This window comes from Silurus aristotelis (assembly GCF_946808225.1).
Source record: "Silurus aristotelis genome assembly, chromosome: 7".
Classification (NCBI taxonomy): domain Eukaryota; kingdom Metazoa; phylum Chordata; class Actinopteri; order Siluriformes; family Siluridae; genus Silurus; species Silurus aristotelis.
In genome coordinates, this window is record NC_139580.1 from 28,374,992 (window position 1) to 28,440,396 (window position 65,405).

Below are 65,405 nucleotides of genomic sequence, written 5' to 3' on the forward strand. Positions count from 1 at the left end.
TCAGCTTTATTCAGGTACAGAACCGCACAATGAGCTCGTTCCTCCTCCTCCTTTTTTTTTTTATTCATTTTTGAGCAAGGCCCTTAATCCTCGGTGCTCTGGGGTGCTGCATCATGGCTGACCCTGCCCTCTGACCCCAACTTCCTAACATCAATGGGATATGGAAAGAGAATTTCAATGTGCTGTAATGTACATGTGACCTTTCTTTCTCTTTACTTTTCCTTTCCTTTTCTTTTCTTTTCATTCTCTTTTTAAAGGAGCTGAATGTAATTGAGACTGTGAGGGTTTTTTTGCTCACAGAACTGCAAGACGTTTGGTTGCACCGCTTGTATACATTTCTCATTGAAATACTACAAGTGAAGTGGCTTCTGTGATTTCAACCATGTACAGGACACTGAAGGGGAAGCATTGTTCCTCCACGACCAAAGTTCTACAGAAAACCTCAATTAACAAGATAACATGGAATTTACTAGAACACGGCCTGATGCGCAGGATTACATAAACTGTCAACGTTTAACACTAATGCAAATGACTTGCAGATTTTAATGCAAATACAGTCGTGCACATTCTGTATAATACAATTCAATATTATATACATGAAATTAATTAGCAGAATAAAAGAATATTTTCTGTAGGTCGAACATGGATATGATGAGATTAGTAAATCCTTCATGTGAACATTTACACTTCATGGGAATTCTGAAAAACAATCAGTTGTCGTTAATCTTCACCAGGACTCTCTGCTGGATGGAGAAGCCACGCCTGGGAACGGCCGTACCAGAGGTCTGCGCCTGTCTCCCGGCTCCTCTCCTCTGGGTAAAGAATAATGACTTGACTTGTATCTGACTGAACAGTGGCCTTGTATAACCGAAATCAAAATTTTGCAGCTCAGACGATCCCGACTGACCTCCTGCCTCCATCCCAGAACGTAAGGATTTTTTTTTGCTTTTGAAAGTAATTTTTAATTTATTATTAGTATTTTTTTTTTTTGTATTTTGATTCCTCTTTCATACGCCAGTCAACTTCTCTTCATGGCCACAAGTGTCCTGGAGACGCCCAAAGCTCTCTGGCTAATGGAGATCAGCCCACGGACACCTCAGATCTGAAGCTGCATGCTGAAGACAGCTTGCATGTAAGTGCCTCGGTCTGGTTTTATGCGTGGTGTAGGACAATGGCGCTTCCATGAGCTGCATGTAGTGGTGCACAAAGTACACGTGCTTGAGATGGAGCGAATTGGTAAATTACTGTTCTAGTAAAAGTAAAAAAAAAAAAAGTGCTCCCTTTTTAAACTTTCACTTGAGTAAATGTACAAAAGTATTTGCCTTCAAATGTACTTGAGTATTAAAGTACTATGGCTTTAATGTTCCTATTTGATTAATCAGCTGTTTAAACCGAACCAGTGCCAATTGGAGTTTGGACATTGGACCTTTTTGAGTGTTTAAAGGCTCTGGTATGGAGAAGCTGGTGTTGGATCTGTGATGATCACAAATGTTAAACTATTTTAGGTTGCTCAGAAGCTCCTGGTTCTATAACCAAAGATGACTGTATAAGACTGTAGAAAGATTACTCATCTTACATTCCAGTGCTCATGTTAGTTCTCACTCTCCAATGTTCTGTATTGTTTAAAGACTATAATCACACTCTTGATGTCACCCAAATGAGGATGGTTCCTCTCAAGGTTTGTTCCTCATAACATCTAAGGGAGTTTTTCTTCATCACAGTCGCCACGGCTGCTCATCAGGGATAAATACGCACCGGTCACCTTAACTCGTAAATTCTTTAAAACTGTTTAGAGACAGTGTCCGTTGTGAAAAGCGCTAAAGAAATAAACTTGACCTGACTTATGTGAAGACTTTTACACTCATCATTCTATTAATGGATTGTTGTGCTATTAATGAGTCAAACATGGATATCTATGAAATATCATGAGCCTAAAACCTTTACAACTTTATATATATATAAAAATTTCTGCTTGCTGCTGAACTGATGTATGTTTGTGATCAGTAGATACACCAAGAGGATTTGGTTTGGTGTAATCGAAGTGCCGTTTGGTTTTTTTTAGGTGACTCAAGATAAAGGCTTCACGTCTCCACCTCTGTACTGCAGAGAGCCCTGCATCTCCGTAACTCACGACACTAAAAACACGAGACAGGTCAGTGATTCACATCACAAGACCACTTGCTATCAAGCTGTATTCTCAATTCTGTTCAATCTCGAATTTCCTCTAAACATTTTATATACACTTTAATTGAAAGATTATCTCCAAGTTCTGCTCTCTGTATTAAGTGTTCTGGCTGGAGAAATGACTCTAAAAGGCAAAGATGATTCTATCTGCTCACCTGTTGAATGCATTTATGAGCTGGCTGACTGCGTGGTAGTTTTTCCCTCAACGGTTAACATGTTGGACCTCCTCAACAAAAAGGTTGTTGGGTCAAATCTCAGCACTGCCTCTGGTGGTACTCCCACCAGAGGCAGCACTGCCTCTGGTGGGAGTACAAGGCCCTTACCTGCTCAGTTGTTAACCTGCATCACCTAAATTGGGAGTGGAAGCTTAATGGTTGAGGTGCTGGGTTACTGATTGGATGGTTGTGGGTTCAAGCCCTGGTACTTTTGGGCCCTTGGGCACCATGTCCTGGCTGACTCTGCGCGCCAAGCAAAGCTGGGATATGCGAAGAACGAATTTTTCTGTGCTGTAATGTATATGACAGACAATTTATTAAATTTCCAGATGTTCCACTTTATTTCCATTGAAAAATGCTTCCTTAACATGCAGCTTTTTACACTCCCTGCAGACAGACAGTTTTTCCTCCAAACGTTTAGCTGAAATACTTTGCCATTTCGCTTGTAAAACTTGATGTTCTTGATGAACACAAAGATGTTCTCTAGTTGGAGATTTCTTGTTTATCCCAGAGCAGTTCAATAAGAATTAGGTGTGGTGACCGGGCAGGTCCTTCCATGAACGATACCGCTCCAGACGGCTGCGATCTCAATAACTCTTACAGAGCCTGGATCTTTGCTTGTATGGTGTAGTGGGTTGCATGTTATGGAATGGTAGCCATGTTGGTTCAGGATTCCATCCACTATTCAACCTACAGGTACATGATGTAATCAGGAATGTTTACTTGAGAGCAATATTTATTTCATCCAAAACCTACATTTGCTGCCTGAAGTACAGAGCTTTTTCGCATGGAAACATACACATTTCCCCTAATCTATTAGTAGGTGTTTCCAAGCTTTTAGCAGGCTCTGTAAGTAGATGAACTTGTCTCATGGCTAGTTTTTCAATATATTATACAGAAATGTTTATTAAACCAAATCAGGGAATGTTAAAACCCCATTTTGACGATCTTGATTTTAAACAATGACTGCGTGTTCTGATTGTAACGAGATGTTCATTGGCACAAATACTTACTTTTGAGAGATTAACTGAGGATTTTAAGAACAGGCTTTTACAGGAAATCCATTGTGTTGCTGTTTGTACACATTGTTTTGAGAAATGCAGTTTCTGGTTTGCAAATAATTGCAATGATCTACTTTTGGGACTTTCATCTGAATGACCTACCTAAATAATGTTAACAGTTCTTAATGACTGTTACATACACAACTTTGGGTATCTTTGGAAAGGAAACACTTTAGGTTTAACTATACTATATGATGGACAAACCGATGTGTTAAACTCAGAAGTGGCTTAAATATTATTTATTTATTAATTTTTTACTGCAGTGGATGTTTTTCATATACAAATACATGAAATCGGTCCTAGAGCAAGCCAGAAAAGCAATCGGTTAAAATCCACACGTCTCATTAGTTTATATTTCAAGTGTAATGAAGATATTCTTAAAAAATGAGATTCCCCCTGTTTTGAAGGACACGCGTGTTGGGCTCCTGTGGCCGATCATACAGACTTTAAAAAAAAAAAAAAAAAGAGAAATTGTACATTATGCATTTGGATTCAATCAAATCCCATCAACGATGCCAAATTATCCTGACGCGTCTCGTATTCCAGGCAGGAAAGCAGCCACTTTCGAATGGAGAGATTCCCACACCTGTCCTGGCCCAGACCTTCACCACTCCACCCAACAGAAGATCTCTACCTCCGACCAGCACCGCATCCTTCAGCAGCCTCCACTCTGTGAGTATCCCCCGATAAACGCGGTGTTTGACACGGCATGTTTTCGAGCGACTCGTTTACGCTCTGTGCAGGTGTTCAGTGGTGAGGTTCCTATGACCAGAAGTTCGGAGCTGAAAACTGAAGAAAGCGGCTTTTTAGGGTCCGTGTGTCTGAGCTACAGTACAGCAAGCACTATGAGCCACAGCACGGCGAGCACACAGACGCCACCGGAGCTCAGCCTGCCGCAGGATGACCTGCAGATGGGTAACGCAAAAAAATAAGGGTCCGATGTGAGGGACGTGATCGAGATAATGCAAGCTACTTTTAATGTATCAATTACGCAAGCATTTCTTGCTCTTCTTCCCCCCCCCCCAGAGAGTGCATACCTGTCAGAAAGTGACATCAGTGCTTCCAGTCACGTTTATTCGTCTCCTGGTCCAAATTCAGCCCCTCACTTTCAATCTAGTCTGGTTCAGCAGTATTACCCACGCAGTACACTCCGAGGTATGACACACGGTGCAAGAGGGCTCTTCCACTCCTCACTTCGCTCACCTGGGGCTTCCAGAGGTACAACCTCCTCTTTTTCTCCTCCTTAAGCATGTGCCTCAAGCCTGGACTTCTCTTCTGTCTTTGGTGTACACTAGAGTTGGGTATCGGCAAGAGTCTGGCAATACAATGGGTTGCGATATGAATTATTATACTGTAAGCAAGACGATGTATTGGGATATTTCTTATTTAAGGGATTAACGCTAACATTTGGGCCGTGTCCTTATGGTAGTACTTCCCGTCACTGTTTAAGTTATCTAGTGACCTCAAAAGGAAAGCAATGAATTTTTATTTATTTAATTTTTTGAGAATCTATCCAGTATCGCCGAACAAAATATCGCGATACTCGTGTGTATCGATATTTTGCTCCACCCCTAGCGGACACGATTTCTGTTCAATCTTCTGGTGCTTGTAGAAGTCAATAATGAGGCGGTATCAAAAAGTTTCAAGAATAGTTTCGTAACATGCCAACAGATGGCAGCACAAGGCTGCACACAAAGTCACAGGGAGCACCGACCTTCATAAGACATCATCCTGTGTACAACCGGTGCTGTTCTGACCACATGCCCATCTTTATACCGAGCTCTCCTCACCATATGATCCATGATCTCACTTCTGCACCCACCCTACTCACCAGATTTCAAAGAAGGTGCTTGACATGCTTTGAAAAGACATCCAGGACACATTCCGGAAGGGACACATTTTGAAGGCGATGCGTAAACGTAGATACTTCCTTGTAAATGGATTTGGTCTCTAACCTTTTTGATGCCACCTCATTTACGGTCAGTGGTGCGGTACAGACATTTTCCATCCATGAATTTGATGCAAGTCACATTTCTGGCCATTCCCCAGGTGGTTATGAGGTGCACAGGGTAAACATTCGTGCTCCAGGAGGAGGTTTTGCTGCCCAAACCCATCGTGAGACTGGATCTGCTCCTTATACCGCCCAAGTAAAAAAAAAAAAAAAAATCCTTTTTGTTTATTGGTGGCACAGCTTATAATTAATGACTTGATATCGATTATCGTTGCTTGTTAGGAAAACGGGTATCAGCCGAGTCATAAACGTCCTGGAGGAACCGCACCTCGGAGGAACAGCTCAGTTGGTACGTGTTGCGTAATTCCTCGTGTTTAGAGATTTTTTAATCAAAGGTGAATTGCAGGTTCAATATTTATTTATTTTTTGCTCTTCAGCAGGTTGGAGTGACATCTCCCAGGTGAGCAGCCCGGACCGGGAGGGCACGTTTATCATCGACTCGGCTCAGGGTGACTCTCACCCCATGTCGATCGCCGGCCCTCCTCCTCACACCCTGATGCACGTGTACCCGCAACTTCGCGTGGCCTTTTCAGCCGCCCGTGCCACCAACCTGGCACCAGGTACCCTGGACCAGCCTATCGCCTTCGACCTGCTCCATAGTAACCTCGGTGGTGCGTTTGACGCCCCCTCCGGTCACTTCTCCTGCCCGGCTGCTGGCACCTACGTTTTCTTTTTCCACATCCTCAAGCTGGCCATCAGCGTCCCGCTGTACGTCAATCTGATGCGCAACGACGAGGTGATGGCTTCAGCATACGCCAACGATGGTGCACCCGACCACGAGACGGCCAGCAACCACGCCGTTCTGCCTCTGCACGTTGGCGATCACATCTGGCTTCGTCTTCACCGTGGCGCCATCTACGGAAGCAGCTGGAAGTACAGCACCTTCTCAGGCTTCCTGCTCTACATGGATTGACTTCCATATCGTCACTCCTATACAGGCACATACTGTACACTGGGAAATTGAGGCTTCCCTGCTAATCACTCACCGCACTTTATCTCCTCTTCTCGATCCTCCTCGCACACACTAGCACTCAATGTGATTGGTTCATGCCTGCTAATTCCGAGCCGGTTTACGTTCGTTTGGATCCCGGCGTCCCCTTGAAGCCATGTCTGCTGATTTTTGCCTTTTTCTTTCTGGTTTCTGAGCACTTGAAATCGCTTGAAAATAATGTAGTTTATCTGAATACTTGACACGTTGAGCACTTTAAAAAATGGCGGCACTGTGACTGTGTGTGTGGTGGATGACTTGTGAATGCTGAACCAAATGCTCCTACTTTGTGCCTGAATAAAAGATGTGCAAAATAATGGTCCCTTGTGCTGCTTCTTTTTTTTTTTTTTTTTTTTTTTGTGGTGCCCTCTAGTGGAGAATAGACATGACTAGGGGCTGGACGGCAGTTATAGATTTATTTGTTATTCATTTATTTATTCATTGATTTTAAAATGTATACACTCAAAGAAACCACAATTGGGTCATTAACGCAAGTAAATTTAAAACAGCTGACTACCAAATACAATTTTATTTGATCTATTTTAACTTGATTTCTAAGAATTTAGCATATGCTTAAATAAGCATATTCAAAAAAGTAGCGAATGGGAGAGAAGTTTGAGAACCACTGGCTTTTTTTTTTTTTTTTCTTCAGAAAACGCTTAATGTTAGGAGTCATCGATGAAAATGTCCACCAGGGGGCAGCAACGTCAAACACTAAAGCACATGCGCGCTCCAGAAGTCCAGCTTGATTATGTTGATGTTAGGAAGCTGGGGTCAGCCATGATTCAGCATTCCTAGAGCACAGATGGTTAGGGGCCTTGCTCAAGGGCCCCAAGCGTTGCAACTTGGCAATACCATGGTGTGAACCCCTGACCTTCTAATGAGCAACACAGACTTGATTACTGAGCTACAACATCCCCAATTCATTTGGGTCAATGTGTCTAGAAAATATTTAGCCAAGTGTTTTGACTTGAATTGAGTTTAAACAGATGTTTTAACAATTACTTTACTGTTTTGGTACTTAACCAAATGGTCCATTTCTTCTTCCTGTACCAATAAAGCCAAATGGTCACTCAGTCCAGTGTCTAAAATGTCATTTCTATAATTGAGATGCTGTTATGGGTCCTGTAGGAACGCTTTAATAATATGGTGGACCTGAGAAACTAAAGATCTGGTTTGTTTATATTCTTCGGTGCACCGCTTCCACAAAAACCGTTTGCTTAATGTTGAACGTCTCATGTCATCGACTTGAATGGCTGTTTAAAGTTTTGCATATGACCAGGCACATTGGAAGATGTTTGGTATAATCAGACACCACAAACCTGATCCCAAGATTCTTCTTGTATTTATTTTCATTACTAGATCACTTCCTGTAGAGAAGAATGTGATAATGAGAAGAATGGGCGAGATGAGTCTTTTCGAAATCTAATCTTATTTGGTCCTGTTTGGAGCTAAAGATCATCAGCTAACAGATTATTGATGGTAGTAACATCTGGTTGGAGGTTTTGAGTTCAGATTAACCAATTTCAGGTCCCATAACAGCATAAGTTTGAACCCACACTGAGCCCCAGCTGATGTCTTGAATCTAGTTAACGATAAAATGCCGCATGGAACTTACCCATGTGCTCCTCTGTCCATCACACCTTTTATTTATTCCCCAAAATGTTCCTAGAAACTTGGAAGTCTAAAATTGAATAGATTATCACTGTAAACTGAAAGAAAAAGATTGGAACCTGGTCCAGCACGACCGAAGCGAGCTCCATTAAGACATGTCTGTTGGTGTGAAAGTTGGAGCGGAAGAACTAGAGTGTCTGGACCGACCCATGACCTCCTCAGAACTCAATATGGAACACTGACTGAACCCCACCTCATTCTACATCAGTACCTGATCTTAGTGATGGTCCTCTAATGTCTGGCACCTCATGGGTAAGTAAAGTGTGCAGCTGCCTTATTTACCCATAAGTCCCTTCAACACTTATGTGTATATGGATGGAGAACATATGGGTGGCGTATGTGTGGAGCGGAGATGAGGTCTGTAGGGAAATATTTCCCCACTGTGTCCAGACCTAAGAATGTTGGAGTAACAGTAGGACGTCAAAACATCTGATGTATTTTCTTGGGTCTATATCACTTTCCTCCGAAATGTGCCTGTTGTAAATTGTAGATGTGATTCTGCATGGATTGTCTCACTCTCACATATACACCTCCTATATATATATATATATATATATATATATATATATATATATATATATATATATATATATATATATATATATATATATATATATATATATATGGCGACTCTGTGCAGCTTGTGACGGTTTTTCTTCAACTCCTTGGGTGGTTCCATGAAATTCCGGAGTTAGAACGGGAGCTTTGAGACTGGATTTGGACTGTAGTTAATGGCAACAGTCTGCTACACTGACTACAGTTCGCTTCTGAACTCCATCACTGCACCCTGCAACATCGGACATAGACATTCAGTGCAACCCAGATGAGGATGGGTTCCCTCTTGAGTCTGGTTCCTCTCAAGGTTTCTTCCGTATGTCATCTCTGGGAGTTTTCCTTGCTGCAGTCACCTCTAGCTCCTTCATCAGGAACAAACTTACACTTATAAAGAACATCTTATTCATTTTTATCACCACATGATTAACAACATTTCTCCTTTTTATCAGCTTTGTCGGACACTGAAACAGATCGCGTCTGGCTCCGCCCTCCACTCGTGAACCTGTGTTGCCCACGCTCCTGCTGGCACATACACTGAAGTTTATACATTATGGTACTGTAAATTGCTTTGTTTTGTAAATTATGTGTTAAATTATAAAGTCGTGTAGCTAAGTGGTTAAAGCATTGGACTTTGGATCTGAGGGTCGTGAGTTCAAATCCCAGCCAAAACAAGCTGTCACTCTGGGACCCCTGTGCAAAGGCCCTTAACACCATACCTGATCAGTTGCATAAATTAGATAAATGTAAGTCACTTTGGATAAGGTTGCACCTCTGAAGTGCCTTGCTCAAGGGCCCACAAGTGGCACCTTGGCAGTACTGGGGTTTGAACCCCTGACCTTTCAATCAGTAGCCCATTGATTAACCACTGAGCTACCACTTCCTGTCCTCTCAGGACTCTAACTGGAATACTCTGTTTAATATCTCCTTCCATATTTGGGACATGGAAGGAGGAACTGAAATGGAGCTTTATGTTTGAAACAGGGTCCCTGAAGGTGGTTGAGGCCATGAATGCTTCACAATAAAATCTGTTTTTGGTCTTTCTTCAATCGTTCGTGCCTAGACACAAACATTCAGGATCATTTGGTTGGTTGTTAATCTCCAAGTCTGTTGCCTCCAAAACCAGAGACATGTTGAAGCTTCACACATATTGAGACCTGTTTTAGATTCCATGCCTGCGTCCGGTTGGTCTTATGTAACTCGAGTGGCCTGCTGGTGGCTAAAAATGTCACAGCCCTTAGAAGGTGTGTAAGTGATCGAGGGATCTGGGGTGTGTACTGTATGCATTTATCATGTATTAATGATCCAGAACTTTTTTTCTGCTCTCTCTCACACACACACACACACACACACACACACACACACACACACACACACACACACACACACACACACACACACTTTCAGCATCCTTGTAATCATTCATGAGCATTGCTTGAAGTGGAGTTTGTGATAAGTCTAAATGTGGATTGTGTGTTTTATTTCCTGTTGTTGTTCTCATCACACACACACACACATGCACACACACACACACACACACACACACACACACACTAACAATCTCATGATTGCTTTCCGTGTATAAGTAGTCTTTCTGTGCGCTGTGCTCATACAGAGCTGGCCAGATTTGCGTTGTTATGCTTTAAATTGGTGGCTTTGCAGCCTGTAATCAAACGCACTGATCACCCCAACCTACTTATCACGCTGAGAAACAGACGTGTATCGTGGACGTGTGTGTACAGCACACACCCACTATCATCGTCATTACTTCTCCATTCTCATTTGGAGAACAAACACAAAACCATTTGGTCCTGCTTTCCACATTCTGTTTTACAATATGATTAGCTCCAAGAAGTACCATGGATGGAATATGGATTCGCAGAACTTGTATCAGTTAATAATAAGATGTGTGTGTGTGTGTGTGTGTGTGTGTGTGTGTGTGTGTGTGTGTGTGTGTGTGTGTGTGTGTGTGTGGTTCAGGGTGTAACGGCAACCCAGCAGGCAGATCCAGTTCTGGTGATTTGGCTGTTAAAATAAAAATCAGCCAAATTTCCTGTGTTTATGTGTGTGTGTGTGTGTGTGTGTGTGTGTCTCTGTGTGTGTGTGTGTGTGTGTGTGTGTGTGTGTGTGTGTGTGTGTGTGTGTGTGTTAGGGAATGAGTGAATGTTTGCACCATCAACATTCAAAAATATTTTCAATTGGTTGGTCCTTGGCAACAAGTGTACGTGTGTGTGTGTGTGTGTGTGTGTGTGTGTGTGTGTGTGTGTGTGTGTGTGTGTGTGTGTGTGTACATGTACATGTGTCTGACTCACGTTGAAGCTTGTCATTGCGGAGGACGTCTGTGATGCAAAACACTTCACCGTGCACGTTAATTTCACACCGAGACGTTCTAAGTCAGCATAATATTAAAAAGTGAATGATGCACATGATTATGATGATGATGATGATGACGTGTGGACGATTTTTGTTTGCTGTCTATATGCAGGAGCAGCTAGCATTAAAACACACACACACACACACACACACACACACACACACACACACACACACACACACGCGCACACAAACACACACACACACACACACACACATGCGCACACAAAGCAGAATCAAACCAAACTAAACAAACACACTAAAAGCACCTGAAACGTAAAACAATCTCAGTACTCGTTCATGTGTATATCCCATAACATGTAGTGTGAGCACATCATCATATTCACACTCCGGGTTTTCAGAATCAGAATCACGTTTATTGGCCCAAGTGTGTTGACACACACAAGGAATTTGGTCTTAGCTGTGGGTGACTCTTAAAAGTACAGACATAAATTAAACTATACATTTAGCTTAGATTATTCTAGAGTATGTGAGACAATACAGACAATACAGATGAAAGAAGAACACAATATACAGAGTATAAGACAGACAGACTGCATGGTAGTGCAAATAGCAGTATTGTGTGTCACATAAGATAAAGAGGTTACTTTAGGACTTTTGTACAACATGCAGTAGTAATTGTGTGTAACATATGGGGATGAAGGGATGAGTGACTGTTTATAATGCAAGACTTATAGATATGAAGCAGGGCATATAATGAAGGTGAGTTGTTAATGAGGGTGAAAGAACTGTTACTGTGTTTAAAAGAGGTTGTGTCCAGGGTGTAAAGGGTCAGTAGTGATTTTTCCTACCCGTTTCCTGGTTCTTACTCTGGAGAGTGGGCAGGGAAGCACCAATGATTTATTTTCCTGTTTTTTTACTATTTGCTGCAGTCTGTTTCTGTCCTTGTTTGTTGCTGCTCCAAACCGAATGGTGATGGATGTGCACAGTGTAGAACTGTTTCAACAGCTCCTGTGGCAGACCAGACTTCCTTAACTGGTGTAAAGTGTACAATAATGTGCAATAATGATTCCTACAAATCATTATTATAAAATAAATAATAATAATAATAATAATTTTTAAAAAACCACAAACCAAGTACATGTGGTTTCGTCCAAAATGATTGGAACAGCAAGGTCAGGTCTGTTGAAAAGACCGATCGAAAACATTGGAACATGTCATTTCTTGTTATCCAGATGTGCTTACAGATGTGTTACAGTGAACTGCTTCCACGGTTAATAGCTTACATTTACGGCATTTGGCAGACGCCCCCTTATTCAGAGCGACTTACGATTTACACACCTAGGAATTTAAGGATTTAGAGCCTTGCTCAAACAGTGGTGGTGGGATTTGAACGTATGATCAGAAATCCTGAAAAACTGTCACCAATCCCCAGTCCAAAATAGATGCATCTAAACATCTAAACACCATAGATAATAAATGTAAAAAAAAAAAAAAAAAAAGAATAGCAATGTACAGTCTAAGTAGGCTTAATATAAATTATTATTATTTATACATTTTTATTATTGAATTATTATTTTATAATATAATTAACATTAGTTAATCTGTATTGTCCTTATAGTTTTGTGTAGTCTGTATAGTCTGTAATAGTCTTGTTTATAAGCTAAATGACAGTGTCATTGTTTCATTGGGCATTGTTTAAAGTGCTGCACAAATAAAAAGGAATTGAATGCATTTGCATGTAATGCATGGAATATTAGTTCTGGCTCAAATGTTCTCGCAGTCCTGTGACGAAATGTATGGTGAAAAAAGGTCATTTAAAGTTGTTTGCACAAATGTTTGAGCTAACATGAAACAGCTGGACGCAGGGATCAGGTGACGTGAAAATGGCAGCACTGGGAGGGGGTATGTGGACTAGGAAGCAAAACAAAGAGGACACGTAACTCTAAAATTGTGACACAAGGAAAAGCTTAATGTTGACCCAATCATCAGGTTACACACAGAAAACACACTCTGAAAATGCTGGAAATACACCAATTCTTTCTGTGCATTCACATCAGTGCTATCACTAAGGGCTGTGCTCGGAGTTTGTGTGTTTGTGTGTAAATACTAAGCCAATATCATGAATCATAAATCAGTCATGAAGAAAAAAAAACAGCCTGGTGCCTGAATGGTAAAGTAAAAATACTAGAAGCAGTTACACAAACTTGTTTACACACACACACACACACACACACACACACACACACACACACACACACACACACACGCACACACACACCCAAGTGAGAGATGTAAAATGCTGAGAGCACACTTTTAATGAGAAGTAAAAAGAGAAGGAAGAATGTTTACATCAGCACGAGTGCAAAAGAAAAGTCTGAACATGTTTCATGATGCATCTTGGTGACGATTGTGTGTGTGTGTGTGTGTGTGTGTGTGTGTGTGTGTGTGTGTGTGTTTATGTGTGTGTGCGTGCGTTAGGCGAAACTTAAGTCCCACATAAACTCCCCTCCTTGTTACATCACATCACACAAATGATTTTTTTTACATTTTGGACTCCATGGCGACAACCCATGGACCCAGTTTGTTGCAACTGCCTGAATAGAGCACAGAGGTCAAAGGTCCCAGGTCAGTGTAATCACACAAGCCTGAATGCGAGTCTATGTTCAGGGCCGTCCTGTCAATGGGTGTGTGTTGAGTCCAGCCAAACTTTAATGAAGTAGCAGAGACTAAGAAAAGGTCCAGCTTAGTTTTCTCTCTCCCTTTTCACTGAGTGTGTGTGTGTGTGTGTGTGTGTGTGTGTGTGTGTGTGTGTGTGTGTGCGTGTGTGTGCGTGTGTGTGTATGTCAGATGGAGGAGAATGGATTAAGGAGCTTCACTGGACAATGCAGCTTTGAGTAAAATAGCTGTCTGTCACATGGGCATAGTTACTGAGCCATACATTGTGTGACAAAACAGCACAAACACACACACACACACACACACACACACACACACACACACACACACACACACACACACACAAGTGCACTGCATTATGGGAACAAAGTGGAAAAAAAACAGAAGTAAAATCCCTACCCTTTGTTCATGGTTGGAAAATCTTCTTTGCATTGGAGGACATTGAAATATGAATTACATGCCTGTGGTGGCATCTGATTGGGGTTCAGAGTTTTTCCTGAGCCAGGTGGACATTCACAGGTGCTAAACCAATTGTGCTAAAGCTTTCGCTCACAAACCGTTAACCTGTCATTCTGACAATCCTGAAGCAGCAGAGCTTCCCCACACCATCAAGCTACCACCACCATGTTTCACTGTTAGTATCAATACTGTGTTTTTCCTACACCAGATGTAACTGGACCAACGTCTTTCAAAAAGCTCGACTTTTTGAAACTCATCACTCCACCAAACATCTGTAACCATCAAGGTTTCTGGTAAATCTGAGTAGATTTATGTTTCTATGTGTTTTTTTTTTTCCATTGTAACATTGTAAACCATTAATACCATTTTTACCCAGTCTCTTTCTGATCTTATCTGAGGCCTGCAGTTCTTTTAGATGTTCCACTAGGATCTGCTGTAAGTTCGTGGAAGAATTTCAACCACTTCTATTCCAAGATTATGGATATAATGGCTCTTCTTGTGCGTTCACTAAAGACCCAGAACCTCAGAAACGTCTTTGTTTTCAACTTACAGACACCATGTTTCTTTTTTATTTTAATCGCCTCACTGTGTGTTGTACGTTGAGACCTTTTAGCAATCTTCTCCTAGGTTCCAAGTGAAGTTTAGATTAATTACATCTTCGTGTGAGTAGTATAAATGTACCCAATTTATAAATCATATTTGGTTAAATGTTTTACTAAGTGAATCAGAGTGTTATCCATTTTGCATCAATATTTGAAAACACAGCGTTTGCCATTGAGCTGTGCTGCCACTGAAAACATGAGATATTTGAGATATTGTTAAATTTTGCCAAGAGGAATATATAAAATAGACATATTTTTCTCCAATAAAATTTTACGTAGCTCCTCATGTATCTATTGTCTCTTACAAATAACTGACCATGAAAACGTGAAATCTAGCTTGTATATTTTATAGCTGTGATCTAACCTAATACCATTGCATTTGACCATCTAAAGACCACCATACCAGCCATTGCTCATTCTTTACCTTCAGGAAATGCTTGCTAGCAAGCTTAGCTGTAAGCCATCCACCATGGAACTCATCAACAGCCTGAACATTTCAGCAAACTTCAATAAACACAAATGGAGAATTTGTGTGTTAGTCAAACAAGCCAAAGGGGAAATTCTTTATGAGGGGGAAGACTGGATTTCCCAGATTCTGTGAGGCTTAACTATAGATGCCTCAAAGCTTCAGATTCCCTATTTCGATCTTCAGCTCAATTTTCTGCTCATGTTCCTTGCATGTTCTCCTTGTGCTTGTTTGGATTTCCTCTGGGTGCTCGGGTTGCTTCCTGCCTTACAAAAACATACCGGTGGACTGGGTGAATGGATGAATGCGAATGTATGTGTTTATGGTGTGTTGGTTTCACTGTTATCCTGGCGTCTATATAATGCTTACTGGAGCACGTAATGGTGGATTTGTGAGGACATTCTGTTGTGTCACTGCTTTTTGTCAGCTTTCACTCATGTCTATGGGAGTGTGTGTGTGTGTGTGTGTGTGTGTGTGTGCGTGTGTGTGTGTGTGTGTGTGTGTGTGGACTAAAGACCCCCGAAATAGGCACAGCAAAACCACTGGGAGAGGAAGTGGTAGTAGTAATAGTGTGTATATGTGTGTGTATGTGTGTGTTTGTCTGTGTAGTTGGGGACAGACACTGGCTGACTTTTATAAAAGTAGGTTTGGCCTATGGTTGATTTCCTGTTTTTATTAGGGAAGGGATTACGTATCCTGCAAACACCTCTGATAAGATCAGACATGCAAAAGCCCTGAATGCACCTACATGACACACCTGGGGGTGGAGGTGGAAAAAATAAAAATCACCTGTCGGACATGTTTGAGTGCTGACTGTTTGCTTTTATATAAACATATATATTTTGATCTTTAGAAAGGAAGTGAAAATATCTGACATACTTCCTCATATTGGTTGATGGTGTATTGCACAAGCTTTACAGAGATTTGCCAGACAACACACACACACACACACACACACACACACACAAACACACACACACACACACACACACACACACACACACACACACACACACACACACACACACACACACACACACACACACACATACCCCAGTTTAATAATAAAAGGAAATAAAAGTTTTATGGGTTTTGATACACATCATACGATAACTGTATGATGGTAAAGCCGTAATAAACTTAATTTGCGTAATGGAATCGGATTTGTTTTCTCAGTCACAGCATTTAAATGTGGGTCACATGTTTACTAGGCTGGAATTTCTCAAGCCCACTTTGTGTGGCTTTTTGTGTTTGTTTTGCCTGTCTCGGTTTTTTGTTCATGCCAGTAAAAGTCTGTGATGAATCCTGGCATGAGATGGAGCAGTAACGTGATGGAGTACAACTCACAGACGGCCATTGTTGTTTTGTCTGCACTTGCTGGTCAATAGGAGTCCTCGCCCCTGCAGCTTGGACTCTTTGACCCTGTGCATTTTTAATAGCCTGGTCATGCCCAATGGCCAAATGTGACTTGGACAAAAAAGTGGAATGAGGTAATATAAATACAGCCCCATTCAGCCAACTCTGCCCCCCCTGACCACCCTGCCCCCATCCAAAGAAAGAAAGACCACATTCATGCAATGAAATTACTTGTGACAACGGTGAAAAAAGCTGTCCCCAGATGTCAACAACTCCAAACATGGCGGTTCAGGCTAGCATGCAGCCATGACTAGCACAAGTGTATAACAATCAGCCAGCTTCCTCTAAGCGTCTTCAGCTGCCCTTGTTAGCTCGAAGCATTATGCAATTTACAATTGACTAAACTGCGAGAAATTCCATGAGATGAGCGACTTACATTTCCGTGAAAAAGAAACAGTGGACTGTCGAGTAAATATTGCTATATTTTTTTTGATCGGACTCTAAAACAGGCATTGCCTGAGTTATGATGGAGATATGCTCTGATGATACCAATGTAACTTTCGTTACTTATCGTTGAGTCAAGACATGGCCTAGTTTACCCAGGAATCTTAAAGAGTTGCGATCAGTGTGGGTGTACAGTGTATACTGTAATTTGTTCATAATTGAATATATTACAGCAAATTATTTAGTCAAAAACAGCATTTTATGCATAATCTATATAATCTAATATAGTAGATATGTATGTGAAGGGGGACAAGTAGATGAGCACCAGTTAATGAGTGGAAGGTGGAGCTGGATGTGCTCTGTATTTGTGTCTGGTGATGCCAAGGAGAAAGACAAGAGCTAAATTTTGAAACACAAAAAACACAGAAAAAAAATTTGCTTTAACACTGAGACAACTGAACTGAACCGCTGGCGATAGTAAGACATCTTACAAGGCGGGAGATGCGTACATCCTGGCAGCATCCTAAGATATTGTACAGCATATGTGCTGTTTACCTTTACAATTTTGTCGCATCGCTATCGTCATCGTAAGATCGAAAAATTTGAACCATCATAACTTGGTGACTACTTGTATTTTAAAAGAGACAGTATAACTCATTTGGGAGGGGGGGGGGATGTTATTTCATGTATCTGAGTTATTGACTGTTAAAGTGTTGGATTCTCGTGCTAATCGTGAACTTGGACAAAGTTTCAAAATAGGATGTGACTGGATCTGATTGTTAGCCGTGGTTAATTTAAGCCTACAAAGTTCCTGTTTTATTTGTGGCGATGTAAACGTTCACAGACAATCTCATCACAAAATCTGCACGTGTTTGTCACTCTTTAGCGCCACACCTCCTGGAGATCGGCAGTTTTCAGAGAGAAGCGTAACGAAGGATAGAATACTACTCTACAGCTACTCAAGATAAACATGAGATTGGCCGAGGCTGTGTTTTACAGTATGTCCCTTTTTTAAAGTGAGAAGTGCTGCTGTGTTTACTGCTGATGTTGTGAGCAGCCATGTTGATTTGATGTCACTTTCTGTTTTACCAGTAAGGCCCTCAAAGGTTTTTTCCCTGGTTTTAAATCAGGAAATGAGTTATGACCTTTGAATGCAGCATTAATTAAGGTGTGTGTGTGTTTGTGTGTGTTTGTGTAGACACTGCTTCTAATCCACAAACCTTTGCTTCAACATGTCTATGTATGTACGAGATAGAATGCTGATTGAAGTAGAAACTGTCCTTTAAACTGCTTTGGTTATTTATCTGTGTGTGTGTGTGTGTGTGTATGTGTGTGTGTGTGTACATTGAGGCAGCGTTACATTAAACCCTCATATCGATCCTGTTAGTGACATCACTGTCTCCTGCGTGCATTTCCCGAGCATGACCTTTCAGAAGCATTGGAGTGAAGCGTGTGCGAGTGTGTGAGTGTGTGTGTGTGTGTGTGTGTGGTTGTTTGCTGGTGGAAGACCATTTAAGGATTTGCTTTCAGTCTAGATCTCTTTTGTAGGTTTGGGTTACATCCAGTCCGCCTTTTGAAAGACACTAATCGAACGGTCCACATTAGTGAGAAGGACGGAAACCGAGCCTTCTGTCGAGTGAATGACATCAGCTTTATATCCAACTCGAGCTCAGAAAACAGCCAGAGATGAAGATATGGACGGGCTTCACATGGACAAAAGAAAACCGACCGTAGTTCAGTCTTTCCTGATGGTGCTGAATAAATATTGACTGTCTCTGTAATGTCTAAATCTCGGTCAAAGCCCCGGCATTTGATTATCTAATGATAAAAATGTGCACTTTGGTCAAATAAATGTGTGTTATTTAAGATCTGTTAACAATTTTCTTAATTAGGTCTCTTGAATATGTAATATTATTTCTTCATGTTTTTGAGCCCAACTCTGCCCATATACACCAAGCCCCTCCCCAGATTTCACACTGATTAAAGATGAAATTATGTGACAAATGATGGGGTGGAGTTAAATGACGTTTGGGGGAGTGGCTATAACATGATTGACAAAGGCCAAACACAAACTAGCTCTCTGGCCATGAGGCCAGTTTTCCTAAAAATTATTTCCAGCTATGGAAATAAAGGCTTAAACCATTAATCAATTCTATATATTTTTTCATGCTATTTTAACTATTAAGTAAGCAAGCAAAATAGTATTAGGTGATACGAAAAAGATTAAAGACTAGTTTTATAACATGCCAACAGATGGCAGCACAAGGTTGCACGCACAGTCACAGGGAGCACCAACTTATATTAGTCATTGTGCCAAAAGACATTGTCCTGTGTACATCGGGGGCTGTGCATCTGGTGCAATTATGATTCCGTGAGTTTCTCTCTGGAAACAACACGATCTCAATTCCGCACTCACCCCACTGACCAGATATACCTCCTACTGACTTCACCCGTTTCCCGAAGATAAAGATCCAGCTTAAAGGTTGCCGTTTTTGGACCCCATTGCGGTGATCCAGATCGAATCGCAGATGGTGTTTGACACACAAAAAACCCCAAAACTTCCAGGACACATTCCAGAAGTGGCAGGAACACTGGAAATGCTGTATTTCTGTATGTTTCCATGAAGGTGACAGTGTGAAAACGTATGGTGAATATTGTACTTTCTTGTAAATAGAGCTAGTCTCGAAATTATTTTATACCATTTTGTATGTATGGTAACATCGTATACATAGTTTGTGTGTATGCGATTCGGTTTGTTTCTGTGTTTCAGGGAGAATAAACACGGTTTACATTTACGGCATTTGGCGGACGCCATTTTCTTATCCAGAACGAGCAGTTAAGCATGAAGAGCTTTGCTTAAGGGCCCAGCAGTGGTAGCTTGGTGCTTCTGGGATTTGAACTTATGACCTCCTGTTTCAAAGTCTAATGACTTTGAGTTTCCACCTCAATTGTGGAGTGTTCTCCTACAGAAGTGAATTCAGAGAGTGTTGGAACCCAAGGATGAAAATCCAGGTACAGAAGAAATGTCTGAAAGACTTTTTTTTGCATTCTGTATGGACACTATATGGACAAAGGTTTGTGGCCACCTGAGCAAAAGACTCGTATGAGCTTTTTCAACATCCCATTCCACCTTTTAGTTCCTATTTGGTGTTACACATCTGCTTTGGACAGCGATTATTGGTATAAGCAATACAATCTAATAGGGGTATTATTGTTCTCTCACACACTCTCGTGTTCTCATTTCCTTTCGTTATCGCTGTGAAGGACAATACGAGCCAGTTGAGAGTCTGCATACAAAAACCCCTGAAAAAACTGAAAACATGAGTCGTTTAAAGCGACGTAAAAGTGCCCTGTAGATAATTCCCGTGTTGATTCAGCAAGAACATCCTGCACTCATGATCTTTGTTTAGGAGAATTGCGACAGCTGTAGTCTAGTTCATCGCTTCTGTGTGTCAGAGCGTTTAGCAGAGGAGTTGTATGTTTAGCCTTGTGTGTGTGTGTGTGTGTGTGTGTGTGTGTGTGTGTGTGTGTGTGTGTGTGTGTGTGTGTGTGTGTATACTGTTAAAAGGGTCTATAATGGTTTATTCGGTTATAAAAACCTTTACCTGGTTGCCAGGTTAGTCAGATTAACCTGTGGATAACAGTGTACAGATGTCATGTCATGGATCAACCAAGAAAGCCAGGGATTTTTATACTGTTGGGGTGGCCATGGAGGGGCCAGTAGTTACTCTGGGGTGGCCTAGACAATTATTCAAACATGGCACTCATACAACATTCAAATTTTTTAAAGTATTCACAATAATGTAAATCACAATAATGTAAAAGTTGTAGCACTGAATAAAGTTGTAGCACAAGTTTTATGTAGAACAAAAATTTGAACAATGTAGAACAATAGCGCACAAAAGGTCACAAAATATGAATGTCACAGAATCTGGTGTAACGCCGGCATGCCAGTACTATGACCTAACTCTTGTATTGCTATGACTTTATTCTTGTTGTGCTACGACTTTTTTTAAGCACCACCCATATAATTCTACAGCACCACCCATATTATATTATATTATAACTGTTTATGTTCACAAGTACACTCTTCTTTATAGTTCTCTTTCTGCACATTGTACTGTATATAATTATAATTTGCACATTTTTCTTTGCTGCTGTTACATGAATCTTTATTCTTGTAGTGCTACGACTTAATTCTGACTTAATTCTTGTAATTTCTACTTTTTTTTCTTATTGCAATGCCTTTATTCTCATATTGCGACAACTTAAGTCTTTAAGTACTACCACTTTATTCTCTCGATTATTTTTACACGCCAAAATAATGCCATCGTACAATGCTGTATAACGTGCAATTGCTACAATATTCGAATTTGAATTAAAATTGTTAAAAATTTGACATAAAATGTACATAAATGTTTTATCATTGATTACCGGTGAGTTTCGCGGTCCAACCATTATCATATAGACATGATCGAGGTTCCCCTTTGAGAAATTATTTTTGTCTCTTAACAATTTTGAGCATATGCCCCTGCACTTCACATGTCACAAGGAATTTGTGTTTCCCTGGAATCTGAATGCTGATGGTATTAAATGCGATCTGAGGCATTGTGAACGCAGCTTTAACTGTGTTTTCTCGAAATTCCTTAGAAAACACCTTCCCTATTGTCTTCTTGTTTACTTCCTTGTCTCAAATTTCCTGCAAAACAAATCCTGTAAACAGCTGATTTCATAAGAGGTGTTCAAAAAGGTGCACACACACACAAACACACACACACACACACACACACACACACACACACACACACACACACACACACACACACACACATGCAAACGCACAGTAATTTAATGTGAATGACAACCGAATTATACTTAATTTTAATGGGTGTTAATAAGAACGAATTCCTTCTTCAAAAGAAGTCTCACTATCTCTCTCAGTCTATCTCTCTCTATATATATCTTTGCCTCTCTCTCTCTCTCTCTCTCTCTCTCTCTCTCTCTCTCTCTCTCTCTCTCTCTCTCTCTCTCTCTCTCTCTCTCTCTCTCTCAATTTATTGTTTTTATTTGCATCCCAAAAAATTTTTTTCGCATTGCAAAAGCATTAAGAATAACACACAAAAATGATTTAGAACTTTTTAAAGAACTAATAAAGTAGCCTCTGTATAGAAATAATGAATTAGATTAGATTAGAACTAATAAAAGAAAATATTAAATATATATAGAACTGAAACAACAACAACAACAACAACAACACAGAAGAATACTGAGCTTAGAGTTTGAAACCGTATTTACATGTAATGGATTTGGGGACTTTGGATGTACTCTTAATGGTTAGTTGTGTCATGATTATGATTTCATACGACTGACACCAGAATATGACTTCATTTGAAAGGCTGTTGATAATAAAGAGCTCCTTCTTCAAAAGAAATCTCTCTATCTCTCTTGCTCTCAATGGTACAGCAGTAAAAGTTCTACAGTATCCTGTAGCACAGACGGGACTTTTTAAGTCTCCTCAGATAAAACAGGTGCTGTTGTGGATCTGGATAGAAGAAGCAGGCGAGATCCTCTGAGATGTGGACTCCATGGAACTTAAAGCTGGGAACACGCACAACAGCAGCTCAGTTGATGTGAATGGGAGCGTGAGTGTGATTCGTCTAAAATCCACAATGACCTCTTTCGTCTTCTTGGTGTTGAGTTTGGGTTTATTGTCCTCACATCATGTTACTAGGTGCTGGATCTTCTTCCTGTAAGCAGTCTCATCATTACCTCTTATCAGGTCTACCACCGTGGTATCATCTGCAAGGATGCTGTTTGAGGCATAGGCAGGTATGCAGTCATGGGTGAAAAGAGAGAATAGAAAAGGAGACAATACACATCCCTGAGGAACCCCAGTGCTGAGTGTGAGACTGGAGGAGGTGACGGTGTTCAGTCAGACGGACTGTGTTCTGTTCATAAAGAGGTACAGGGTCCAGTTACAGAGATGTGTGCTGATGTCACGCTGTTTCCGCTTCAAGATTAGCTTGGAAGTGCTAACAGTGTTAACAGCTGAGCTGAAATCAACAAACAAAATCCTGGCAAGTGTCTTCTCCATCGCTCAGTGGCAAATCCATCTCTAATTCAACCAATGGCTGGAAGGTCAAAGTTGAAGTAGACCAAAAACAATGTTTTTAAAAAAGCAGTAAAGGAATCGTAAGTCACCATACAATCACATGTTCTGCTTTTACAAAATGATTTTTCCAATCAAATTTAACTAAAGCACATGATTTTGCATTACTGTCGATACCATTTTCATGCCATTGTCATTGATTGATTTTGCCGATTTGACCAAAATCAAAAAAGGAGTGTGTTTACATCTTTAAAAAATACTAAGAACGTTCCAGTCCAGGGAGTGTAGGTGTAGTTCTAGATAAGTGTGTGTTTGTCGTGTGTGTGTGTGTGTGTGTGTGTGTGTGTGTGTGTGTGTGTGTGTGTGTGTGTGTGTGTGTGTGTGTGTGTGTGCCACATTTACAGCTGAACACCACACTCTGGCAACCTTCCATTGTCTCCTGATCTGTGGTTGACCACACGCCTATCATTTCTCCACCATCAGCCAGTTCAGAGTCTGGGTGTGTTTCTCGCTCGCTCTCACACCTTTCTCTCTCTCTCTCTCTCTCTCTCTCTCTCTCTCTCTCTCTCTCTCTCTCTCTCTCACACACACACACACACACACACACACACACACACACACACACACACACACACACACACACAAAGCCACATGCAGCCTGAGAACAAAACCTGAGGAGTGAGCAGCTGCTCTTTGACATGCAGCAAAACTTCAGTAGAGGACGAAGAGGATGAGGTTGTAGATTCCTACACAGAGACAAGATGCTGTTATGTAGTTCCTGTGTATTCGATTTTGTTTTCTGCACCTCCCCAACAATGTAAACGCATTACCTTTTTCAGGGTTTTATGTTCCGTTCCTGACATAAGACGGAAGTTGAATTGGTCTCGACTCTCGTGCTAAATAGCCGAATAATCTGCAGGATGGATCTAATTTCAGCTCATCTCACCTCTATACAAAAAGAATCAATTAGGGACCATCGTCTATACAGCATGGGGGGTGTAGCTCAGTGTTTAAGGCGCTGGGTTACTGATTGGAAGGCAGAGTGGTTCAAGCCCCGACATGGCCAAACTGAGACACTTGGGCCCTTGAGCAAGGCCCTTAACCCTCTGTGCTTCAGGGGCACTGTATCATGTCTGACCCTAGCCTGCAAACAAGCTGGGTTATACGAAAAAAAAAAGAATTTCACTGTGCTGTAACGTATATATAACAAATAAAGGATACTCTATTTATTAGGGATATCGTGGCTGAGCTAAAATTAAATACATAGATAAAAGAATCGATAATAATTATAAGACAACTATATAAACTATGTACAAAATAGGCACTATTTTATATATACTGTATAAGGTACTATATGTACTGTACTATATTATACAATACGATATATTGTATGCATATGTTTTATTGTACGTGTTTCTGTGTGTGTCTATGTTTATAAAAAGTTGGGATAGTGTGATTGTTTTTTTTTTTTTTTTACACATAGCTCACAGAATATCAGCCTCTCTTCCATGCCTGAGCTGGTTCCGTTCCTGTCTCGCCGTGGATTTCTTTGTGACGCTTCAGCTGTTAATCAGAATCTCGGCCGTAACATTCCTCCCACTGACACCAACACATCGGCATTCTTTCATTACCATCAGGCAGGGGGTTTGAACAAATGCGGGAGTGTAGAGTTTCCAAAGGATCCCAGAAACATGAGTGTCATCTCGGTCCTGCCTTATTCTAGAATTTCCCCCCCGCACACACACCTTCTAATATGTATTAATGACCAGATTCTCTGAATGTCCATGATGAAGCTCATCTCCACTTTCATAATCCAAGATGTGAAATAAACACGGCAATGCAAATAAAGACAGACATTCAAATATGAATCATATCCAGGCATTCACACACTCGTTTACGTGAAAACCAACTGTGAAGATGGTGTATTACTAACTATTACACTGCGTACACAATAAACTCATTCAAGCATCATATTAAACCACACTGCAGTAAAAAAAAACAAGCTACATCTGATACCATGCTCCTATTTTATTTTAAAATTGGCTTATTCATGATCTTTTATGCATATCATATTAGCTGCACAATATCCTACAGAGTCCAAATCTATATACGTTACATGGAAAAAAGTTTGTTAGTTATTTCTGAACATCGCGTTCCACATTTAGTCTCCGATTGCTCTTATAATAAGCTCCACTCTTCTGGGAAGATGATCCTCTTGATTTTGTGGCGATTTGTGGAGGTTCATGGAGCCACAAGGTATCGATGTAGGTGAGGTGCAGAAGCCTGGGGGTGCATTCAGTGTTCACATTCATCACATAGATCTGGCTTTGTGCACAGGGACACTGTCATGCTGGAACAGTTTAGGGGCTCCTAGTTCAAGTGAAGAGAAGATTTCATGCTAATGGCAAGAGATACAAATAATTTGAGCACTAACCTGATCCCCTTCTACTATGTTTGATGAAGAATGCATGATTTTCCCTCTGAAAGAAACTTGTCTCAGATTAAGCCTGGACAAAGAAACTTTCTGAAGTATGTGTGAAACTCTCTGAGGAATAAGACCTGACCTTCGTATGTGATTGTGACCAAAAGGTCTGGCCTGGTCACAGTAAGCGCTCTGATTGGTCAGGTCTGTCTCAGTCTAAAGGATTGTAGCAGCTTGCTGTCATTTCTTTTCACTCTTTATCCGTTTTGACAACTAATAAATCCCTGTTCAGTAACTGACACACCAATACTGCAGTCCAGCTTTATATATAGTGTCTGTGAAAAGTCTGGAGACGGAGTGTTTATGGTTTTTCAGAGACACTTGCATGTTCTTGTTGCTTCTATGCAACAAACTCAGCAATGTAACACCTGAAGATTTCCTTTGGCCAAACAAATCTAACAAATGTCCAGAACAAAAAAATACTCTTAACACACTAGCTTTACAAATTCTCAGCATCGGGACAGCGAGTTCTTCCAAACATTCAGCTGAAATACATTGCCGTGTCTCAAAGATGTTCTTCACTTCACCGTTTGCTCTCTAAATGATGCTTACAGAGCTTACAGGCTTATCGTTTTTTTGTATGGTGAAGTCGGTTCCAATGACCCGCAGTCCAGACTGAATTGCATGGTGTTGAAGTATGGAATGGGAACCACGTTGGTTTAGGATTTCTTTCACTTTCCAGAACCTTCTCTGCTCCAAAACAACCCCAAACTATTAAGCTTCCACCTCCATGCTTGACTGTGGGGGTAAAGCAGTCTGATCACATCTTTTCTCCTGCTCTATGTCTTACACAAATTCTTCTGTTAGAGACTTTGTACACAAAACTGTCCAATTCTTGTGTGTTTGTGCATAGAAACAAAAGATCATGCACGTGTTTTAAAAAACATTTAAAACTTGGTGTTTGCACACTTTTGACAGATGCCGTACGTCAGCATGCTTGACATGCGAATTGGAAAAATACAGGAACGCCTCTGCAATGTACTGTGTTCGCTCTGCTGAAGCGTGTAAAGCTCATAAACGCTGCTCTAACTGCAGTGTTATGCTTTTTGAAAGATTTATGACCAAACTCTTGATGTCACCCATATGAGGATGGGTTCCCCTTTGAGTCTGGATCCTCTCAAGGTTTCTTCCTCATATCATCTAAGGGAGTTTTTCCTTGCCACTGTCGCCACGGCTGCTCATCAGGGACAAACGCACACCATTCACCTTCACTGTTGTTTTCTGTAAAGCTGCTTTGAGACAATGTCTGTTGTGAAAAGCGCTATACAAATAAACTTGACTTGACTTGACTTGACTTCCAGGCGTGCCGGTTGATGATTACCTCCGAGAACACAATGATTAGTAGGTCAGTGGTATAGATTCAACCGGGAATTGTGTGTCTGTATATCAACTGCTCTAACGTCAGAACCTCTGTAACGTCGATTCTAAGCAGAAACGTGTACTGTGTTCACAGCGAGCGAGAGCGGCCATGTAGATTTAGCGTCAGTCAGTCAAATTAGTAATTGAGAAGACAAGCCCAAGCTGAGGGAAGAAGATTGTAGGTAGAAAATTACATGATTACCTTATTCATCTCATTTATCAGTTGGAAATGGAAATACAGCTTATTTATAAATATTTTAATGCTACTTGACTACTTGAACAATAGTGGACAACTGAGAATAAGAATAGTGTTTTTGAACATTCCGTTTCACATATAGTCTTCATTTGCTTTTTATAAAAAGCTCCACTATTCCGGGAAGATGTTCCAGTAGATTTGTGGAGATTTGTGCTCCTTTAACTTCAAGGGTGCGAGTAAAGTCAGCTTTAATGTGACTCAGAAGCACGAGTAGTTTTAAAGAGTGATTTGTTCATTTTCATGAGCGAAGCATCGCAAAAATCACCATAGGTTATGTATAGATAACAGAATTGAGTAGTTTAACCCTAGACTCTTCTAGCCTGAGGCGTTTGCTCTTTTATTATGTGATTCCCATAGACACTATGACGTTACATATACATACTGTATATAAATTATTAGATTTATAGTCACAGTTTGTGTATGTATACATGTTGGGGGATCTACAAAGGAATGAAATGACAAAAATAAAATATTTGTTAATTTTATTGGATGAATGGATGGATGGATGGATGGATGGATGGATGGATGGATGGATGGATGGATGGATGGATAGATAGATAGATAGATAGATAGATAGATAGATAGATAGATAGATAGATAGATAGATAGATAGATAGATAGATAGATAGATAGATAGATAGATAGATAGATAGATACTTTATTCATTCCAATAGGAAATTTACAATTTACATTTTTAAACAATGAGATTTTAAGAACCAAGTCACTAAAATGAACCGATCTTCCCAATACTTCAATCTTAAATAGTGGTGCTAACTGTAGTATCCTGTTGGATGTTTGGATTTGAACCAATCACAGTCCAAAAGCAACGTATGTTTTGTTACTATTGGCTATATCACTTACAGGTTGGGAGTTTTAGGATGAAAAATATTTGATTGAGCTGTTGATCAGGAAAAGGAAACAGAAAATTAGCAAAACATTTAAAAGTAAACACAAGTTCAATCAAAAAAGAAAATTACAAGAAAATAGCCATAAAACCATTGGAAACAAGGAAACTTTGTGGAAACTACAGAAAAGGACACTGGATACGATGTTATATGGTTTAGAGACAGTGGCATTAACTAAAAGACTGGAGGTGGAGCTGGAGGGAGCAGAGCTGAAGATGTTGAGGTTTTCGTTGGGAGTGACGATGATGGAAATTATTAGAAACGAGTTTATTAGAGGGACAGCGCATGTAGGACGTTTTGGAGGCACGATGAGGGAGGCGAGATTGAGATGGTTTGGACGTGTGCAGAGGATGAACATGGGATATATCAGTAGGAGAATGATGAGAATGGAGCCACCAGGAAGGAGTTCAGATAGGAGCTCAGATTCAACTAAAATATTTTATAAACAATTTGTCAAAAGGGAAAAGGGAAACTTCGTATAAACTTAACAAACAAACCTGACCAAAGGTTTCTAAAAAAAAAAAGCACAAAAGCTGCCCAATTCTATAGCAAACTTGAAATAAGAGGACTGTTGTCATTTACTCCTCCTGACCGAATTTACCTGAGCCATCACTATCAAGATCAAAGAAACATGAACAGCATCACCATGGCAACATCAGCAATGGGGACTGGAGCTCACACCCTTTCCCTACCCCTATACACCCAGTCTGAGAAGAGCAGACAACAACACATGATTAATACACAGAAGAGATACTGTTCTGTTTAAAGACACTTCAAACAGTAAGGGCAAAACCATCACCACAAACCTGCTCTTCTACACAGAATGCCAAACTGTATGGCACACAGCTTTCTGCAAACTATAAGAATCAAACATGGAATCTGTAAATGCAGACAACTGTGCAGTTATAAGGATTCAGAAAAAGACACAGAGAACAGGCACCTGACAGTCAACTTCTACCAAAATTGAACTGTAATGGTACAGGGAACTGATGCTGCCCTCACAAAATTTGAACAGACCTTCCACTGCTTGAAGGACATAAACAAAAACAGAGAACAGCATCCTTCCCTCAAACCCAGGACTACACAAGACAGTTGTTCAAGACAGAGAAACTCTCAAAAAAGACTTCAATGAACTTAATCAGATAATGGGAAAGGAACTTTCAGAAATGAAAGAATACATGAAGAGAAAGCTAACAGGCTTCAAAGTTGAGCTACAACAAAGGGACACACAAATAGAGACCCTAACAACACAGATAAGGTGTCTCTCTACCACCGCAAATGCCACAACCTCCCTGCACTTCCCCAACACCTACACAGCTAAACCCCAGCAACAAATCTCTAACATCCACCCACCCATCCATCACAAACTAGCTATAGCCAAAAGGTAGTGGACACACCTGCAACCAACAGCAACATAGAGGCGGAACCTCCTAATAATAGAACAACCACAATCCCAGCTGAGAAACAGACACTGAAGACAGAGGCAGACATTGCCATCCTCATGGACTCAAACAAAAGGTTCCTGCAAGGAAAAAAACTCTTTCCAGGTTGAAAGACAACAAGTTTGGTGCCCAAAAACAGATAAGACCCTCAGAATACTTTCTGAATCAAACTTTGGCATACCCTCAGAACATACACACATGCACCAACAACGTAAGAAGAGGACAAGAGAGAGTCGGGCAGCTGATCTGCAGAGTAGCAGAGAAGGATACAGAGACCTACCTCAAACAAAGGTCATCATATCTACCCTCCAACCCTGCAGAGACATCCACCCAGACACCATTCAGAGAGTCAACGCTTACATCTTCAAAAGGTGTGCACGCCTTCTCAATGTGCATCTGGCTTATCACCCCACCATCACAATAAGAGACCTGTATAACCATGTACACATAAAGAAGGACAAAGTCAAAGTGTTTGCAAAAACACTGAAAGACACAGCATGAGGCACACAAACAACTTTAACACCCCTGAAAACAAAACAGCTGTCAACTCACCAAACTCAGATCCAGACAACCCACAGTTTCATCACAGAGAATAACCACTACTGATTGGACAATACTGGGGACCCCCACTTCACATTAAAGTCAACTCAAAACACCTCATGCAGTGCCAGATCACCACAGACCTCTGCCTCCACTGGCACATAAGCAGAAACCGAAAACTGCACCAGATCATCACCCAAGAAGAAAGACTAGGAAGGGACCTCAACTACCAGCAAACAACCTTCAGACAGCTCAGACAGCTGCTGAACTTCATCAGTGTAAAAACCTCTGTCAGAAAACATAATCATAATATATCAGGATATAAGGATTACCTGATATTTTTGAAAACAAGAACGCAGCCTTTGGAATTAAGAGTTCAAACACGGAATTCCTAAAGAGTGTCAAAGAGATGGACATTGGACATAATTCTACGGGAGACATGGAGCAGGGTGGGCACCACCACCCACTGCCCACCCAAGTACAGAAAAATCAAAGTACCATCACAAAAACTTAACACAGTCCCACAGGGAAAAGACTTAGGAGGACAACTAATCTTGTACAAATCTAAATTGCATCAACACTGTAAAACAAGGCAAATACTATACGTGGCTTAAAATCCACAAGGAACTGCGCTCATCCATAAAATACACATTCCTGTGTGCAATAGGTATCCCAACATTAGGGTCCCCCTACTACAGCGAAACATATTCTTTAAATTAGAGGAGAAGACCAGCCACTTCCAGGCCCAGGGAAATGTGCTCAAAAACAGGAATACAAGCCGATTTCACCAACACACAGGAGAGTAAATATATTAACAGCAAACTAACATATAAATAACACATTCCCTGATCTTTACAGAAATAACCATGAGCATATACTAAATAAGAATGGGAAAAATATTTTGCAGCTATGTCAAAGTCTGGGTCTGTACGTTGTCAACGGTAGGATACGAGGAGGGAGATCCACTTTTTGCTCACCTTTTGTGAATAGTAAAGTCGATTATGATAACAGACAATAGATACTTCATCTCTCAAATCATTTACTGTTAGAGAACTAACCCCACTGTCTGATCATAGTCAAATTACTGTGCATCTCAAAAAGACAGAAAATAACTATCACAAAGCCTAGTAAGCCGTACAACATCAGAAAAACATACAGTTTGACTGAAAACAGTGCAGAAGAATAACAGAAAGCACTTAGCAGTCAAAAATACAAGTGCTGTTAAATAGATTAAAAAAAAAAACCCACCTAGAAATCTAGCTGTAAAAAATATGTTACGCATTTGAAAAAAAATCAGCAAAACAATCAAAATGAAAAACAAAAACTGGAAAATCAGACACCCAAATATGACAAAAAACTGAAAAAAAAATAAAATAATTTTCAAATCAAAATCACAGAGATTTAAATAATGCAAAAATTCGCCTCCTTTACTGTGAAACACCAAAACAATACAAACATACACTCAGAATCAAAAAAGCAAAATACACACAATAACAGCTAACAATAATTGAGAACTCTATCAACACAAAAACGATTTTCAAAAAGTAATTTCCAAAAATTGTTCAATAAAGTACAGACAAACAGAAAGTTTAAATTAAAAAAGAAATTAAATTAAAAATCTTAAACCCCAAAAAGGTTTCTGGACATCTGGACCTGATGGGATACTAAACGAAAATATAAATTAAACAATTAATAAAGTCCAAGTTTTCCATTCTAAAATTATTCAACATGGTTCTGAGCAGTGTTGGGCAATAAAGCGTTACTAGATTCAAATCAATTTATTTAAAAGCAGACAATGTCTGTTGTGAAAAGCGCTATACAAATAAACTTGACTTGACTTGACTTGACTTAAAAAAGTAACGGGTAACGCACCATTTGGTAACGGTAACGGAGTTACTTTAATAAGAGTTTAATAAAGTAACTCCGTTACCGTATGGTGCGTTACCCGTGACTTTTTTAAATAAATTGATTTGGGCTGAAGTGTAGACTACAGTCTAACCTGCTTTTAGCAGTGTCGCATTGTAGGATTGGTGGATAAACCACTGTAAACACGAAGAAGACGCACTGTGGGCGTGTCTCCGTTTATTCAGGTCTGTGCGGCAGTAATGGCGAGTGGAGGCGAGAGCAAGACGAGTTTCTCAAAGTGGAAATACGCTCATTATTTCACTTTAGTTGAGCATAAAGACAAAAACCTTTAAGGCAAATGTAAGCTGTGTCTTTCTGGTTCGAAGCTCGTATCTACTGCGATAAACAGCAACTCCAATCTGTTGAAGCTCCTCCAGGAACTCTATGCTAGAAGCTTCTACATTGTTGATAGTTTTCATACTTCAGCTGTGAAAGGAACATTTTTAAGAACTCAACACAACAGCAGAAGCCACATTAGTTTTTGATTGTGAATATATTATTCAGCTTGTTTTGTTTTTTTATTTCAGAAATCCTTGTGATATATTCAGTTTGTGCTGCTCTGAATAAAATAGTGTTTAAAAATGACTTTGTGTTTAAGTCAGTTTTGTGTTTGTAGACCATAACGCATAAAAGGGCATTAATGGGAACATTAAAGAAGGTTCTAAAAACAAACAAAGAAAAGGAAAAGTTCTAAAAACTAAAAAGTTACTTTTAACATTACTTTTTGGTGTAAGTATTCAACAAAGTAACTAAGTTACTTTTTGAATGAAGTAACGAGTAACTGTAACTAGTTACTATTTTTTAGTAACGAGCACAACACTGTTAGACACTAACACATACACACACATACACAAACTACAACTACCTGGGTTTATAAATTACATCCACAGGAAACTTACTGAGGAATAACACACACAAGGTCTTCTATGCCAAAAAACGTCAATGTCCTATAGAGATCGAAATGAGAATTTGGCTGAAATTATTAGAATCAACAATTGAGAAATCACAAATCCGAATCAAAAATTCACCAAATGGAAAAAACATCCAATTGAGACCCTGCATGGTAAAATCTGTAAAAAAAAATATATTACACGTGCACCCGCACAACAAATTACGCATGCAGGGAAGAATTAGGCAAATATCCACTAATCATAAAGATACAAAAAAAGGCCAATCGAATGTTTGGAAACATCTCAAACTTAGTGATGCTCACTCATATCACACTATAGCCCTGAAATACCACGAGATAAGCGAAGAAATCAATCCTTTCTCTCAGCTGATCCAGAGCTCCAGTCCTGATGGTTCACTAATTAAAAAAATCACATTCAAACAAATTACAGCTCATGTCTATCAAAATTGCATCACTCATTGGCAAACTCAAACAAAACAACAAAGTAAAATGCAATAATATTTGGCCCTAAACAGATAATTCAGTATGGCAGACTATCACTTTCAGATAAAAAACAGATACAGACTCAAGCGCACACAAGCTAAATCTAGAGACGGGCAGACACAGAAAAACATGGCTGCCACAGGACGATGAATTGTGTCCACACTGTGATCTAAACCAGATCAAGACAGAACTGCACTTGCTAACAGAATGCACCTAATACACAGATATACAGACAGAGTTTTATGGAAAAATCAAGTGCATCCTCCACACATTTGAAGCTCCAACAAACAATGAGAAACTGCCACATCTGTTAGGGGAACACAAGGACTTCTGTGTTCAAACCCTCAATCTGCCCTGACATATAGTTGAACTTATATCACTTTATTATGTTACTTCAATGTACATTTTGTTAGTTTTTCCTTGACTTACTTTCTCTTTCTGTTTTTCTATTTTATTTTATTATTATTATTTTTTTTTATATTTGTATGGAAATTTCTTTGGCAATACAAATGTAAAATTTTTTCACGTCAATAACGCACACATTTGAAATTGAATTGAAAATTGTTTAGTGACGTGTGATGAGGTCATGTGACGTGCATTAGCTGATGGGTAATGCAGGCTGGTGCTAAATTCTGCCTCGACAACTAACCTAAATTGTTCAAAGGCATTCCTGTATCTCTTTCTTTCTCCAACACTTTCCATCAAAAGCAATGCACTCCGAAATGCCCAGAGGGAGAAAACAATTGTGTGTGGGTCCTTTTTAGGAAACTCCAAAAAGAGGAGGAGTAAAGACTCTCTTCTTCTCAAAACGAATGATTAAAAAATCCTTCTAACTGTTAACAATTGAAGTTAATGAAGGAGCACACCGATTTTGTTTTTCCTGCATAGTGTAGTCAAGGTGGAAAAGTTCATTGTAAACAGTGTTCGGATAAAATAGCATTTTGCAGATAAGTGACATAATTTCCAAATGGTTATTTCCAGTGTTGGGGTTTATTTTACAGAGTAAGGAATGCAAATCAAGGATGCACTCTTCCTGGAAAGTGGAGAAAAAATATTTATTTTCAAGAATACAAGAGCAATCGGTGATTGTATAACTTCCCCCTCACCCAGGCTCAGTTCAGCATGTCTTGACACGTACCTCCAGGCTCATTTAACCTGCCTGAGTGGGCCTCCATTTCCTGGCTATTTATAGCGTGCTTAGAGTCTGAGTCGCAGACTGATGGCTTTGCTCTCCTCTTGGGCTGATAGTGTGAGAGCCTCTAACTAATCTTTACTAATCAGACCACGCTAATAAACCATCAACAATGTTTCCTACAGTGTTTTTCGTGATTCAGTTGATCGGTCTGATCTGGCTGTGAATCAGTACGGGGACGTAGTTGTTGCTTTGCATGCTTTTTTTGGTTTCGGAGTCTACTTCATTTCCATTTAAGGTGATCTGATTCACTTTGTTTGTTCGTCTGCCATATTGTTTTACGGGGATCTTTTTCAGGTTAGACAGGTATTGTGGAGCAGCTGACGGTAATAAAGTTATTCACCGTCTGTAATCTTAGTTCCCACCAGCACCAATGATGGGACTAAAGAATCTGCTGGTAAACCAGAGTAGAGTGAGTCAGCGTTTGCTCAGCACACATGAACTCATTAGTTCGAATGAACGAGTGTGTGTGTTTTGTGTGTCACAGGGTGCCAGTGGCTCTACTTAGCCTGCTTTCCTGCTCTCCCACCCTTGTTCCTTGACTCTCACACCTGCATGGAGACATGCAACAGCTCGTTCGTTAGACTCCCAGGGTCACACCTTGAGTGAAGCTTAGACCTGACCATTGATTATTCGACTGTTCACACGTCTAGTTACAACCCGCCCTTCTACATCAGGAAGTTGGTCTGGCTGTTAGCACATCTCCTGTGGAAACTTCCCCCAACACACACACACACACACACACACACACACACACACACACACACACACACACACACACACACACACACACACACACACACACACAGACAGACAAACAAACACACACAGCTCTTCCTGCCTGTTTACACATGTGCTCAAACACCTAAAGGGAGTCAGTAATAGCAGCAATATCCTCCCATGTGAAGGGAAGGATGTGGAAAAGCAATATAATGCTAACACTCACAATAGTACGATCGCAAACACTAGTCAATATTAACCCTTTCTTCCTTTCGAAAGGGAAAAAAACAGCAGTTCTGGTTGGTGTTTCTGTTCCTCGCTTCTCTTTTGGGTTTCTTTTTTTAGATCTGAATGCAGCATTTGCGAGCGACTCTGTTATTCTCTTCAGTTTCATGAAATACGACGTGAAAAATATAAGGCAGAGGAACATTTTTGAATATAAACACGATGAAAATGAAAAGGATTCCAGAATGTTCTGAAATTGTTCCGGATGTATCCTAATGTGAATGTAATGTTGGACTTGAGTCGGGCTTGGCTTATGTTAGGGCTACACGTTTCTTCATACTCGGGGCATAGGGAATACAAAGCTGCTTACACATACTGATGTCTTGACTCACTCACTCACACTCACACTCACTTTCCATCCAGTTACGTTTTATTCACTGTCATGCTTTCTCTCTCTTACACACACACACACACACACACACACACACACACACACGCACACACACAGTTATACCTCCAGATCCATCCAGAATGCCTTTGATAAGGATTTTAAAGCTGCGTCAAAGTCGTGGCGATGTGAATCCAGACACGTCGGTCAAAGATCACAACGTGAAGCCGTTAAAAACGAGAACAAGCACCAAAATGGCTGATTATCTATCAAGAGCATTATTCCAGGCTGATTGGGCCTCGAGTGTCCCTCGGGTGCTGATAGCTCCGATGAAGAAACCGTCCTGCACACAGAGTTAGCAAGGTCACAAATTTCCGAACATGTTTTTCATGTTATATCTATTCCCACCAAACACAGGCCTTCAGAGTAGGAGTGTAACAGTACACATATCCGTACCGGACCATTACAGTACAGAGCTTTCATTTTGGTGCACATGTTCCAATATAAGTTACCTCACAAACACAAAGTTTTTATCAGTTGCTTTGGAACGTTTCGCAGATCAGAACTGAAATTCCCAAAACTACTTGTTCAGCCTCCTCTTCATGTAGTCAACTCTGTATATCATCTGTACAGTTCTCGTTGATCAAATTGCGAATGCTTTGTACATTCATTTAACCGATTGTGTACAACAGTTTGCTGTTTCCTACATTGTTTATGTTCAAATTGATTTAAATATATTAGACTAGTTTTACCTGAACAATTTTAACTCCTAGAGAATAACTAAAGAATCTCGGCATCAGTTCATTGCATTAGTCATTGAATGCAAAATGGTTGAACCAGTTGTCATCATCTGTGAAGCTTAAATTTCTATTGACGTTTTTTTGTAAATGTATCTTGAATTTTACTAATGAAGTTCAACCAATGATCAACTAGTTCTCTAAAACAGGTCAATGGTGAATCTCGTGAACTTTTAATTGGTGACTGACAGCTAAACACAGAGTTACAATTTCTGAAAATGGATAAACAACCAAAGAAACAAACGAACACTAATACAGTACAGTAAAAGTGTGAATCCTGTTCGGTCTCTTGCGATCAATATAAATCAAATATTTAATCAAATAAATAAAGTTAGTTTCTTTTCGGCTTCTCCCGTTAGGGGTCGCCACAGCGGATCCTCCGCACGTTTGATTTGGCACATGTTTTACGCTGGATGCCCTTCCTAACGCAACCCTCCCCAATTTATCCGGGCTTGGGACCGGCACTAAGAGTGGCTGGGGATGGTTCCCTGACCGGGAATCGAACCCGGGTCGCAGCGGTGGGAGCGCTGCATCTTAACCACTAGACCACCAGGGGACCTAATCAAATAAATAAAGTTGTGCTGCTGAAATTCATAGATGACAAACAGAAGAAATTCGGCTTCCTGTATTTTCAATCATTGGAATCCAAACCGTAGTTTATATCAGGAAATACAGAAAATGTGCGCCATCATACTGACAACATGAATAAACATTTTAATGATCTTGTTTGTAAACAATGACAAAAGGACTCGTGATTCAGATGGGATTGAGATACAAATACTTACTTTTGACGGATGAACTAAGTATTGTTTTTTTTTTTAGAAAAGTACAGGGTTTTGCAAGAAATCCAATATGTTGTGCTGTTTGTACAAATTGGTTTTAAAATGCACATACTGGTTTGCAAATATCAAGGACGATTAGAGAAATTCTCCAAAGCAACTGAGAAAAACTGTAAGTGGCAGAAAGCAAGTTTGTTTAGTCTCGGCCTTGTACATACACACACTGGACGATACGATTCGTAGTGTGTTGTAAAACTTAGATTTTAAAGTATGCTGAAATGAGTAGAACAGTTAAATAGATCGATTACTCAATTTAATCAAAATATGCTGAAATGAGTAGAACAGTTAAATAGATCGATTACTCAATTTAATCAAAATAATACAAAGTCTATTGCAATAATTAGATTTATTCTATTCTATTTTGGGATATTTTATTTGTTATAAATTGTTATAAAATATTATTTTATATATTATTTAACCAGTTTTATTTAAAAATAGTTTTAAATATATTAACTGTTGCTGTTTACAAATTTTTATAATAAAAAAATTGCATTAATAAAAATTACAAGCAATTTTATATTTTGTATTTCTTCCCCCAACTGGAAGAAATGTAACCGAACAGTGACTTAAAAATCAAGGTATATACCGAATCGTTAATTTTGTGTACTGTTACACCAATAGTTCATAGTGATAATTTTCTGAACAAATTGTCCGTATAAAAACTTTAATAACTTGAGAGGATAACTAGAATATTGTGTTGGGAAACAATGGTTGGTTTTTGTTGGTGTTGTAGGTCCAGGATGAACCCTTATTGTTAAGGAGGAATAACGGAAAGCACAGCGCTGCAGGATGACATACTGTATAAGGAACCTTCAGCAGATTTGCACTTTGTCATGAAACTTGCTGTGAAAATTGAGAAATGACATTTAAAGTGGCCCTGCGCTCAGGATTTCCCCTTACACTCTGGGAAATTCCGAGTGCCATGTTGCAAAAGTCAAATGATTTATTTTCCTCTAAGCAAAAAAAACTAAAGAAAAAAAAATGAATAAAACCTGAGCCATGTTATCTACATTCCATTTTTAAAATAGATCAAATAAGCGAAGAACCATCTCTCACCCAGGTGTGGTCCTTCCGCAAAACCTTTACCACAATGTTTCTCATTTATGACCTCAGCCTTTTCAGGGCTGACTTCCTGTTCACTGATGATCACAACCCTTTACATTATGTCATATATGATCAGGTGTATTTCTATCAAAGCACTTCCACTGTAAGGGCTCAATGACTTGACTTTTACACCAGGATCCGATTCTGCCAATATATATATATATATATATATATATATATATATATATATATATATATATATATATATATATATATATATATATATATATATTGGTTACAGAAATTTTTATATACGTAGCAGATTTATATGTTAAAAAAGTATTATATTTAAGTATATAATACTTAAATATATAATATAAGTAACTTTTGGGTGTTTTTGTAAAAAAACTGTTTTTATTTTAACCGTTTGTGCTTCTGCTTAAAAAAAATCATTACGTTGGAAACAAACTAAATCTCAGCTGGGTATTGAGATCAACCGATACTCACAGCAGCGGTTTCAGAATCGAAATCAGTATTATATCAGACAGACAGACAGACAGACAGACAGACAGACAGACAGACAGATAGATAGATAGATAGAAAAAAGACAGACAGACAGATAGATAGAAAAAAAGACAGAGACAGACAGAGACAGACAGATAGATAGATAGATAGATAGATAGATAGATAGATAGATAGATAGATAGATAGATAGATAGATAGACAGACAGACAGACAGACAGACAGACAGACAGACAGACAGACAGACAGACAGATAGATAGATAGAAAAAAAGACAGACAGACAGACAGACAGGCAGACAGACAGACAGATAGATAGAAAAAAGACAGACAGATAGATAGATAGATAGATAGATAGATAGATAGATAGATAGATAGATAGATAGATAGATAGATAAAAAGACATACAGACAGATAGATAGATAGATAGATAGATAGATAGATAGATAGATAGATAGATAGATAGATAGATAGATAGATAGATAGATAGATAGATAGAAAAAAGACAGACAGATAGATAGAAAAAAAGACAGAGACAGACAGACAGAAAAAAAGACAGAGACAGACAGACAGACAGACAGATAGATAGATAGAAAAAAAGACAGACAGACAGAAAGATAGATATATAGATAGATATATAGATAGATTGATAGATAGATAGATAGATAGATAGATAGATAGATAGATAGATAGATAGATAGATAGATAGATAGATAGATAGATAGATAGATAGATAAAAAGACAGACAGACATACAGACAGACAGATAGATAAAAAAGACAGACAGACAGACAGATAGATAGATAGATAGATAGATAGATAGATAGATAGATAGATAGATAGATAGATAGATAGATAAAAGACAGACAGACAGACAGGTAGGTAGATAGATAGTACACATTAGCCCCTGACAGATTTAGCAATTTAGTGCAGTGATTGTTCAGTTATTTCAATAGAAATATTGCTCATTGTTGTTATATTGCACATAGTAGAGGAAATAAAGGAAGTGTAAACAGTAAAAAGTCTGTTATACACTGGGGTTATTGGAGGTTGTTTAGAATCTTAATGGCTACCGAGAAAAGCCTGTTTTGCATATCCACATTGTTACATCCGGGCCCTTGATCGAGCGCCCATAACGCGCTCAGCTCCACAAACCCCACACTCTGAGTCCTTCATGGAGGACGAGCATTCGATAGTGGCTTTTCACTACTTCTTCTTCTCATCTTCATTCAGACCCTGATCATCACAGGTTGTGTTTTTCTTTAGAAGTGACGCAACAAACCCTCCTCCTTCTTCTCCTCCTCCGCGCATGCGTCACAGCGTCTCTGCTTGGTGATTGGTCAGGCGCTGTTGCCGTCGCCTCTGAGCTGTGGGTGGGGCTACTGACGGGTATATAAATAAACCCCCGCGGATCATTTTCACTTCACCACTGTGATCGCTGAGCGGCTTCCGGGAGCTCGGTGTTGTGACGTCACAAAAGGTCGTGGTGAGGGGGAAAATAAAGCAGCAAGCAAAACAACAATAAAAATAAAAAGAAACAAACAAAAAGACCTTTTCCTGGATAAATACATGCCCAGCTCAGGCCATAAAAAAAGAAGGAGAAGGAAAAAAAGAGACCCTCACCGGAAGAGTGGAGATCACGCACCGGAGTTAGGACGTGGACGTGAAGCACGCGAGGCTGCGTGGTGTTCGGTTTCTCAATGCATCCCCTCTGCGCACGCGGCAACATGAAGCACGAGATCAGCGCCGCCGTCGGGTTCCTGTCCCGGTTCCTGCGCGTGAAGGGACTGGTAAACGACCGACAACTTCAGACCTTCAGCCAGATCCTCCAGGACATGATGGCAGGTGAGAGAGAGGGAAGACGGGTGAAGATCATCAGTATTTTTACCCCCACCCCCAAAAAAAAACCAACAAAAAACGTGCCCCCTCTCCACCGACAATATTTAATAATGAGCAATTAATAATTAATTGCGGGCGCGAGCGTGTTTTGTTTGCGTGACACAGACCGCGTCTTTGTGTTCACGCGCAGCCACATAGACGGAAACCAGCCGATACACACACTCTTACACACACTCTATAAACCCTCAAATGTAACGTTTGAAGATATCCATTAAAAGGTTGTAGATTTGGATTCTGGAGAATTCCATAAAAAAAATTCAGAGAATGACGTAATGCCCCCAAAACAAACAAACCAAAAAAAAAAAGTGTCCTTATATTTTAATCGTTTTTCCACCCTATGATTAATAACAATCTTTTTTATAAATAGATACAAACGTGTGTGTGTGTTTAATTACATATAAACACATCCACATTATGTATTTACTGTAAATATGTAAATAAGGGAAATGGTTCTCATATTAAATGAAAAACCTTCGTCTATTATTCCTATTTTTGGTCCTGTTTTTTTAGGATTTGAAATAGATTTTTGGACTGAGAGCTTGTAATGGTTGTTTTTTTAGATTTCGATGCATTTTGTTTTGAGTCGTGGTGTTAAAATCCAGTAATGTTACAGATCCTGGAGTATTGGTTTGAATATGAGATTGTGTGTATATATATTTATTTATATTGATGGTAGGATTGTTTGAGATGATTGGTTTTCTGAAGCCCCAGGCAGCTGCAGTGCTGTTTGTAAACAGCTGTTCTTGTCGTTCGGAGACAAAATGGCTGCAGCTGGAGAAGGAGAAGGACTCACCAGCTTTACTCGAGAAGGGGAGGGGGTGTGTTTATTTTTACTTCTTCTCGTAGTCGGTTTCGGCCTCGAATATCTAACATGCTAAGCTTGGGGGGGACGTGGACTTCAATTCAGGGTGTTCATGTTATCCAAATAACTATTTATCATAATTAACCCCTTGTAAACAAAGTCTTAGAACTAGTTTGGTTTGGTATAAAATGGACGCCGTTCTGATGGCGCACAGCAGTGTTGTGCGCCCCCCCCCCCGGAGAAGGTCCTCAGGTAGGCTGCCTGTTTTATTTTGGCCGTCTGGAACGTCCTGTAATCTTCTGTCCTCTTCCTGAAACCTGAAACCTTCCCAGATAAGAGAGTTAAAGGAGCAGGAGGAATGGCGACACTGGTCGATCATGATAATACAAGCACTCTGCTTTTCGTAGGTTTGTGGTTTAACCCTGTGAAGGAACACGAACCTGCCACGTAGCGAGTGAAAGCCGGGTCGAGGCGACGACGCGACCCCTTCGGGTTACCGTGTAAGGTGTTCTTTAAGCCTGGATGCCTTCTCTTTAAGGCCACAGCTCCTCCCCTGCAGCTGCTCTGCCAGGGCTTGAACCTTTTGGCTCTTGTTGTTCAGCTCCATCAATTGAGGACTTTGTGACGCACAGAACGGATTGTGTAATCAAATGGCCGTGTCACGTAGCCCCTGGGAGACGCTCGCTTTATGGCCATTTATCAGTTTTCCAGCGGTGCTTTTCCCACCATAAATCCAAACCTCAGCAGACTTTGTCCTTTAAATTCACTGTAAACACAATGCAGACCCAAATAAGCTGTAAAAGCATCTGGTACGGATTTTAGGTTACATGCACACGATGGCTCACAAAAATAACTCTCGATAAATGAAGAAAAACGGAGGTGGAAGCTTCTTTTATTTTAAAGATTTGTGCCATGAATCTGTTAAATTGTACAGCATTAGCTGCGTCTATTCAGGTTGTATTTTTTCCTAATAAAGGCAGGGATGTCTGTCTGTCTGTCTGTAAAAAGAGTACAAAGACATTAATATTGTATTGTCTTAATTACCACTTGTTCTTGTTTGTGTTGAACTTGTTACACATTTTATACTTTTTTGTTCACAATCGAGAAGCTTCATCACTCGTTTTATGATTTAATCATCGCAAATAATTATTAGTAGAAGTCGACTATTTCATCGGCTTTGCCAATTAGCCAGCACCCATATTTATACTATTGGGTCTCTGCAAAATGCATACGGTTTTCAGCCTGCTGTCTTTGGCCTTTAGAGGCGAATCACAGATACTGCTTTTTTTTTTTTTTTTTTTTTTACATGCGTGTTGCACGGAAAGCATATACTTAATATATTCATATTTATTTTTATAACCTAGTATTTTTTTTTTCTTTCTATTTTGTATGTTTGTAAATAAGTACTATTTTACATGGAGTGTTCGCTTTGTTTTTCTTTTATACTGTGTCCGTTTTAATCGGTTGATTATTTGGTTGTCGTCAAGTACAATCCAACTCGGCTATCAGTATCGGTAAAATCCACTATTGGTTGACCGCTGAGCGATTGCTCAAAATTACAATTGCATTTAATAACATAAGTATTACTGGAATTTCCCAAACGATCTGAACAGCCAAAATAACACTAAGACTATTTAATTTCATTTATTCACAATATAGTTGATTGGTAAAAATCAATACCGATAGTTTTTCCGGGTCGCGTTAGAGTACGAGAGCGGCATCTATAGGTGAATCACTGACACTACGTGCTGTTTCTTTTGACCTTTTGACACATGAGACTTATTTTCCACAATATTTATTAATATAATTAATGGATTTATATTTATTTAATTTTGCACAGTTTTATGATTCTCTTCTTTTTTTTGTTTTTGTGTGTAAACTTCAGTGCCATTGTACATGGATTGTTTGGGTTTTTATCCAGTATCCATTTTAAAAACTATTGGTTGATTGATCAGTTATCAGCAAGTACGATTCAGCCTAGCGATCGGTATCGGTCGACCTCTATCATGCAGTGTTTGCTGTGTTTGAGTGTAATAATTTTCAGCATGATGTAATGCCGATATACTTGACGTGTACAAATAGTAATCCGTAACTACAAATTTTTATTTTTTTTTCCCCTCCCCAGAGCAATACAAGCACCACTGGTTTCCTGATCGGCCGTGTAAGGGCTCGGGATATCGCTGCATCCGCATTAACCACAAGATGGACCCCCTGGTGGGGCAGGCAGGCCTGCGCATCGGCCTCAGCACACAGCAGCTCTACTTGCTGCTGCCGAGCGAGCTCACTCTTTGGGTCGACCCGTTCGAAGTGTCGTACCGCATCGGCGAGGACGGCTCCATCTGCGTCCTTTATGAGTCCCAGCCCGTCCCTATCGCTAACACTGGCATCAACTCCTCCTCCACTGGAACCAGCAGCTCCGTCTCGTCCATGCTGGATAGTCACATCAGCTGCAAGGAAGAACTGCTGGTGATGGGCCGAACCAGCCCAGCTAAGCCCTACATGATGACCGTATCCAGTTAAAGGACACGCCATTAATCACGGGTTTTATTTTTTTTAATAATGCAAAAAAAAAGGGAAAAAATCATGAAAGAGGAGGAAAAAAAGCAGAGGATGTAAAAAATCAGGTGATGGAAACTTCGTAGGTTGAATTGTGCTCGGTTGTGTGTTTGTGTTTTTTGTTTTGTTTTGTTTTTCTCTCTAAACAACCAGAGGTTCAGACCCTGGGGCAGCTATGAAGACGTGAAAATTGCCCCTTTTCCTGGAATAGACCGGTCCGTGTGGCTGGACTTGGGGCTTTTGTTCACGTCTAACAATGGTGACTTTGCACTTTTGCGCTCTTTGTTACTTTACGCTCCACCACCACCACCGAGATCATTGTGAACCAAAAAAGGGTTGCTCTGAAGCCCGGGGTCAGTAGCTGTACTGGTGCTGAGGGGCCGCCTCCAAGAGCCCAGTTTATATCATTTGTTTAGCGCTCAATGAGGCACCGTTCAAATCTCATCCCAGCCCCTGGGTTGCTGCATTTTTGCCAACTTTTGACCTCAACTCCTCCCGGGCTTCTGACCAACCCAAAATTTTAACCACAAAAAATAACTCAACCCCCATTTTTCTTTCCGTATTTTTCTGGATCCGTTTTAACTCTCACCGTGGCCCAAACATTTCGGTTCCTGTACCGAATTTGGAGCTGCACTACATCATCTAAAGATCCTGTCGTGCCAACCGAAAGATGCCGTAGTCTCGTGTGTGCATGTGAACGAATGCCCGCCCTTATATTTTGATCCCTCGAAAGAGAGCATTCGAAAGGGGAGGAGAGGGGAGGGGGATTGACGGGACAAAAAAGTGATGAACTAATGTAGCGTTTTTTTTTTTTTTTTTTTTTTTAAACATTATTTTATCCAGAGGTGGTTTTAACTTCCACTTGTTTTAAAACGAGACCAAGTTCGAGAGTAGCTCTATGAGCAGGGAGAGTGAAGACCATCCCTATCATGCACTTTGTGTGTGTTGGAGAGAGAGAGAGAGAGAGAGACTGTGTGTTTTGAGGATAAGATCACATCATGCGTTTTGGGTTTTATGCTTGAACTGCTCAGAACAGGCTAGACAAGTCTATTAATGAGTCTGAGAAGCTGGAGGAGCAGGTGAGGTGTTTCTCCTCCATTTTCTTCTCTCTTTCTCTGTCTGTATTTGTGTGTGCCAAATCCCTGCCCACGACAGACTGGCAGACAAGAGTCCTGGGCCTGCTGGCACACAAAGAGCTGGAGTGTACTCTTACCATGCATTAGCCTCCTTCCTTGAGATTGAGTGTGTGCGTGCTGGGCTGGGATGGGATTGGGGGGGTCAGACACCACACCAGGGCAGCTAAAATCCCTCCCCCAAAAGCCACCCGCCTCAATCACCACCCACACACACACCAAGTGCACTCCAGACTCACTGAGTCAGAGAGTGAGAACCGGATTTCTGGTTCTCCTGATGAGCATCAGTGTAAGAATTGATGTGTTCGGGGGGGGGGATTCAGGCACAAAGCAAGGATATTGATGCCCCATTCGATTTCTCTCTTTCACGTTAGTCCATCTTTCACGTCCCAAACAGCAGCACACCGGTTCAGGCGCCGATTCCTTTCCAAACCCGGTTGACGCAATTATAAACCGCAGGGTAGAAGCACGAGCACGCAATCGGACCACGCAATCGCACGCCGTTCTCCGGACCTTCATACGCTCCGTCTCACGTTCCAGACAGCCAGCCCTCGCCCCATTGTTTATCAGTAACATCACGAGCAGTTCACCATTCGATTGAAATTTTTTTTTTGTAAGAACCTACGGTTTATCCCACACCGAGCCTCCGGGTTCCGCATCGAGGCTTTGGTCCTGTCGTCTGTTTTAGCGGAAAAAGAGCACATCAAATGCACTATGATCGACGTTGAAGTTACGTGACAGAGGCATTAAAAAAAAAAAGTCTCTCCACGGAATGAATGTATCGCCCAAACTCAGGCCTCCGACATTCAGCAGGACGTACGTGCGCACGCATGCGCGTGACCAGACGGAAGGGAATTTTTTTTTTTTGAGTTTTGTTTGGCAATCATTTCGACAAGTAGAATTATTGTCACTTTCACGCGCAGGCCGTTTCTTCTTTCTTTTTTTTGCGGTAACTGTATTAGTAAGAGCATATCGTAGAGGGGAAAAAAAAAATGCGACGTTAGGCAACGGAAAGTGCCAATAATTGATCTGTGCTGTTTTAATGTGTTCCTTTTGTATTTCATATCCAAAGGCGGATTGCTCTTTCATAAATGAAGCCATTTGTGTCTGGAGTGTTGGCGAGGACCAAAGTTGTTTTTGGTACATAAATGTTTCCATGCTCTGTGCCAATAGATTTTATCCTTTGTTTTCTTTTAGTTTTTTTCGCTTTCATTTTTTTTTCTCCTTTTTTTATTTTTATTTTTATCGAATATACCCAGGAAAAAAAAACCCCAAGATCTGAAAAGTGACCTGTCATGACCTGCAGTCCATCTTTTTATTGTGTATTTCTTAATTTTTTTCTTTTACTTGTTCTTGGGTATGTTTTAATGAACTGCTGTAAATTTGTACAGTTCATGTAAATTGATTGTGAGGACGTTGTATAGATTTCTATATTTTGAAAGAAAAGGGTTTTTTCCCCCCCACCTCTCTGTAATAAAAGATTTCCTATCTTGGCACAGGGTCTCTGAACGCCTGCTTTTTCTTCTCCTTCTCCTCCTTGTATTGTGTTTTGGTTTCAGAACAGAATAGGATGGCAGGGTGGCTGGTTAAATGGAGAAAACCGCTTCATTCTTCTCAGGGGCAGCGTTCAGGAAATAGCAGACGGTGGACGTGGGGGGGACAAAAAAAAACACCATATCGGCCGGACGTGGGCCGCGCTGCAGCTGTTCTGTCCTGCCAAATAGGGACTGGGCGTAGACGCGCGCGCACACACACACACCATGTAGCTCAGCCACCTGGTCCTGAGCATAATGCATTATTATTATTATTATAGTATTACCTCGTTCTATAGTGTATATGGGTGTGGCTACTCAATTCGTACGCAAACACAATTTGTACTGCGCAAATGCTTACCTTCTAAAGTATTTTGAAATAATTTAGCAGTTTTTTATAATCCTGTTGAGATACTGAGAGTGAGAGAGAGAGCGTGACAGATATAATGGATTAATATATTTCATTAAATTGAGAAATTGATTAATCTCCACCAATTCAATTTTAAATAAATAAACAGCATCTCTGACATCAATAAATAGATCAAGACTCCATAATCGATGTTTCAGTGTGCAGTTCTAATAAATGGAAAAAGTTTTTATTTTTTATTTTTTACATTTTCTAGTTAATTTTCTAGAGATATTTTCTACCAAACTGTTTTACTTCTTTTAGCATACAAATGTCTGCCTATAAGAAAGGCACAGGATTGTTAGTTATTTATTCTATATACATATTCTTTAATGAATTCATTGTTTTCCTCTTTCATTTGCACAAATATTCTTGAATCTATACATAAAACACAAACGTATCGATATCGCTGGACTGGGAGTGGCATTGATTTCAGAACAAGTCGTGTTCCCCGGGATGGCTCGAGTAACCACATTGGGTGTGTATGAAATTATAATTACAAATCTAAATTTTAATGTCTTATATTATTCCTTTTAGGTTTATTCCTAAAAAAAAAAAATAAGCCAGTGGTGAGAGAAAAACTCTTGAGATTGTCCCTGAGAAGAAGAACCTTGAGAGGAACCAGACTCAAAAGGAAACCGGTTGATGAACCGAATGTTCATTACAGTTCCATCATTGCTGAGGTTACCAAATGTTCACTGATGGACGCTTGTTCTTGGCAGCTCTAAGTTATTGCAGCAAATCTTTAATATTATTTATGAACCAAATTCTTCATGGATCTTCTGAATCGGGGTAAGAACTGAAGATAACTCCATTCATAGGTAGGGCAGAAGGGAAGAGGATCACAGCTCGACATTTACACAGCGAAAACAATGGCAGGCCAAAGCTCTATATCAGGATTTTATTTTTATCTTCTCTCTCCACCGCTCTGTGTATCAGTCAGACGGTGTTATGGAGGAAAGTCGACGTCTTCTCAGTGCGTTGGTTTGTGGCATAGCAAAGCGCTGACTCCTGTGAAAAGTAACTTACCACCACTTTGTTTTCGTTTCTTCTGGTTTCTAAAGTTCCCTAAGAGCGACCAAAAACATCTCACTCGAGTGCAAGGAGTACAAAGGCAGAAGGACGGAGCACGGCAGAAGAAAACGTGACGAAATCGAGAGATGAGTCATTTCCTGCCGAATCGAGCAACTGTTCCTGACCGTCTGCATGGAGAACACTACGGGAGAACATGTACATGGCCAAGAACAGACTGATGAGTTAAAAGCAAGTATGAAATAAAAGTGTAGTCTTAAATGCACAGAAGCCTGGACTTATGCTCACCTGTTCCATTCTATGTTGATAAATCTATCATTCTGATTTCTAAAAGTAAGGGAATACAGATTGCTTGGTCTTTGTTTTTCTTGGTCAGTAACGAGTGAAAGCCCAGCGTGACCTGCCCGTGTTTTTCTAGAGAACCTCTGGAAATGTGTCTGTGTAGTTTTCTTTAGCTTCCTGTAGCCATGTGCAAAACCAAAAGTTTTCTCCTTCTTGTTCGGAAAAGACAGAGCGTCTCTTGTGCACACTTCGGTGTGTGTGTGTGTGTTTAACTAAAAGAATGCTCTGGTGAGAAGAAGCTCACCTGCTTCAGATCTGCGCCACACCTTTGCTCGAGGGCACGGTGCAGCCGACTCATCTCTTTCAGCTTTCCTCAGCTGCTTCTCACCTGATCCACAGAGAGGAAAAGCCAGTAAAGCCTGTCACAGCTCCTTGAAATGTTACATCTTCGAGGTGCAGAGAGAAAAAGGAAAACTTGGGGAATTAGCATGAATTTCAGAGCGTTTAATGAGATGTAAGATGCTAGCTTCGGTAGCTGTGTGAAGAAGGTAGCTCTGGCGTGTAGTCACCGGGATTCTGGAATCTGATTGGTTGGAAGGTGTGCAGTGTTTTTACCAAGGAAACATATTGATTATTTTTTTCCCGAAGCATTTGTTTTGCATGATTGTGCTTATTTATAGTTGCTCTTTGACCATGTCTCCTAGATGAAGCCGGGTTTTCTTTGAGCCAAGTTTCTTCCTCCTTATATCGTCTCGGGGGTTTCCCCTCGCTAGTATATATATATATATATATATATATATATATATATATATATATATATATATATATATATATATATACAGTGGGTACGGAAAGTATTCAGACCCCCTTAAATTTTTCACTCTTTTTTATTTTGCAGCCATTTGCTAAAATCATTTAAGTTCATTTCTTTTCCTCATGAATGTACACACAGCTCCCCATACTGACAGAAAAACACAGAATTGTTGACCTTTTTGCAGATTTATTAAAAAAGAAAAACTGAAATATCACATGGTCCTAAGTATTCAGACCCTTTGCTGTGACACTCAAATATTTAACTCAGGTGCTCTCCATTTCTTCTGATCATCCTTGAGATGGTTCTACACCTTCATTTGAGTCCAGAAATTTTTGATTATACTGATTGGACTTGATTGGGAAAGCCACACACCTGTTTATATAAGACCTTACAGATCACAATGCATGTCAGAGCAAATGAGAATCATTAAGGTCAAAGGAACTGCCTGAAGAGCTCAGAGACAGAATTGTGGCAAGGCACAGATCTGGCCAAGGTTCCAAAAATTTTTTTGCTGCACTTAAGGTTCCTAAGAGCACAGTGGCCTCCATAATCCTCAAATGGAAGATGTTTGGGACGACCAGAACCATTCCTAGAGCTGGCCGTCCGGCCAAACTGAGCTATCGGGGGAGAAGAGCCTTGGTGAGAGAGGTAAAGAAGAACCCAAAGATCACTGTGGCTGAGCTCCAGAGATGCAGTCGGGAGATGGGAGAAAGTTGTAGAAAGTCAACCATCACTGCAGCCCTTCACCAGTGGGGCTTTATAGCAGAGTGGCCCGACGGAAGCCTTTCCTCAGTGCAGGACACATGAAAACCCGCATGGAGTTCTCCAAGATGGTGAGAAATAAGATTCTCTGGTCTGATGAGACCAAGATAGAACTTTTTGGCCTTAATTCTAAGCGGTATGTGTGGAGAAAACCAGGCACTGCTCATCACCTGTCCAGTATAGTCTCAACAATGAAGCATGGTGGTGGCAGCATCATGCTGTGGGGGTGTTTTTCAGCTGCAGGGACAGGACGACTGGTTGCAATCAAGGGAAAGATGAATGCGGCCAAGCACAGGGATATCCTGGACGAAAACCTTCTCCAGAGTGCTTTGGACCTCAGACTGGGCTGAAGGTTTACCTTCCAACAAGACAATGACCCTAAGCACGCAGCTAAAATAACGATGGAGTGGCTTCACAACAACTCCGTGACTGTTCTTGAATGGCCCAGCCAGAGCCCTGACTTAAACCCAATTGAGCATCTCTGGAGAGACCTAAAAATAGCTGTCCACCAACGTTTACCGTCCAACTTGACAGAACTGGAGAGGATCTGCAAGGAGGAATGGCAGAGGATCCCTGAATCCAGGTGTGAAAAACTTGTTGCAGCCTTCCCAAAAAGACTCATGGCTGTATTAGATCAAAAGGGGGCTTCTACTAAATACTGAGCAAAGGGTCTGAATACTTAGGACCATGTGATATTTCAGTTTTTCTTTTTTAATAAATCTGCAACAGTGTCAACAATTCTGTGTTTTTCTGTCAATATAGGGTGCTGTGTGTACATTCATGAGGAAGAAGAAATGAACTTAAATGATTTTAGCAAATGGCTGCAAAATAAAAAAGAGTGAAAAATTTAAGGGGGTCTGAATACTTTCCGTACCCACTGTATATATATATATACAGTTTCTCACAAAAGTTAGTACACCCCACATATTTTAGCAACCATTTTAGTGCATCCTTTTAATGGACAATACTATAGAAAGGAAACTTGGATATATGTTAGAGTTGTCAATGTGTAAAATGCTGGCAGCACATACAGTATATATATATACACACATCATAAAACTATGTGATGGATTGGTTTAGAAGTTAGCATTTGTATCATGATGCAAATCGTGATTGTTTTAACCATATTTGCATCAGTAAAAAACAATTTATTTATATATAATTATTAGTAGATGTGCTATAATTGTATTATTTCAAATGTGACCAATAATCTGTGAACAATATTCGTTATGTAGATTGATTTCTCCTCGCTAAACTGTTTCTCGGGCACTTTCTCCCATCACCATTGCTGCTACGTCAATATAACACATCACAACACTAAATAAAATATAGATTAACATGGCAGAGGTAGAGCTGCATCTTCCTGGAGACAAAACAGGTAAAGAACGTCTGGTTTTATTTAATCTTTTTTTTTTTGTGTTAGAAGTCTTAAGTGAATTGATGATTTGCTGTTTGTCTGAACCAAATAAATAAAAGTGAACTATCTGTACAATATTCTCTCTGAGAGCGTCATCTTTTCATCAGTGGCCCTGTTTATGATCATGCCATGATACGCAGAAAACATGCCACAGGTATCCATCATGGTGTTTTTTCTGATTCTTATAAGGAACTAGCGTTAGAAACTTCCATAAAGCTGAGGGGGCGAACCAGTGGTGATTTTTTATCTCTCCTTAACAGCCCAGAAGGTCAGTGGCTTGTGGTAAGGAAAAAAAAATCCCAAAGAGGGAGAGAAAAAAAAGAAGAAACAAAGGCAACAGCTATAATGTTTCTCCCAGCTCCTGTTTTTGCATCAGCTTTGACACTAATGTCTAGAAAACTCAATGACCTCCATGGTTTGATGTGTGTGAGCTGATTGTAGCTTCTTTACAGGGATGAAGAAGTTTGCAAGGAGTACACACATCGCTTGGACTGTAATTTGAGAGCGGAGGAGTGAACGTGTGCGCTGAAGCGAACACGTGGGGAATTTAAAGCCCACTGCTTGTAAACAAGAATGCTCACACATGCGAGTGAAACTCTGCAATGTTTCTGAGAAGTGAGAGAAGTCAGCACTACAGCTGTTTCCTGTTTTCTGCTGAAAAGAACACCACAAACCCGAGAAACATGCTCTCTCTCACACACACACACACACACACACACACACACACACACACACACACACACACACACACACACACGCGCACATGCACAGATAAAGAAAAAGATCTGCTCTGTTTAAGATCATATCTCAAAATAAGCCAAATGTAATCATCCAGAGTTTCTAAGGCAGTAGATAACACACGAACACACACACACACACACACACACACACACACACACACACACACACACACACACACACACACGATCACATTCTCCATTAAACACTCCTACACAAATCTAAACAACGCTTCATGCAAACACACCTGTGAGTCACACCACACTCACACTCCCACCGGCTGTTTTTCTTTTGTGTTGTATCAGTATCTCTTTGTTCATGACACACACACACACAGACACACCTATAATCTTGGTCTCAGTTTTGTAGAACAATTTACCGGATTATAACCTCTGTAAACAGTTCTGCTTGAGAGTTCTGATATCCAATTTGGAGGTCTGGTAAAGATTTCTGGTAGAGATTTCTGGTAAAGTGTTCTGGTGAAGGGTTCTGGTGAAGGGTTCTGGTATAGTGTTCTGGTGAAGAGTTCTGGTAAAGTAAACCTGTAAAGTCACATTTATTCTCAAGCAGAAAGGAATTAAAACAGATCCAAAGACAGTGTAATATAACAGTGAAAGAAATGACATTATGAGTGAATATAAATGACAGAAACCACAGTAAGAAAAACAGGACACAAATAGAGTTTGGACACTCTGGACACTGGATACTCCCAAAGGAAATCATGGCCAATAATGTCAAAAGCTCGGTTCTTTAGGAACGATGCACTGCACTGGACTTCATCTCAGTCCTCCATGTGATCTCCTATACAAACTTACATTTGCAGGAAATCAGGAACATCAATCCCATTAGTCTGCCCATATGGAACAACAGGGCTGTTTCTGGGAGGAAGCAATAATTATAAGAGCAGAAGTGGACGACCTCACAAACCAATTTGAGGCCACTAGTGAACATCTGGCAGGTCAATTTAGCAAAGAGTAAGATAAACGAGCAGTTGAGCTAAGATGTGAGAGTAGAACATATTAAGGCCAGTCATACATACAGTGACACCACATACTGTATGAAGGAGCACAGTAACTACTGATAATTAATATTAATATTAATAATATCACGGATGCTGATAATGACAGGGAGTTCAGAGGACTGATCCAGAACTTTGTGGGCTTGTGCCATCGAGCTGCCTCCAGATAAATGAGGGGAAGACCAAAGAACCGGTGGTGGATTTCCACAAGCACAAACACACTTCACTATGACCAGTGAACATTTAGGGAAAGAACATTAAGAGAGTGGACTCTTATAAATACTTGGGTGTTCATCTGAACAGCAAATTGGACTTGACAGATAATACAGATGTAATTTATAAGAAAGGACAGAGCAGACTCTTTCTGCTGAGAAGACTAAGGTCTTTTGGAGTGCAGGGAGAACCACTGAAGACCTTTTTTTTTGACTCAGTAGCTATCTCTTATTGTGTAATCTGCTGGTGTAGCAGCATCTCTACTGCAGACAGAAAGAGACTGGACAAGTTGATCAGGAAGGCCAGCTCAGTCCTGGGGATTCCCCTGGACACTGTACAGGAAGTGGGAGAAAGAAAGATGGTAGCTAATCTATCGTTATTGCTGGGGAACGAATCTCACCTCCACAGTTGCATCTTACCTTACCTTACCTTACCTTACCTTACCTTACCTTACCTGATCTTACCTTACCTGATCTTACCTTACCTTACCTTACCTTATCTGATCTTATCTTACCGTACCTTATCTTATGAGATGTAAATATAGCTGCACCTTAACCCAGTCTTTGCTAAGGTGATGTGTTTATGTTGCAATTCTGTTCAGTTTTGCATGAACACACAAACACAGACACACTCATAGATACTCAAATACACACCAGTCCTGTTTCTCGTCTAGAGGGGCTTTATTCTTATTTTTTACTCCTTCAATACAGACAACGAAGACAATGCCTACTCTGGAACTCAAGTCTCTACTCAAATCAACATGGCCGCTCTCAGTATCAGCTGCACACAGGACACAAAAACAATTCTTGAGTTTTACTGCAAGCACATGGATTAGCTTTAAACCAATCAACACCCTCAATGTAGAAGTAAACATTCCCTCGTCAGAGTTAGCAGGCTAGTTTGTTGCTAGCAAAAAGCAAACATGCAGGTGTCCATGCTTGTTTTCTATTCATTTTGTAAAGCTCAGATTTTGCAATTCTAAAGGTAGTTGAATGCGGCGTTATGTTTTGCCTGGTAGCTTGACAGTGACGGTTCAACACACCTCACCCACATATATACAACCACACACACACACACAGGATAAGAGCAACCAGCAGATCAATCTTTTCAACAGGTGGTCATGTGACATTCTTGAAACAACAGAGAGAGCTTCAACCACACTATTCCACACATTTGCCTTTGCTTTTGGCCATGTACGTGCTAAACGTGCAGCCTTATTTGTGTGTGTGTGTGTGTGTGTGTGTGTGTGTGTGTGTGTGTGTGTGTGTGTTTGTGTGTGTGTGTGTGTGTGTGTGTGAAGCAGCTCACCCAATTTAACCTTCCAGAAGGAACTGACCTTACACAACAGCTCTTGTGACAGAGTTCACCAGCTACAACTCTGTCACGTGTTCTTTGTGCTGGATATGTTCTCAGTTTAGGACGTGTTTTTAGTGCAGGACGTCTCTTCAGTTTAGGACATGTTCTAGTTGCAGGATGTGTCTTCGGTTTAGGACCTGTTCTCAGTGCAGGATGTGTCTTCGGTTCAGGATGTGTTCTTGGTGCAGGACGTGTTCTCAGATGATGGAATGAACTGCACCATACCTTTATATCTCTACTTTTTATTTTTAACCCAAGAATGATCACCACTTGCAAGAAAGGAGGAAAAGAAGTTTGCTGAGTTCTTTCTTGTGTATAATTGTCAGCGTGGGGGAGGGCACATGTGTGTGTGTGTGTGTGTGTTTAAACAATGGCACTAGTTGGACAGTGCGCTGTGTGATGCCTGGCCAAGCAGGGGGAGGGTATCTCCTTTCAAAATGGTGCTGAGAGTGAATGAGTGGAAAGTTCTTTGACTGTGAGTATGGACAGAGCGTGTGTGTGTGTGTGTGTGTGTGTGTGTGTGTGTCAGTGGGTGGAGGAAACTTTCAGCATGTAAACAATCCTCGCAGCTTTACCTTTTAACCAAACTTTATGGCTGGTTTCCTCCTCCACCCTTCTCTTGTTCCCCATTTTGTCCAGGATTGTAAACACAAGTGCACATGGTGTAGGGGGGGTGGGATGGCGAGAAAGAAAGGGAGAGTGGGAAGAGGAAAATTTCAAGCATCTGCACCTGGTTTGACAAGAGCTCTTAAATCTCGAGACGAGCTCAGGTTTATTCTATTCTTGTGAATGTAAAAAGACAAAGAAGAAAAAGACTGAAATGTTACATCAAAACGATTTTCTTTGTCGTGTTTCACAGAGAAAACATTAAACTGTTGCTACAGAAATGTTACTATAGCAACAGGCCTGAGCCTCATTTTCTGTCTGATAATCGATTCCAAAGTGAGATGAGAAGAGCATTTGTGTGTGTGCATGTGTGTGTATATGTGTGTGTATATGTGTGTATGTATGTTGCTTGGCAGATATTAGATTAGATTAGATTGTTGGCTTAATTTATTTATTCATTCATTTCGAAAGAAAGAAAAAAGAATGAATGTATTTGGAAAGAGGTCAGATCTCTAAAGGTCTCTCCCCACCCATAACCTTTAGATAGCCTGAAATGTAAAAGTGTGTGTGTGTGTGTGTGTGTGCAACATGTGTTTGCTTTATGCATGTGTGCGCTTCTTATGCAATGGCCTTGTAACCAGGCTACGTGGTTAAACAGCAGACTGTGACACTGCCAATGATATTTGGATTAGAATGTCCTCCCTCAGCCATGCCCCCTCCAAGCCCCCCCCCTTCCAACTCCACCCCTATAAGCCCCACCCCCTCTCCTTTTCTCTATCTCTTCTTTGGAACATTCGTGGTCTTTACTATCTGACTCCTAAAAATAGAAACCGTCTGACAGCTGTGTCTTAGTCGCCCAGTCATTCAGTCATTAGCAGCCTCTTGACCTTATATGACTTTTCTAGGCTACCTTTGGACTATTTTATGAGTTTAAAATGTAACAAGACCAAGTCTGTTATTAATATGTTTGTCAGTTGTCCCAATTTGTCCACATCAGGTATTCACATGTTGTTGGTTGTTAAAGGAAACGTCATGCGGTCAGATAGAATCGCAATAAAAATGCAGGGTAACACACACACGGCCATCGAAGAATAGATCTTTCACTTTTTCAATGTGAATTCAGCTTTTTATTTGTATAAATTAAAATCCTATTTGAATGCTCATCTTGTTGGAGTTTTACCGTGTGGTTCTGAAGTTTTGTCAGATTTGGATACTTTCCTACTGATGAAATGTGATCACAAGTGGTCAGTGGAGACGGATTAAAATAGCACCGGCTGGCTCGGACGGATTCTTGTGATCGGCCTGTCCAGTAAACATTGGGACTAAGTATGAGCAGGAGGAAATCGGACAGCTTGGGATTTCGGGAAGAATGTGGTGTAGGAAGTGTAGGAAGTACACAAACAATGTAGTTGAGTTAAAGTGGAAATACACTCTGTAAAATGCTCCAGTAAAAGTAAAAGTGTCCCTTCAAACATTTACTTAAGTAAAAGTACATAAGTATTTGCCTCCAAATGTTCTTAAGTATCCAAAGTACTGATTTATTATGGGTATAATGTTCCAATTATAATTTTTGTCACAAGACTCTTAATCAACTCAGTTTATGTGAAAAGACTGTAGTTACTCCTAGCGCACTAATATATTAATAGAACGATATTAAAGAGTCAAACACTGATTGATATCGATTCAAATTTTGAAGAGCCCAAAGCCTTTTTTAACTACTTTAAAATAAAAAGGTGTATGAGTATGAATGAGGCCACGTGTGTTGTGGCGAGTTCGAGTCAGGAGATTCGTCCATCATTTATTCGTCTCTAAATGTTCTGCTTGCAGTTGAACTGACGCTGAACTGTATGCTGATGATAAGTAGATGCCACCAAGCGCCAACCCTGATTGGTGGTTTGCTGCATGCATGACCATTTACGTTTCATCCTCGTGAATAAAAAGCAAGGACTTGTGAAGTTAAAGACTCCCAAATGGAAACACTTCAGTTAAGTACATATACACTAAAAAGCTAAATGTAAAAAAATTACATTTTCTTCCTTACCTTCAAACACTGGGTGTAGGGAAGGGCAGGGGGTCTTAGTCTGGAATTCATGTGTGTGTGGTGGTGGGGGGGCTAATATTCTGCATTCAATAAAGGATGTAACTCATAGGAAATAAAATATAGTAACGGTTTAGAAATCAGGTTCCTCAGATGAACACGGCTGCTCACAGCATTAACAGGAACATAAGTATATACACGGTTTTAGCGTTCAAATCAATAGACAGATATATGTATTTGTTAAATCTTAAAATGTGACTCTATATGCTGTTTTTTCCAAAAGAGTGTGTGGGAAGGATTCTGTTTGTCCACATCCTATGCAAGGACGTTTGTTATTCCTCTTTTGCTTTCACTCTGCCCTGCTGTGGGGAACTCAGGGGAATTCTGTGCACTGGAGTGATTTCTGATTGGCACTTGAGAAAACTCCCCTTTCACTCTATTCTCACACCGGTGTGCCACATCTGATGAAATCGTGTGGCAGCAAGCTGAAATCACGAGCTCGTTTAAACACATTCTGGAGATCTTACAGCTATTTGTTGTGCTTGTAGAGATCGTTCTTTTAGCTGAAACTTTGTTCTCCTTTACTGCAGATGCTTCTTTTCCCTCCTGCAATTTCACTTTTTGGCGATTAGATAAACCTGATCTCAGGACGTCTGGAGAACCTGGTGAACCTGCCTTTCGTGTGTCCCCTAATATATATACAGGTGCATCTCAATAAATTAGACTATCATTAAAAAGTTGATTTATTTGAGTAATTCAAAACAACAAGTGAAACTTGTATATTATATAGATTCATCACACACAGACTAATATATTTTAAGTGTTTATTTCTTTTCATTTTGATGATTTTGGCTCACATTGAACAAAAACCCACCAATTCACTATTTAAAAAAATTAGAATTCTTCATTAGACCAATCAAAAAAAACATTTTTAGTGAATTGTTGGCCTTCTGGAAAGTATGTTTATTTACTGTGTACAGACTCAATACTTGGTAGAGGCTCCTTTTGCTTTAATTACTGCCTCAGTTCGGCGTGGCATGGAAGAGATCAGTCTGTGGCACTGCTGAGGTGGTATACACCATGGTCATATAATCAACTTTTGGTGCTTTTGTCAGTGTGGGTAGGGGGCCAAGTAAAATGAAATCAGCATCTCCATAAAGTTGGTCAGCAGAGGGAAACATGAAGTGCTCTAGTACTTCCTGGTAGACGGCTGTGCTGACCTTGGACTTGATAAAACACAGTAGACCAACACCAGCAGATGACATGTCTCCCCAAACCACCACTGACTGTGCAAACTTTAAACTGCACCTTAAGCAACTTGGATTCTGTGCCTCTCCTCTCTTCCTCCAGACTCTGGGACCTTGGTTTCCAAATGAAATGCAAAATGTTCTTTTCTTTCATCTGAAAAGACAACTTTGGCCCACTGAGCAACAGTCCAGTCAGGCTCAGGAAACCTTTGCAGGTGTTTAGATTGAATCAGCTGATTTGAGTGTGACATCACGAGTCTCCAATATTAAACTTTTTTCACAATATTCAAATTTTCTGAAATGTGAATTTTGGGTTTTTATTGGCTCTAAGCCAAAATCATCAAAATGAAAAGAAATAGACACTTGAAATACACACACACACACACACACACACACACACACACACACACACACACACACACATATATATATTAGGGTTGTGCGTCAACATAACGGTTGAGAAACCAATTTACATTTCAAATATTGGTCACAAATTACTACTTTCTAAATAATAAAAATATAGTGCATCTACTAATAATGAAAATGTGTTAAAAACGATGCATCATACATACGTGATACAAATGCCAACTTGTACAGATCCCTCTATCATTACTATTCATTACATATCATTACTATTTGGACACATACTTGTGTAGCTGTCCAGACAGTATGGCTTTTGTTTTTTGACATGCTGGACATGTGTGTATATTTATTTTATTATTTTCAGGACTGTGGCCATGTAGACCTACTTCGCGTTATCTCTACAGTGTTAGCATTAGCGCATTAGATCAGTGTTAGAATTAGAGCATGTGCGTATTCACGCAGCAGACGTGTCTTTAGGAGCTTTTTGTCTGAGCCTTGGGCTTTACTGTTAATTCTGTCTGTTCTCAAATTACCAGAATTCTTATCTCAGTCTTGTTCTGGTTTAAAGTGTGTGTGTGTGTGTGTGTGTGTGTGTATGTGTGTTTTCATAGTACCAGTATTCTCATCTTAGTCTTGTTCTGGGTTAATGTGAGGATGTGTGTGTGTGTGTGTGTGTGTGTGTGTGTGTGTGTGTGTGTGTGTGTGTGGGGGGTATTTTCATAATACCAGTATTCTCATCTGAGTGTTGTCTGGTTGTGTGTGTGTGTGTGTGTGTGTGTGTGTGTGTAAGGGCCAAGGCTCAGGATGCGGTATAAGCAGCCAATGAAGCTCCAGCAGAGGAGCAATGAGGTGATTTCCTGCCCAGTCACACCTCGTTCAGGTGGGCAAGGACAACAGCGGGAAAGAGGACATCCACACACACACACACACACACACACCCACACACACACACACACACACACACACACACACACACACACACACACACACACATCCCTTACTTTACACTCTCAACTAAAAGATACATTAAATTACCCTGTAAGTGAAAACTCTTAGCTTGGAATGATGTCAATTCGAGATACAAAATCAGAAAAGAAAACATGAAAGCCTCAAGAATCACCTGTTGTTTTTGTACACAGCAAAAAGTATTGGGACACCAGACTTTTCCACTCCATATATAGTTCTTCTACAAACAAGAAGGCCAGAGACATGCAATTATACAGGACGCCTTTGGATGCGCTAGCATTAGTCCAAAGATGCGATGCATTAAAATATTTTTTTTTCTAGTTTTTTTGTGATCACGACTATTTTCTCGCGATCTCGACATAAGAAACATTGTTTCCTCATGATCAGTACTTAATTTTATGTATGTTCTAGAGGCGGCATTATTACAGCATCATAAATGGTTGCATTCGCTTTTACTTTGTTCAGGGACTGAAATAGCTCTGTGTCAGTCAGTGATTGAAAACATACTGTAGAACTGTTTGACAATTGAGGAAGAAGGCTGTCAGGTCTGCTATACATGAGAAACACTAAAAAGGCGCAAAATTTCTCGCGCGATACAATTACATCGTGAGAAAACGGGTTTTACTTTGAGATCACGCGGAAATTAAGTCGTGATCACAAAAAAAACTTATGTCGAGATAATGAGGAAAGTAAGTGATGATCAGGAGAAAACAAGAAAGGATTTTTTTTTATAATACATGGCTTCTTAGAAATTCCGAAAAAAGGGACTACTTGTACTGTATAGGAACTGGTGTTGGATCAGTCTTTACACCTCACAGGTGGCAAAAGTACACACATCCTTCACTTAAGTAGAAGTACATATACTAATTTTTCAAAATTATCGGGTAAAAGTTGAAGTACTGAAGTTAAAGTAAAGACGTTTGGACTCTGACATGTTCTTAAGTAAAAAAGAAGCCATTACTACCACCTGTTGTAGGTGACTGGACACCATGTTATAATAATATTAGCTGTGTAAATCGATTCAAATATTTAATCGCGATTAATCGTGAGTTAACTAACTCGCAACTTAATTGCACATTTTTATCTGTTCTAAATGTACCTTAAATTAATACTTTCCCATTTATTTATTTTTTATCAACATGGGCATGGGCAAATATTGAAGCTTCACGCAAATGTATGTTTATTATTTGTGAAACCAAACTCAACATAGAGCACAAAAAACAAAATTTTCTTGTAAATGTTTTAAAGTAATTATGGCGTTTAAAATTACGTAAATCATCAGGATACCAAATGGAACCTTTGCTATGTTTCCACACGTATTGTTAATGAGGTGATTCCGGAGAAACTATACCTCATAACTTTCATACGGTTTACATAATCAGAGAATATTTGTATCGATGTAAATTGGTTTATTTAAAAGTAGACTTTTCGAGCTTTCTATACATACAGTACAGACCAAAAGTTTGGACACACCTTCTCATTCAAAGAGTTTTCTTTATTTTCATGACTATGAAAATTGTAGATTCACACTGAAGGCATCAAAACTATGAATGAACACATGTGGAATTATATATGGAATTATATACATAACAAAAAAGTGTGAAACAACTGAAAAATGTCATATTCTAGGTTCTTCAAAGTAGCCACCTTTTGCTTTGATTACTGCTTTGCACACTCTTGGCATTCTCTTGATGAGCTTCAAGAGGTAGTCACCTGAAATGGTCTTCCAACAGTCTTGAAGGAGTTCCCCCAGAGATGCTTGGCACTTGTTGGCCCTTTTTCCTTCACTCTGCGGTCCAGCTCACCCCTAAACCATCTCGATTGGGTTCAGGTCCGGTGACTGTGGAGGCCAGGTCATCTGGCGCAGCACCCCATCACTCTCCTTCTTGGTCAAATAGCCCTTGATGCCTTCAGTGTGACTCTACAATTTTCATAGTCATGAAAATAAAGAAAACTCTTTAAATGAGAAGGTGTGTCCAAACTTTTGGTCTGTACTATATATTTATTATATGTATCCCGCAACATCGTATATCTGCTATAAATGGACATTCAGTGCAACCCAGATGAGGATGGGTTTCCTCTCAAGGTTTCTTCTTTATGCCGTCTCGGGGAGTTTTTCCTTGCCACAGTCGCCACCGGCTCGATCATCAGAGACAAACTTACTCATAAAGAACATATTCACTTTAAATCACCACATTATCTGTGTAAAGCTGCTTTGAGACAATGTTTATTGTTAAAAGAGCTATACAAATAAAAATTAATTGAATTGAACTGAATTGAAAAGGAAAAATATTGACATTTCACCAAATAGATTAAAACTAAAGTAACGAGTCTGTTTTGAAAATGTAAGAAGTACAGATATATGTGTAAAAATGTAATGAGTAAAAGTAAAAATAAATTGTGAAGTAAAGTACTGATACCAGAGAACTCTACTTAAGTACAGTAACAACGTATCACTACTTCCCACCTCTGGTACACCCGAATTATAAAAAGTTTCTTTTCGGCTTCTCCCGTTAGGGGTCGCCACAGCGGATCCTCCGCACGTTTGATTTGGCACATGTTTTACGCTGGATGCCCTTCCTAACGCAACCCTCCCCAATTTATCCGGGCTTGGGACCGGCACTAAGAGTGGCTGGGGATGGTTCCCTGACCGGGAATCGAACCCGGGTCGCAGCGCTGGGAGCGCTGCATCTTAACCACTAGACCACCAGGGGACCTAAACTTTCTTTTTGGCTTCTCCCGTTAGGGGTCGCCACAGCGGATCCTCCGCACGTTTGATTTGGCACATGTTTTTTACGCTGGATGCCCTTCCTAACGCAACCCTCCCCAATTTATCCGGGCTTGGGACCGGCACTGAGAGTGGCTGGGGATGGTTCCCTGACCGGGAATCGAACCCGGGTCGCAGCGGTGGGAGCGCTGCATCTTAACCACTAGACCACCGAATTATAATAAACAATAAAAATAATTTTTTAGTATTTTTTTTTTCTTAGCCTGCTTTCACTCCAGTTTCTTTTTTGCTATTGGTTTCTCCTGAAATGACTTTCTGGAGAAGAAGAAACGACTTGTGGCAACTACTATAAAAACGTAATTGTTAACTCATTAGTTGTAATGAGCAAAAAAAACGAATGAAAGCTAATATATAAGCTATTTCAGGCCCATATAAGCTCAATAAATCCTTCAGCAAGAAGGCAAGAAAAATGTTTTATTTATTTGGTGATATATTTACACCGCTTATGTTCGTGAACAACCTAGATTTCACGTTTATTCTCGTTTTGTGGTCGCACGTAATGAATGGTAGGCTTGTTTTCTTGTTTTTGTCCCCACCTCTTCCCCTCTCCTCTTTCTCTTTGTGTACATGGGTGTGTGTGTGTTCCTAAGATAGAGCAATTAAAGCAATTATCCTAATTAAAAACCACCGTAAGACTGACATCTGGGACTGTTTCACTAATCATCAGCATGTGTGTGTTGAACTGTGCGGCGAGTATGAACGTCCCTTGTTTATCAACAACGTCAAATCTAATTGCATGTCCAGCCTTTTTGGTACAAAGTGTAGCATAGATCAGTTTCCTTAGAATTTGCGTGGAGGAGATGATTGAAGTGAAAAGGAGCCCCATTTTTTCTATGGTTTTGTGGTTATATTCATATCATAAAAAAGCCTAACAGTGTCGGGATGTTATTAAGGCACTTCAGCTTGTTTTGCTTTTTTGGAGGACGGTGTGCATTGTGCCTTTCGCTAATTACTAATGTAACTGCAGCTACATGAGCACTGGCTAACCGTAATAGACGTTAGTTTTAATGCACAAACCTCCCATTAAAAGGCCACTCGCAATGAGTTTGCAATACATACGATCACACATGGAACGTATCTGCTGAATGAAGGTCATGACGAACACACTGATGACCTAATTATGGTAAAGTACTTTTAAGACTTTATCATTACACTCACATCATCATGACAGGTAATGTTGACCTTGTTTACCTTCTAGAACTGAAAAATGCTAGCATCAAATGGACCACCTAAATAAATGCACTTAGCACGCCCTCTGATCCTCTAGCACTTGGTCAGTTTGATCCAGCATCTCTTGTGGTACAAGGAAGAAAGAACAAGACACCAAGGTTCTTATCTTTTCTGTCACCAAGGGTGGCAGTGGAGTAAACGTTGTGAATGAAGTATGTAAATTTGTATCTAATTTTATTAAAACCAGGTGTTTTCCATACTATACTGCCTCTTGAGCATGGGTTTGGACTGATTACACTTCTCTTCGTTCCTCATCTAGTAAAAAAGGATTGTTGATCCGAGTAGTTCTGTAAGTCACAGGATAAGGGCGTCTGCCAAATGCCATAAATGTAAATGTAGAAGGTACAAGTGGTGCCCCAGGGAGCTATAGGACAGTTAGTTTCTCCAAACCTTCAGATAAAATACTTTGCTGTGCCTCAAAGATTTATTGTTCATCCCACAGCAATTCAATAGGATTTAGGTGCGGTGACTGGGCAGGTCATTAAATTATAGATAACACTCCAGACGACTGTCTGCTCTCTAAATACAACACTTTCAGACCTTACAGCGTTGTTGTAAGGACAAAGTCGGTTCCAATGAGACAGAATTGCATGGTGTTGAAGTATGAAAGTATGGTAGCCATGTTGGTTTAGGAATGCTGTCACTTTTTCCTACTTTAAAACAACCCCTGCCAATAAGCTTCCACCTACATGTTTGACCGTAGGGATGATGCAGTCTGATCACACCTTTTCTCTTCTGTTCTTGTTCTGCTGGAGACAGAAATTTGCTGTTTGGACTCTGTAAAACTTTCTTCCACTCATTCACTGTGCAGTGTTTTTTCTTTTTCTTTTATCAAGTTTGTTGCATAGAAACAAAAGGAAAATGCACATGTCTCAAAAACCATATCACAGTAAACTGTTGGTTGTTGTTCCTGCATGAGTTGTCCTGCTAAAGCCAGATACAGATCAGGCAAATTTTCCAAAAAACTTATATTATTTAGATTAGATTAGATTAGATTAAACTTTATTGTCATTACACATGTACAAGTAAAAGGCAACGAAATGCAGTTTAGGTCTAATCAGAAGTGC

The 65,405-nt window shown here is 40.1% G+C and overlaps 2 protein-coding genes and 1 long non-coding RNA gene across 6 annotated transcripts in view; all 3 read left to right on the forward strand.

Annotated features, from left to right (window-relative positions):
- The window catches only part of caprin2 (caprin family member 2), an 11,613-nt gene extending 4,837 nt beyond the window's left edge, over window positions 1–6,776 (forward strand). The window contains exons 11-21 of one of the 4 annotated variants that reach the window (XM_083547428.1): window positions 1–14; window positions 735–816; window positions 888–928; window positions 1,019–1,132; window positions 2,063–2,152; window positions 4,007–4,132; window positions 4,204–4,375; window positions 4,487–4,678; window positions 5,510–5,607; window positions 5,694–5,760; window positions 5,849–6,776. The exon at window positions 1–14 is cut by the window's left edge and continues 121 nt beyond it. In XM_083547428.1, the coding sequence (XP_083403554.1) occupies window positions 1–14; window positions 735–816; window positions 888–928; window positions 1,019–1,132; window positions 2,063–2,152; window positions 4,007–4,132; window positions 4,204–4,375; window positions 4,487–4,678; window positions 5,510–5,607; window positions 5,694–5,760; window positions 5,849–6,384 (1,532 nt within the window). In that variant the 3' untranslated portion in view covers window positions 6,385–6,776. The remainder of the gene's footprint in view (window positions 15–734; window positions 817–887; window positions 929–1,018; window positions 1,133–2,062; window positions 2,153–4,006; window positions 4,133–4,203; window positions 4,376–4,486; window positions 4,679–5,509; window positions 5,608–5,693; window positions 5,761–5,848) is intronic. The other 3 variants (XM_083547425.1, XM_083547427.1, XM_083547426.1) reach the window with 3 other exon arrangements.
- Window positions 6,777–40,562: 33,786 nt separating this feature from the next.
- btg1 (B-cell translocation gene 1, anti-proliferative) lies at window positions 40,563–47,026 on the forward strand. Its single transcript, XM_083547344.1, has 2 exons — window positions 40,563–40,985; window positions 43,967–47,026. Exons 1-2 carry the CDS (start codon window positions 40,841–40,843, stop codon window positions 44,359–44,361), a joined length of 540 nt encoding a protein of 179 aa, XP_083403470.1. The 5' UTR covers window positions 40,563–40,840; the 3' UTR covers window positions 44,362–47,026.
- Window positions 47,027–55,448: 8,422 nt separating this feature from the next.
- LOC310728755 lies at window positions 55,449–60,470 on the forward strand. Its single transcript, XR_014534326.1, has 2 exons — window positions 55,449–55,575; window positions 60,145–60,470. It is a non-coding gene; the product is annotated as an uncharacterized lncRNA (long non-coding RNA).
- The last annotated feature ends 4,935 nt before the right edge of the window (window positions 60,471–65,405 follow it).

Excerpts from the sequence above, each read along its gene's own strand:
- btg1 (XM_083547344.1), top strand. The coding sequence starts at position 40,841 with ATGCATCCCCTCTGCGCACGCGGCAACATGAAGCACGAGATCAGCGCC. Across the intron at positions 40,986-43,966 it reads CCTCCAGGACATGATGGCAG|AGCAATACAAGCACCACTGG; the intron begins GTGAGAGAGAGG and ends TCCCCTCCCCAG.